Raw genomic sequence first — 71,680 nt, forward strand, 5'->3', positions numbered from 1 at the left:
TTGCTAGTCAGGCCCTGTTGCCCTGTAGAGGCCAGCCTGACTAGCAGTGGTTAAAAGATGGCAACGGCAGCTCTGATGCTGGCTCAGCATTGCAAACTAGAGAGTCAGGGAGCTAAGCACCCCACTTTCTTGATGCTGAGCTCTGGGCTTCCTCTACTGAGACTAAATGAACTCCTGCTTCAAAACAGTCCCCAGCAATCCAAGACAGCACCATGGGACACCCTGGTGGCATCAGGTGGGTATTACAGGTGATGTTCACTTGAGTCAAAGACTTAACTTGCCCCTATAAACCGCCCCTTCAGAAAAGGCAGACTGGCTTTTTAGACAGCTATAGTAAAATAAATTTGTCGCAAGGATTCAAGTTCTGGGCTGTTACTTTTACATGTTTGAACTTGTTTCCTCAAACTGCACAATGAGGCTAATACCAGATAAGCATTAAAATGAATCACAGTACCTCATGGAACAGTTAGCTACTGCTTTCCTTGAGAATAAGGTATTTGTCTTATGCCCTTGCATGTTTCCCTTAAAACTTTCCATTAAAAAAGGTAGCAAGGGCATGAACCCTTGAAGCTACTACTTTGGAAATAAGCCCAATATGTTTGCAAGACCGTACTAAGCTATCTTCACCTAAACTATCCCATGCACCTAAGATTTCGTGAACATATTTATTCATAAACATTAAGGTGTGCCTTAGTATACCAGGCATCTTGGAGTAAGTGTCAAAAAGTTAATATAGTGCTTGCTCTCTGAGTTTATCACATACCCAGGGGAAGTAGAACACACATATATGGAACAACTATACAACATCCAAGTGCACACATTATACGACACTACATAAACATAAAAAGCAAAGCAGAAATATAGTGCAATTAGTCCAAGAACTTTCTAAGTCTTTAGATGATCATGAAGTAGTAGTGTTAGAGGTGAAAGAAATTGGGATGCTTGTAGGGTATGTGTGTGGGGGAAGGAAGGAAGTTTGTTGAGTCCCTTGGCTTTGAGACAATTAAGTCACCAGGGTCAGAATCCTGGAGCCATGTTGACTCCCAAACCAAGGAAATATACTACCCCCTTTTCTAAAGTTTATGTAATCTTCACCTATGAGTGCCTTTATAGAGAACTAGTAAAGGCCAAAATAATCCAACCCCCAAATCTGCAGGAATTCTCATGGAGGTATGACCACTTTGTTTTTAAGTACTTTAAGGCTTCTTCTGTTAAGAATCATGCTTAAGAATGATGTAAAAAGGAGACACAGGAGGAAGCAGCAAGAGGGAACCACTCTACTCTTAGGCAGAACACCAATTTTTGATGATCAATAAAATGTGTACAGCTTGTGAAAGACGAACCTTCTTCTTTGCAAGACTTGATTTTTGGGACTTTCACTTCTCCCATTATAAATGCCTTATGCTAGCATTGATTTATTTGGAAGTCAGGGGTAAAACGGGGAAAGAATCCCAAGCAGATTCTGGGCTGAGCAGAGCCCAACCTCACAACCCAGAAATCATTACCTGAAACCAAGGCAGACACTCAACTACTAAACCAGACTGAGCCACCCAGGCACCCTTAGGCTACCATTTATATTTGAATTCCCTAGCATCACATCAGAGAACTATTTGATGCAGTGTTAAGATTTTCCTCTTCAATAATCCCCCCAGTTACCCAAAAGTTTGTGAAATAGTTTTCTACTGTGTTGCTTTTAAGGAATAGAAGTTCTATCTCTTAACATTAAACTGTCAGTGCTGCATTTGGCTGAATGAGATAAAAATATTACAGAAACCTCATTGGGTAGGAAAACACACAAAACTTTCAAAGAGTAATAAAATAGATTGTGAAGTTAAATGCATCACAGAGAAGAGAGCTTTATATGGACTTAGAAGTTTATTTTTTAGTTCCAGGAATTAAGTTTAAGGATAGTCAGGATTTTAAGATTCAGGGTGATAATGTTAAGTGGGAGGAGGGAAGGAGAAATGTCTATTAACACAAAAGCAAAAACAAACATGGTCAGTATTTACCAGACCAGCCATAGCAAGGGAAGATGTGATTGAGAATAGTGTTAAGTTGGGAAGGTAGACTAAAATCCATAGTTGATTTGTATTAAGGGAGTTGACATGATGTTTTAGGAAGATCAGACTTGATGGCTAGGACGGAGACTAGAGTCTGTGAAACCAGCTTAAACACTTTAAGTAATGAATCTGGGTGCACAAGTAAGTATGCTGATATGGCAAATGGAGATGGAACACAAAACTGAACAGCATTTTGATGCAGCAAACTATAGTTGAAGTCGTAGATACAATGGTACTGTGGCTAGGAACTGGTTATACAGAAAGTCATAGAACTACGACCTTGATGTAAGTTTAGTACCTGGTTTTAGAGGACAAAGGAGCCATTTTTAAGTTTTCTTTGTTGTAGTGTGCTTGCTGTACTGCGAATCAACATTTCACATCTTAAAATGTGGATATCACTTGATTTATTTGTAATTCAAATTTCTTAAAAAAAAAAAAAAAGTCTCAAAAATAACTAGAAACACTCCAGGAGGTCACAGAATGGAAAATGATATTTTAATGTTACATACAAATATTTAGCTTCTACTACTACACAATAAATATCAGTTAAAGATTTATTCCCAACTTAGACACAAAGAAATTTAGACCTATATTCACTGGTTACTTATTCAAGAAATTCAGAACGGGAAAGAATTCAAATATCTCTTCCAAAGCAATTGGATAATTATCTTGAGTGTCTATTCAGTGCATAGCTATTTTGCGCTATGTACCTGGAAGGGGGAGGAAGAAAGGTTACGACCTGTTAGAAAAGACAGATACATAAACAACTCACTAATAATCAAGGCAGAATGGCAGTTTCAAAATACAGTAGAAATACTCTGTGGGAACAGAGGAAGAACCAATAGTACTTCTCATTTAAAGTGAGTTCTTATAGTGACTACTGTGCCAGACACATCTTGGTTCCTCAGAAAATAAAAATTCATGATGCAAGAAAGTTGAAGTAGATGTCTGGATAGTGCAAGCAAGCTAGGTGACATGGCTATACTAGAGCAAAATACACAAGTCTGTATCCACACACAAAGGAATGATTGTCTGTATAATGGGTATTAGGTTTCCAGGAGGTCATTTTTGAGGTACTATCCAATGTTAAGTTATACCTCTCTAAATGAGCAGATAGAAAGCATTGCAGGAGGAAGAAACAGGACCAAATGCAAGAAATGCTACAGAATGCCTAGTCCTGGGACATGGAGTATATCAAGGGAAGGGCTAGAGATGAGACTATAGAGGTAGGTAGGCTAGGAGCTAGGTCACCAAAGGGCTCAGCTGCTGTTATTTCTAAGAATAACCTCCAAGCACAGAAGTTTCAAATACTATTGTATAAAGTGAGAAAAGATATTTTTCACTTAAAAAAAATTACCTAACAACAGTAGCTGGTGGACAGCTAGGGCTTGGGCTGAAGATACTAATGAATTTCTAACAACACTTGGCATTCACTGACCGTACAACAGATGGTATAAATCACATTTCTAAGCAAGCCACATTAAGGGAAGGAGTGATTCAGCCCAGGACTGTTGGCTTTTTGTTGGTTTAAGGAATACAGCAGCCTGTTCCTGTTTTAAACCTTAATCTCTGCTGCAACTTGAAAGCTTATCCCAAACTTTGTGTTAAGGCTCCCCTAACACTCAGCACCTCAGGACACAATTCTGCCACGCCTCTGGCACTTTACAATCTCCAAGTTTAGCCTTTTTCTTTTACAAAGGGAAATACTGGATTTTCAATTGTACAATTTTGGTTTTAGAGTGTCTCTTCATAGGTTAAATTAAGGAGACCTCACAGCTGAAATTCCTAGAATTAAGGATAGGAAATAACCAGTCTAGAGCATTCTCCATTCAACTTGTACCAAGCCTGCTAGTCAACAACCACCTTCTGTGGCCTCACTTGCCACAGAAAATGACAGGCAGGCAGATAAGCTCTACTGTGCAAACTTGATTTTCTTCTCCTGGAAAAAATTCTTTTATTTGCTCTTAGTATCTTATTTTTCAAAGAAGACAAGTTTCTAACATTTTAAGGAGGGTGCTTCCATACCATATTGACGAAGTTATATCATCAAATGGGCCTAAGAAACTTTAGCAATATTTTTAGTGAATTTAAACAGGAGCTAACTTTGTGCCCTTACATTTTTTGTAATGTAAGGTTGTAAGGAAGGAGATGATGGGAATGACAAATACTAAAGTGTTAATTCTCCCAAATTTTCAGCAGTCTTAATATAAAATGACATTAAGTAAACATGACAAGAGAACTATGTGTATGGACTTCCTGATCACAAGATACTCTGTGCTTAGTTAAGAAAAAGCCTAGAAAACAAAATATAAAGTCAACTTCATGAATAAGCAGTTTAAGACACTAACACTCATTAAGTATCTTAGTAATGCTGAGAAATTATAGTCCAGAAATGTTTCATGCCATAAAAATAAACGACAAAGAGTTCTGAAAACATTTTCATTTTTCCTAAGATCAATTTTATGCCTAGATTGCCACGTGCAGCACATCGACTCCAGTACCCAATTCTTACTCTTCTGGCCTTACTGATCTCTACCTTTAAGTGTACAGGGGAGGCAGAAAAATAAGCAGATTCATATTTTCAGCATTTTCTAAGTCCCTGAACCTATTTTTCTTCTTTAGCAGTTCAGTACTAATAAAGCTCTATTCAAAACCTAAATGGATCCTCTACTTGACAGATACAAAAAGAAAAACCTAAATGGATCCTCTACCTGACAGATACAAAAAGAAAACTTACCCACCCTTAAACACCCCACCTAACTTTGGAGCTGATAGATAGGATTAAGATAATTTGTGTCCACCTAGCTTTAAGCGATTCTTTGTGGTAAGGATACTTTCCTGGTTGACTTTGTATAATAGCTCCCTCTAGTGGCTACATGGTTTTCCCTAGCATTTACTTCAATAGGGGAGCAGAAAAGAACATGGTAAAAGAAACAAGCAAAAAAAAAAAACCCAAAAAACACGTTAACTAGACATTTGGCAACCCTATCCGCTGTTTTGCTCGTATCTGGTGAAGAGGAGTATATAGCACTCTAGGGAGGCTCTCCATTTCTATTACCACTGATAGTTCTTTCAAAAGCTGAGAGTTCTAAGTCACAAGGCAAGAACAGGAGTTAAGTCCTTTGTACTGGAGAGAAAGACAAACATCCAGAATCTGCTGAACTAGATCTTAAGTACTGTCCTCCGTCATTCTGTACACCTGAAACAGCAACTCCTTATGCAAAGGCATGCATAAATTCTCTCCCCCAATAACCCAGCTGAAGGAACTTACTAATAAAATGTTAAGAGATTATTTCTGCCTAAATTAACTTGCATATGAAAAGACTAATTCATTCTATTTACCTTTTTGGGGTACTACAGAAGCACCAAGTGATTCTTTAAATAGAAAAAGATCTCGATTCATACAAAATCACAACCACCTTCAGGTATAGCTTTTAAGTTATCAAGATGCATCCCCAAAGCCCTCAATCACAGGACTAAGTGCTGGTTTAAGTATAACTACGATTTCTTGGGCCTTTACTTAGAGCAAATTTTTGCCAGGACTACCATCTATTCAAAAGACAATCAAAATGAACTGAGGTTTCCTTATAATCTCATCAATTCACGCCAATCCCAGCTTCTCCTATGGATCCTATTGACCAATATTCCTGTGAAGTATTGGGGGAAAAAAATTACCCCCAAAGAACTGAATATATACCACTACATACACTAGGATGGCAGAGTACTTCCTTCAGTGTACAACTGTTGAGTCCACTAAGCAACAGAATATAAAGAAATGTGGGCCATACCTTTTTTCTCGGGGCTGCTTCAGCCTAAAAAGACGGGAAACTTAGATCTCCATTAAGAAAGGATCCACACTAACAGGTTTGTTTTCATGCACATGAAGCTTTAGCTCAATATTTCATTAGAGTTCTGTAATCTCTTACCCAAACTCAAGGGGGCAGGTGTATTTGAAATTCAGAGCCATTCAGTTTATATAATAAAATAAAGTAAGGTATACAAATAGACTCTGTATCATGTAACACCCCCAGCAATGCCTATGCAAAGTGTATAACGAAACCTCAGTAAATCTGCAGAAGACCATGTATTCCCAGTTAAGTGCAAAACAAGGGCATCAATTCTGGTCAGGTTTCACATTCAACGCAGAATTTTTTGGATAAGAGATTGTGAACACGTTTTCTGCCTTTGCACTCTTCATACTGGGATGAACTAATTAAACCAAAGACTGGTTATTACAACAGAACTTCAGCCCAAGTCTCTTTTTATACTATTTATGGTAAATACACAGAACTTAATTTGTAGTTTCAGTACACTTTCATATACAAAGTGAGAAGAAACATATAAGAAATTCATCTACACAGAAAACTTGGAAAAAACCCCAAAAAACAAACCTAGAATCATATTTACAGTTAAGTGGACACGGGAGCACTCAATTTATGAAGGTATGAAACTTAGTGGGGAGAAACATTTTTAACAAGGAAACTCTGTTCATAGTTCTTTTTAAAAAATTAAACAAATTTTAAAAAACAAAATTCAGATCCCAAACAATTAGGAATCAGAAAATAGGTTTCTTACCTTTTGTTTCCAGAAGGATGTGGGCTGAACAGCAAGGTGGGTTATTCAATCTGACGTTATGAAAAGTAATTGCTTCTTAAAGTTTTTCCTTGGTTAGAAAATAACAAACTAATTACAGGCTCCCTACACTACTCTAAGGGAACATAAATAGGGAGAGAAAAGGGGAACAATTCAGGGCTACTTTTTTAGTTGCAAAATGGTACAACTTTCTTCTTACAGCTGCCAAAATGGGCAGAGGTTTAGGGTTCATTTCCTAAGACTGAAAAACAAGTCTGCATCTGCCCTCACAGCTCTGAGCTATCTGGTCTGGTGCCTATCTATCTTCTATAAATATGCAGCCAAGTCCTCTGATCTTCAGACACCCTATTATCAGACAGTACTTTCTATACCTCAATTCTGACGTTTGGACTACTCAAGTTTTTAGCAGAACACAGCTTTCAACTTCGCCTAAATGCACTCAATCTTCACTGAAGGCAATTTTTCATCTTGATCTGGTTTCCAACACATTCAATGAACATAGGCTTAAGTTTAGCTTACATTAACCTTTCCAAAATTAGTTGTTTAAAAATACTTATACTCTATACATGAAATAGTTAAAATCCTTCCACTTCTTGAACATTGTATTTTGAATTCCTGCATAGAAACTAGTAACTTCCTTAATCTAAACCAATTTACAAGTGCAATCTTAGTTTTAAATTTAACATCCCTGATCTTCCTCCTTACATTCCACAAGGCTCATCTAAATGTTTTGGTTGCGTGTCCTTATGCAAGTCCCTTGGGGCCACTTCTTCTATTACCAAGATTATGTCTAGCTTTTCCTAGGTTTCGAATTATGTCACCTCCATAGTGGTCTTAAATTCAGCTTCCAACTCTTATTAGCATCCAAGGCAAATGTTAGTATTTAGTTATTTCTTTTGGGTGCAGAAAAAAGTGTTTTGATGGTTTTGACTAGCTATGAGGAAATCAAAAGAAAAAGATTAGGGATTTTAAGTAAAAATCTCCTCCCCCAACTCATTGAAAATTTAGCACCAAGGGGCTATCAAATAAAAAGATACAAGAACGAGCAGACTAAGATATATATCACTGCTTTGGTATGTTCTGGATACAGAATATTATAGTTGAGAAGGATTTGCAAGGCACAATTATAAAGAAAGCCCAGCTTCTCATGAACAATAAATAAGCAGTTAAAATTCTAGTGTATTACATCTCAGAAAAAAATGTAATTTGTGTTAAGATTTCTAATCTGCACTGACTTTAACATTTAATACTTACCAATTTTTGAGAAAAGCTTGAAAATCTCAAAGGCTATCTCCAAGTTAACATTAACTAGTCACTACCCGATTCTGCACAAAGCCTATGTTGTCTAGATGATCACCAAAAAATAGACATCTATAAATTTAATCATTTTTATCAAAGTATGGGAAGATTATCTTTCAGAAACTAGATCACCCATTTAACATACTATATACACAATTGCCTTATTCTTACCTTATCTCCCCGAAAAGACTTTTATAATTAACAGTATTTATTAGAAATAATCTTTCAAGAACCTTTAATTTACTAACAAGTAACAGAATCTTATCAAAGTATTAACTGATAAACTAGTCACCCAATTAAAATTTTACATGAAGAGGAAAAAGGACAACCATGCATAGTTTTTTAAAAAATGTTTATTTTTTTCAAAGAAAAACGGCAATAGCCAATTGGAAACCTACTTATTCTTCAACTCCAATTTTGTTCTTTAAATTTAGAAGTGACTTACTGATTTACTATTTAAACAAACCCCCCCTTTCCCCTTTAAATGTTTACCATCTACTCGTGCTGAATCCTTCCAAGGAGATTGCTCCAGCGTATTATCTCCAGGTCCTCGCTTTGCTCCTTTTACCAAAAAATGCAAAACACAATTCCATCGTGCATCTTAAGGGCTCCAATCGTCAAAAATAGGAAAAAAAAAATCTTTGGAATAGCCAATTAAGTTGAATAAAAAAAAAATATCCACACGAATGCGGTTTGGTTGGGGCAGGAATCCACTCCTATGTTCCTGGTAATCTGATCCCGCTCCATGAATCCTTGTAATTCATCCTCCCTATCCTATCCACATTATGATTTGAATCCAATGATCCAGCTCCAAGGATTGGGATCCAGTGAGCCCTCTCCAATCCAAACCTTTATAACCAGCAAAACCAAAAAAGAGGAGGCAAAATGTTAGATACTGTAATCAAAAAAGGTTTCTGGGGAATGATGAGTTATGTCTGTCATCAGTTTAACAGATGTACATCAATAACTATCAAATTCCCCAAAACAAGTTTCTGAATGGTGTTCAGATAAATTTTAGAAACTTAATCATCATAGAGACTAATTGGAAGAAGCATTTTATATTTACAGTTCAACTGATAATGCCAACACTTGTTACTGTACAGCGTATTACAGGTTTTGTGGTTGCAAAAAGTTATGTAGTTGAAAAGTTTACTGGTATTGCTACCCACCCTAAGTCTAAACTAAACCTAATGCTCCCATCTGCAATTTAATTTGTAAATTAAAGTGTTTTAAACATGAGTCAATTATGAATATTAGTTTAAAAGGGGAAGGTGAGACTTAAAAGTATTCCCAACTAGATTATCTACACCAATACATTGGAATTCTATTTTGCTTTCATTTTGTCTTAAAAAAATGAAATAGCAACGCTATATCAGTCACACAGAGGACATGCAGATTTAGCAGTATTGATATTATACTCTATCTGGTTGGAATTAAAGACACCCTGTACCCACATGTACACCAACAGCAGGTCACACATTAACAGTTGTAACTAAGCACTGTGACAAATTAGCCAGTTCTTCCCACATTAGTCCCTATTAAAACAAAAAAGGGGGGAAGGGAGCAAAATAAACTGTTACAAAATGGGCAATATAATTTTGCCACAATTGCCAAGGTTTAAAGAGCAAAGCAATTGTAGCTAAAGATAACTGCATAAGATGTTTGCAAATGTTTTAAGGTAGATGTATATATATATATAATCACTTTCAACCCTTGCCTTTTAGTATAAGGTCAATACTGCCAATTTCATCTGTGACAATAGCACTTGGAGTCATACCATTGCCTCCATTATTGATCTGATCCTCCTCAATCCTCCTTTTGACAATCCTAAAATGATTGAAATGTGCTCCACAATCCTTAATCCAAAGCATTCTTAATCCATCTCTTCAGATATGTCTACAGAAAGACACATGAAAAGCAAGATAAACATAAGAACTTCCCCAGGTAAGATAACCACAAACACCCCCAACATCCCAGTTCACACAAACCAGAGCAGAATAGACATTTACACAATATCACAGTCTGAAGAGCATGGAGAGTTAACTAAATTTAAACAATCCTGTCTATGACATCACTTAAAATACAATTTATCAGACATGAGGGGAATGTAGATGTTAGGAGCAAGGGGATATTACACAAGAATGCAATTCAACACTTTAGCCCATTCTGAACAAAACAGTTTGAATTAAAAAATGAAAAGATTGTACTGAGTAAAGGAAAACTGTATACAACATGGGTTCTACAAAAAGTGTCACCAATCATCTTATGTACGAGAGCGAGATCTGCTATGACGGGGAGAATAGCGTGGTGATCCTCTGCTTCTCCTTGGGGAGTAACTGCGACTCCTGCTGTTGCTTCTGCTACGGCTTCTGCTACGACTACGGCTTCGAGAGCGTGATCTTCCATAACTTGGACTTCTGGGCCCATCAACTTTAACCCGGATGTAGGCAGTTTCTCCCTATTGAATAGACAGAACTTTCGATTGAAAGATCTAAGCTTTCACCTGTCTTCAGGCATGCTGAACGAATACAACGTAACTAAAACCAGGAATCTGGTACTTTACTTGGACACCCTTGCCTGAATCTTACCTTCAAATTCCACTGTTTAGACCACTGTATCCAATTCTGGCCAAAGAAAAGAGTAAATGTAAAACCTACCTCATGAGATCTAAACTTAGTGTTATCCAGTTTTCGAACTGCATAGGTCATATCTTCTTTCCGTACAAACTCCACGACACCAGTGCCATCTCGGTAAACATCAGCATAACATACATCACCTGCTTCACGCATGTGATCCTTTAAATCCTGCCAGCTTCCACTTGGAGGCAGTCCTAAAAAAGTATTTTTTCAATACCAATCACCCTACATTTCACATTAAACATAAATTTACACTAGAACAAGGACTACTTTAAAATAAATGATTAGTTCACGGTCCTAGGTAAAGAACAGTTCATTAAAATCCTGGAATCCGAAGTCCAAAATTATCTGTCAAAATCTTCATATTCTAGGTATCCAACCTAATGGTAAATTAAATAAGTAGTATGTTGGCGTTATCTCCACTACGGTAATCTTCGTTTACTAAATTCACCCAAGAAACTTAAGTAATTTACGACGTACCACAAAAACTTGAATTGGTCAAAACTGGTCACTCAAGGAGAAACTTAAAAGTGGTTCCTGTCCCTTCTCAACACCCCTCACGAACAATAAACTCACCGGAGACAACCACTCTGTTTTCAGAACGCCTGGACGGGGGGCCATAGCGGCCTCGGGGAGCCCCGCCACCTCCACCCCCGCCGCCGCCTCGGCCTGTACCACGGCCGCTTCGAGGAAACTCCACCCGCAGACGGTATCCATCGTAATCATAGCCGTCGCGACCATACACCGCGTCTTCCGCGTCTCTGCGTGATCATAGAAAGCAAGAGGTTTAAGAATAAGGCCCGGGAGGGGCCGCTAACTCAGTCAGGAACTAGCGGCCCCCGCACATGCGCACCCAGCGTGGAAGAGCCCACATGCGCTGCATAATAGGAATGGCCCCTCCCCCACCCAGAAGCACGCCAGGCTCCCGACCACTACACCAGCCCTCGGCGCCTCAGTTTCCCGCTCCGAGACGGAGAGTCCGCTCTGGGGACGTCCGTGGGCCCAGCCACCAGAAAAAACACCGCGAGTCGGCTCCTTACTCGGTTCCTGCATGGGCGATATCGTCTTACCCCCAACCTAAGAGCCCACCTCCCCATTCTCTGTATCGAGGCCTTCCCCGACTACTCCAACTTATTGCCTCAAGGCGGCAAGCCCCGGGCCGCCTCACCGAGGGTCCTCGAACTCAACGAAGGCGAAGGGCGGTCCTCCGCGGCGATTCTTGAGATCGATGTCGCGGATAGCACCGTATTTGTAGAACACGTCCTCAATGTCCTTGGTTCGGATGTCTGGAGGTAAGTTACCCACGTAGATGCGGCAATCGTTGTTCCCTGCCGGGCCACGAATCACACCACCTCCCGACATGGCGGCGACGAAAAGCGCGGACTCGAGCACAGGCCTTCCCACCAAGCCTAGCGCACGGCAGAGCAAGCCCGCAGCGACACCACGTCTCCCGCGGCCCCTCCAAAATGGCGCCTTTATCAGCTCGGCGCACGGATATGGGGGGAGGGAGGAAGAGAAGCGGGAGGAAGCAGCTATTCGATCTCAGTACGCACGCGCAAGAGCGTAACGGGTGCCGCGAAAGGTACGCTCACGCATGCGCGACGTCACCCTCCGCGCGAAAGGAGAAAAAAGTTCCTCGCGTTCCCGATTGGCAGAGTGGTTTGCAAGTGAATCGACTATCCGTTTGGTAAAAATTAAACACAGATTCCTCCTTAGAGGGGTTACTATCCCTGACGAGCCTTAAAAGATAGTTTTTCCGGGAATGAGTCTCTTTTTAAAACAAGTCCGCGCCTTGAATGCCTTGGGTGAAACCTAGCCTTGAGTCTTGTCCCACAATGCTCTGCGGTGTTAACGGCCTTTGGCGGGAAAGCCTGCTGGGGGCGGAGCCAAGGGGGGGGAGGGACCTGGCGGTTGCTCCAGAAACGCGAACATCCTCGGAGAGTGGGGCTGGTTTGGGAACTCTGGTGCTTGGGATTCAGTCCCGAGCCGAGACGTGACTTTTGTCTTCCTGCCCTTTCTCCTCCGCACAGGCGGCGGTTTGCTTAGACACGTGTCTAATTTAGAGCAACCCAGCTTAGATTACTTAGTAAATACTCTGCGCTAAGTACCGTTCTGCTGTGGGTTCAAAACGTAACTTTGTGTAGCTCGCTTGAGCACACCTTGTTCTAGTGGCAGTGGTTCGAGCCCTGAGAAGTCAACCAGGACTCAGATTTCAGCCTCTCTTTAATCGCCTACCGGTTAGGCCTAGCGCAGAGGAGAAGTTCGGTGAAGGGTTTGAAGAGTGAATTGTGCCTGTTGCCTGTCCAGCCCTTTCGGAGATTAAGAAAAAGCGTGTGTGTGTGTTTGCAGAATCCTGAAGTTTGTACCTCTTTCTGAAGTCACCCCTGGACCTCTCAGGTAGTATATAGACAAAATGTATATAGAGCAAAATGGATGTGTGAAAATTGTGACCCTCGGAGACCATAGTTACTGCTCAGGACTTGCATGCTGGCCCAGGGAGATAAGAACTTGTTACATTTTTTTCCCAGAGACATCTGAAATCTGGATTTTTATGTGAAATGTTGGGATTTTTAAATATTAGTAATGAATTCCATTTTTAAGAAAACCCTGCTGCCATATATATGCTAAAACATCTGCATCCTGAGTTTAAGGGGGATTTTTTTCATACTGTGTATTTGCAATAGGCCTCAAGGGTGTGAGTCATTGATACCCTAAAACATTATTAAAACTGGACTAAGGGGGTGCCTGGGTGGCTCAGTGAGTTAAGCCTCTGCCTTTGGCTCAGGTCATAATCTCAGGGTCCTGGGATCGAGCCCCACATCGGGCTCTCTGTTCAGTGGGCAGCCTGCTTCCTCCTCTCTCTGCCTACTTGTGATCTCTTTCTCTGTCAAATTAAAAAAAAAAAAAAAGTATAACTGGACTAAAAACTCAGGGGAAATGGGAAAATAAGGGGAGAGGAATTAAGATGAAGTCATGGGTAAGATTACTATACAAAATGCCTGCAGTAATTGCCTGGCCAGTTACTAAAGGCAGACTACAAATTTAACTCCAGTCATCCCAGAAGTCATAGTAAAGAAGGAAAAACAAATATATTCAAAATCCTAAGTGCTGGGGCGCCTGGGTGGCTCAGTTGGTTGAGTGTCTGCCTTAGCCTGAGTCATGATCTCAGGGTCCTGGGATTGAGCCCCATGTCTGGTTCCCTGGTTAGCAGGGAGTCTGCTTCTTCCTCTGCATCCCCCCCCCCCATTCTTTATCCTCTCAAATAAATAAAATTTAAAATTTTTAAGTGCCTTTGAGATTAAAAAATAAGTAGGTTGTTTAGGAAGCCATGTTTTCTTAGTTCTAAAAGTTGATTGCATTTTACAGATGTCTCTGATTGATCCCATAATAGCAAATTCAATTTGATTCAGAACAGATTCATAGAAGATCTTTGGTAGTCCTTGAACTCTCTGTGATGGGTTCCAAAATTATGCATATGTGTACATGTACGTTTTCGTTCTTTCTTTTTTCTTTTTTTTTTAAGATTTTATTTATTTATTTGACAGATCACAATTAGGCAGAGAGGCAGGCAGAGAGAGAGAGGAGGAAGCAGACTCCCTGCTGAACAGAGAGCCAGATGCGGGGCCTGATCCCAGGACACTGGGATCATGACCTGAGCCGAAGGCAGAGGCTTTAACCCAGTGAGCCACCCAGGTGCCCCGTACATGTACGTTTTCTGCAAAGAGGATTTAAATTGTTTTTTTTTTTTTTAAGATTTTATTTATTTGACAGAGAGTGATCACAAGTAGGCAGAGAGGCAGGCGGGGGTGGGAGTGGGTGGGGAGCAGACTCCCTGCTGAGAAGAGAGCTGATGCAGGGCTTGATCCCAGGATCCTGGGATCATGACCAGAGCTGAAGGCAGAGGCTTTAAAAAATTAATAATTTTTAAAATGAGAAGCTGACCAAAAAAGACACTATTTCAACAAATTGATTCAGTTTCTAGCATTGTCCTATTCAGTTAGTAGCAGAAAAGATAGGAGTTTTAAAAAAAATTTTGTGTATATCATATATTGATTTTTTCATTAGTTATTCAGTAAGCACACTTTTTGTTTTTTTAAGAATTTATTTATTTGACAGAGAGAAATCACAAGTAGGCAGAGAGGCAGGCAGAGAGAGGAGGGAAGCAGGCTCCCCGCTGAGCAGAGAGCCTGATGTGGGGCTTGATTCCAGGACCCTGAGATCATGACCTGAGCCGAAGGCAGAGGCTTTAACCCACTGAGCCACCTAGGCGCCCCAGAGCACACTTATTTTATCCATCCACTCAGAGTTATTTAGGTTCATCTGTTGATTAATGTTAAGTTAATGATAACTGAAGTGATTTAAACATAGGTGCTTTTAATTCCAAGGTATTTTTGTTGCAGAAATAAAAGAAAATTGTGAATTTGATTTATTCTTGTCCAATTTTGTGCAATCACTTCTGATGTTCAGTTCAGAGGAATACAAGTAGAATTTAATATGGAGTGAATAGGACATTCTTGTTCCTCTATTGACTTACTGACTTACTGTATTTGAATGTAACAAAATTATAAATTCTGGGGTCCATAATGAGGGCAGAATATAGCAGGAAAAATCTGAATGGCTGTTTACCAAGGTCTCCCAGGATGACATTAGTTTGATGATTATATTAAAGTTAAGGGTGTGATTTTTTTTTTTTTTTTTTTAAAGATTCATTTATTTCGAAGAGAAGAGCATGAGTGTGGGGGTGAGGGGCAGAGGGAGAAGAGAGAGAATCTCAAGCAGAATCCCCCCCGCCCCCGCCAGCACAGAGCCCACCGCAGGGCTTGATCCCAGGACCCTGAAGTCATGACCTGAACTTAAACCAGGAGTCAGAAGCATAACGGGACTGAGCCACCAAGGTGCCCCAAGGGTGTGATCTTAATATTAGTATTGCAGAGTTGATTAACATATTTTGGTCTACAAGAGTGCAAAACAAGAAAGCAAGCTGGGTGGTGGGGAGTCGGGGGAACACATTCATTTTGGGTAACCAGGATGCTCAGATTGTACACACCAAGATAACTGTTTTAGCAGGTGTGAAAAACAAAATCAGGCAGTTGCTTAGTAAATGAGGCAAACTGTTTTGAGAGAGCTCATTCAGTGGTGAGACCTGAAAAAATGATCCCCGCCCTGCTCAGAGTATACCTCTTTTAAAACAGGAAAATTTGTAACCCGCTGGATTTTGTGTGTCTGTTCCTTGGATAATGGTGCTGGGTAAAGATTAGCAGTTTTTTTTTTTTTTTTTAAGTAAGCTCAACATCCAGCAAGGAGCTCAACACAGAGCCTGAATTTAGGACCCTGAGATCAAGACCTGAGATGAGATCAGGAGTTAGGCGCTCAATCCAGTGAGCCCTGGCAATTCTCTTTCTGTAGACTGATCTTCACATAAAACTTTGTTTAAGGGCGCCTGGGTGGCTCAGTGGGTTAAGCTGCTGCCTTCCGCTCGGTTCGTGGTCTCAGGGTCCTGGGATCGAGTCCTGCATTGGGCTCTCTGCTCGGCAGGGAGCCTGCTTCCCTTCCTCTCTCTTTGCCTCCTTCTCTGCCTGCTTGTGATCTCTCTCTGTCAAGTAAATAAATAAAATCTTAAAAAAAAAACTTCGTTTAAACAGATACTAGGCATTGATTAGATAAGATTACATCCTCATTTTAATTAGGGGTTCAGAGTGTTTGTCAGCTCCTCAGTTACACATTCACTGGCAGTTTTAGCTGGTTCCCACAGCCAGCTAATTTATGAAGTATACATTTTACTAGCTTAATCCTCAGAAGTTGCCTTATTTTCAGCACTGTTGTTGCTGTTTATAAAAAGTTACTTCCTCAAAAAACTTTAAATGTGGGCGCCTGGGTGGCTCAGTGGGTTAAGCCGCTGCCTTCAGCTCAGGTCATGATCTCAGGGATCATGTCCCACATCTCTACATCTCTGCTCAGCAGGGAGCCTGCTTCCTCCTCTCTCTGCCTGCCTCTCTGCCTGCTTGTGATCTCTCTCTGTCAAATAAATAAATAAAATCTTAAAAAAAAAACAACTTTAAATGCTTTCGACTCAATCTAGTAAATATATATATACTAGTGTCAGCACTGTATTTTACCCTAGAAATATTTACTTGAGGGAAAAAAGGGTTGAAGTGACAAAACCCAGTGTTTCAGTTATTTGCCAAACACTTAAATTCCCTAAACCCATGGTGATAGTTATGCAACTCTGTAAATATGCTAAAAATCACTGAATTGTACACAAAGAGACTGAATTGTATAGTATGTAAATTATCACTCAATAAAATTGTTTTTCAAAACAACTGGGAAAAATTATTTACAAAATCAGCAATATCACTCTCCAGTACCATTTCTCTTAAAGGCATTATTGGGGATAGGGAGTATTGGAGATTAATTTGTCCTGAAATATGGCCTTCCAAATCTGGAAATTCTGTTTTCCTTATTCATGTGTCAATCCCTACTGTCTTCCTTGGGGATAACTGTTATTTTTACTGGGTAAAGAGACTCAGAGATTAGGAGTACTTGAGTCTACGGGGTGCAGGAGTTCCCCCCAGGAGCAGTTGATTTGCATGACTCTGCTCCGTTGTTCTACATATTTTAGTGCTAAATAGTCTCTGAAAAAGGAAGAAATAGTATATATCTTTTTTATTTCATTTACATTTGAATTCTCTCTAGCAAACTATATTGAGGGACAGATTGCTGCTGTAACTTCTTTATTACCAGTAAAATCTCTGTTAAAAATGAATATTATTGACAATTTACTGACTGCTTTTTGAAAGAGGTGGGCCGTTAGATCAGCAGAATGTTGTTTCTATGGAAACCTCATCCTGTTGCTACCAGTGGATAGACACAATGGGTACAAGGATTGCTTTCATTCCACAGTATAAAAATTATGGCCACTTTACAGGCCCAAATAAGTCCTTTAATAATATAGTCTTGGTACTCTTATTTGAGGACTGGCTTCCCTTATTCGTTGACTTCTATTGTTTTGTTTTTGGCTAATTCTTCCCATCATTAATAACAACAGGGCATGATTTTGCCAGAAACCAGCCCTTAAAATGATCTGTTATAAAGAGATGTATTTTCACCACGTCTTCCTATTAATATCAGGACTCCCTCTTTCTGGTTAGTTCTTCCCCTTAAAAATTAAAACTGCAAATCATGTTGTACATTTCCTAATTGGAATAAATGGCTCTTTAAGGAATTTTGTGAAAAACATAAGCAGTTATGCTTTATTTGCCAAAAATGCTACCTTTTTGTGACAGATCTTATAGTGTGAGTCCTGTAAAAGTGTAAGCTATGATTATTAGTAGTAATACTGATATTAGAGGTTAATAATGCTACCAAGTATGTTAGAAATTATTTCAATAAAATTTTTTGAGGTTTTGAGAGCATCGCTGTTTTTTTTCTCTGTTGTTTTAAAAGGTAGCCCAGATTAGCTGAACACTCTCAGAATTACTTTTCTAGATTTACTTGCAGAGTGGAGTTGTTGCCACCTAGACTATATGACCCACAAGCCTCAAATATTTACTACCTGGCTCTTTAAGGAAAATGTTTAGCAATCTCAAGCCGAGAGGAAAATGACTTGGTTTTGTGATTTTTACTTACACTGAACTCAGAAATTCAGTTTTGGGGCCCCTGGGTGCCTCAGTGGGTTAAAGCCTCTGCCTTCAGCTCAGGTCATGATCCCAGGGTCCTGGGATGGAGCCCCGCATCAGGCTCTCTGCTCAGCAGGGAGCCTGCTTCTCCCAACCCCACCCTCCCCCGCCCCCGCTTCTCTGCCTGCCTCTCTGCCTACTTGTGATCTCTGTCTGTCAAATAAATAAATAAATAATCTTAAAAAAAAAAAACAAATTCAGTTTTGTCATGGCCTCTCTTTCTCTCTCCCTCTCTTCCCCACCCCGCAGGTGTTTTTGTCATGGGTAATATTTTACATTGTTAATATTTGTCACCATAAGTAATACACTTTTTAAAATTAATACATTTTTTTACGCACGCTTCATCAGCTGTTACTATTGTTTAGCGATAGGGTACCAAGACCTGGTGGAAACCAACTGCCCTACCAGTGGGAACAGCCTTGAGGAGGAGGTGTTGCTCTGCTCCGCTCCGTTGGGTTGCATTCTAGTTGACTCAGAATTGCCGCGCCAGAGTGCAGGGTTGTGTAACCATTGTTGCACTGAAGTAACGTGGCATGCGGAGTTTGCGGAGTTCATAACAGGTTTTGTTCTAAGTAAATAAATGTTACTGTCCGTTCACTGTGGAATTTGCAGATGAAATTTCCAAAATTTGCAGATTAGATTCTACAGTTCTGGGATCCCACTGGCTTTCAGGTTGGTGCTGGCACCGCCATGCTGGCCCCAGAGGTGATACCTCTGTAGTCTACAATCTAGACCCATGCCCATGGGGTCCCTTCTTGTCTGGTCTCCACCTGCATCCACTTGGCCAGGAGCCACTCTGCCTCACCAGTTGTAATTCCTTCCAACTTCTTTTCTTCTCTTTGTGGAATCCAGCCTTGAGGGGAGAAAAAATTTTTTTTCCTTTGGCTCAGAGTCTCCATTTCTTGTCTTGGGATCTCTCTTTGTATTTGATGATTGAGAGTGAGAATGGTTGCCTTTGGAGGAACTTCCTCTCCTTTCTGCGGGAATATAAACCTCTCCCTCTCCTCCACCAGTTTCATCAGGTCTTAATGAGCCAACATGGATATATTTTCTGAAGTCTGGATTGTTCACGATTAGTACCACATGTAGGACCTTCTCAGTACATAGTCAGGAATGAGCCTTGCCAGGCAAACATAGTCCAGGACATTTTTCTTTTTCTAGTTCCAGTTCCTCTAATAAGAGATGAAAAACAAGTCTGGATATCCTTTATCCTTTATCTGCTGGATTTCAGTTTCTGCTACAGTGCAAGTCACATCTTAAATAACATACTCATCCCTACAAAAACGTATCTACTTCAGTAATGAGATAAGAAATATTTCTATCTGGGCGCCTGGGTGGCTCAGTCAGTTGATCGGCTACGTTCAGCTCAGGTCATGATCCCAGGGTCCTGGGACTGAGTCCCATCAGGGTCCCTGCTCGGCAGAGAACGTGCTTCTCCCTCTCCTTTTGCCTGCTGCTCTGCCTACTTGTGCTCTCTATCTCTCTGTCAAATAAATAAATGAAATCTTTAAAAAAATATATATTTCTATCTGTACATTCCTAAGCCTCCATAATAATTTTACAGTGTTGGAGTGCCTGGGTGGCTCAGTCAGTTATGCATCTGCCTTTGACTCAAGTCATGATCCTAGGAGCCTGGTATATAAGCCTCACGTCAGGCTCCCAGTTCATCCCCTTCCCTTCTGGGAATGGGCTTTTCCCTCTACCCCAAACCCCCTTGAGTTCCCTCTCCCCCCCAAAAAATAAATAAATAAAATCTTGAAAAAAAAAGTTGTTTTTTTTTTTTGTTGTTTTTTTTTACAGTGCCATAGCATGTATTCACCAAACACAATTTATATGCCGAAGTGATATATTCAGCTTCTCAATCTTAAAATATTTGCATTTAGAAAAAAGCTTTATAGTTTTTCCCAAAATGAGCAAGTGAGTGTTACTTTTTTTAAATTTTATTTTATTTATTTATTTGACAGAGAGAGATCACAAGTAGGCAGAGAGAGAAGGGAAGCAGGCTCCCTGCTGAGCAGAGAGCCCAAGGGGGCTCATCCCAGAACCCTGGGATCATGACCTGAGCCAAAGGCAGAGGCTTTAACCCACTGAGCCACCCAAGCACCCCCAAGTGGGTGTTACTTTAAATGTGCAACTAGGAAGCCCCATTAGGTAAGCTTCTTAATACAAAAGAAATAGTCTAAAGGATTATTCAGATCTCTCACCTTTATGGATGCAATAACTGCTTATCTAACGTGTTTGTTTGTTTTTAGCTTCAACTAAATACAGATTTTTTTTTTAAAGATCTTATTTATTTATTTGACAGAGATCACGAGTAGGCAGAGATGCAGGCAGAGAGAGAGGGGTCAGGCTGAGCAGAGAGCCCGATGCGGCGCTCGATCCCAGGACCCCAGGATCATGACCTGAGCCAAAGGCAGAGGCTTTAACCCACTGAGCCACCCAGGTGCCCTCAACTAAATACAGATTAAAAAAAAAAATTTATAGGCATGTCTTTTAATAATGTTTTATCAAGTCACAGTTCCAGAAAGTTTCTTATAAACTCTTAGTTTGCAAGTACACATATATTGGGGCTGTAGTTACAATTCCATCTGACAATGTACTGTACAAATACTCTGATTGCCCCTTAAGAAAATCTCTCTCTCTAGATGTTGATGCAGCAATTTGTATTCAACTCTCTGAATGCCAAAGCCACACCCCCACACATTCAGTCTTGCCTGCAGAGCTCCTATCATTTTTGAGCCTCAGAGGAAGTACTCATTTGGGGATAAAGCAATAGAAGCTCTCACTAAGCATGATTTGCATTGTGTCAGATTATTAAAGTGGTTTCCAAAGTTTACACTGCTACTAACGCTTAAAAAAAAAAAAAAGACAGAAAGAAAGAAACTCCTTGTTATCAACCAATGTCTGTTAGGTAAGCCTTCAATAACGAAACAACTCCAGAAATTTCAGTGACTTCACAAAATGTTTCCTTCTACCTGTCATCTAAAAGCAACCTTGGGTGGGCAGAGGCACTCCTTTCCCTATCTGATTCTGGAATCCAGAACTCTGGTCTGGCGTGATGGACTTTTCTTTAAATCCCCTATACCACCTACTAGCTGTGTGATTTTACACAAGTTCCTTGACTTGCGTAAGCCTCTTTTTCCTCATCTATAAAATGTGGATAATAGTGGTACATTTAGAGTTGTTGTAAAGATTAAAGTAGAGTTGTTGTAAAGATTAAATGTGATCACATATAGAAATGAGCTGGTAGTTGAGGGCCCTGCACACGGAATTTCTCCCGAATTTCACACTGCTTCTTACTTGGGCTCTGAACACCTGCACCCTTGGATTATCAACATTTGCACTTCAGATGTTGGTCCACTTTACTGTCCATTGGAGGGAGAAATAAATGAAACTCAACGCTGTCTTTTTTTTTTTAATTAAATATTTCATTTTTATTTATTTGACAGACAGTGAGAGAGGGAGCACAAGCAGGGGGAGTAGGAGAGGGAGAAGCAGGCTTCCTGCCGAGCAGGGAGCCCGATGTGGGTCTCGATCCCAGGACTGTAGGATCATGACCTGAGTGGAAGGCAGACACTTAATGACTGAGCCACCCAGGCGCCCCATCTCAACTCTGTCTTGTGGTAACTTAATATTGTGAGGATACAGCTTAGAAAGTAGGTTAAAGTTCTTGTCTTAATTTTTTTTCTTATTGTATTCAGGGGGGAGATGTGGCCTATGCTGGGGGGAAAAAAAAATTCGAGAAAGTCCCTTCATGTATCCTAGAGAGAAACAAGTGTCCTTGGCCTCTAGGAGGATACAAGACACATCCTTTGGTGCTACCCAAGTACATAATTGGATGTAGCTCTTTTGCCTTTCTGTGTTTCTGAATAATGTCTCCCTTGTGGAAAAGCTGACAGGATGATAAAAACCACCTGATTAATGTACTGCTTTTCTCTGTTGCTCAGGGCTTATCCGTATGTAGATGCACGTGTGTTTTTAAAATAACTAGTTGGAAGAACATCCCATGTTCCTCCTTGCTGACCTGTTTCATGTGCTGTGCAATGACCTATTCTTTTAACAGTACATTTGGAGGTAAGTAGATCTGAATTTGAATCCTAACACCTTCACATGCTCGTTATCCTACCCTGGACACCTAAATGAATTTCCTTTTATTCATCGGTTTATCTCTTCATGTGTTCATTCTCATTCTGAACATTTATCGAGCACTCTTGCTATGCCAGGCCTTAGGCTGGATGGACTTCAGGGGTACAAACATAAGGAAATATATATGACACCAACCCAGGACAGTTTGCTTTTGGTCTACTATGGTAGCCTACAAAGTTTCCTAACCACTCATACCATCATCAAAACATTTTTGAGGGGTACCTGGGTGGCTCAGTGGGTTAAGCCTCTGCCTTCAGCTCAGGTCATGATCTCAGGGTCCTGGGATCGAGTCCCGCATCAGGCTCTCTGCTCAGCAGGGAGCCTGTTCCTCCTCTCTCTCTGCCTGCCTCTCTGCCCACTTGTGATCTCTCTCTCTGTCAAATAAAATCTTTTTAAAACATTTTTGAGCACAAGCCTCTCATGTATGTACATTTTTATATATCATGTACATGACTTCTATACTATTATATTGTGTACATAATAAGACATTTGATTCAAAAGCGTGGTATTTTAGGGGTGACTGGGTGGCTCAGTCTGTTGAGTGTCTGACTTGATTTTGGCTCAAGTCGTGATCTTGGGGTTGTGGGATTAAGTCCTATGTTGGGCTCCCTGCTGGGCATGGACCCTGCTAAGATTCTCTCTCTCTTTCTTTCTCCTTCTGCCCCTCCCCACCCACTCTCTCTGGCAGAGTCCCAGAGGGGCACCCAAAATAAACTAAATTCCCTCACACAACCTATGAGAGACTCCAAAACAGGGTACCAAGTACCTGAGTGGTGGAGGCTGACACAGAAGATAGAAGCTCTGGAAAATTTTTGATTTGGCCAAAAGTAAAAGAATTGTAGCCAGTTCTCCTTACAGTCAAGTCATGCCCTTCTATAGGCTGCTTCCAATCAGCTTTTTTGTACCTACTTGTAAATATGAATGGCCGGTCAAGGACTGCCAGATGTTTAAGGAAAATGTCTAATAAGAAAGAAGGAGACTGAAACAAGTAAATAGGGAAAAAGGGGATGCCTGAATGGCTCAGTGGGTTAAAGCCTCTGCCTTCAGCTCAGGTCATGATCCCAGGGTCCTGGGATTGACGGCTGTATGGGGCTCTCTACTTGGCAGCCTGCTCCTTCCCCCATCCCCCCCCCCCCAACTGCCTCTGCCTACTTGTGATCTCTGTCTGTCAAATAAATAAATAAAATATTTATTTTAAAAAAAAAGGAGGGTAGACCTGTGAGCATGGTGTATATATAAAATAATCATGGAGTGAAAAAGGATCACTCTTGAAACTTTTGACAGTAAGAATTTAAGAAATGAAAAGAATTGAAAGATAAAACAAAGGAGACTTCTCAGAAACCAGAAAAACAAATAGAGGACAATAAGGAGAGAAAAGATAAGAAAATTAGAGAATTCAAAAAGTTTAAAAACTACTAATGAGTGTTCCAGGAAAAAAAGGCAGAATGATAGGAAGAATATTATCAAAGAGATAGTACAAAAATATTCTACAGAACTAAAAGATAGGAGTCTTCAAATGGATAGAGATGACCAAATGCCCAGCGCCATGAACAAAAATGAAACTCTCACCAAGTTACAGCATTGTGAAATTTTAGAAAAACATAGGTAAAATATCCTGAAATCTTTTAAGGAAAACAAAATAGATTACCTATCACACCTTCCATCTCAGCCCTGAATCAGAATATCATTCGATTTCTCATTAACAACACTGGGACAATAAGCAACAGTACTAACAACTAAAACAACAATAACAATGGAACAATTCTCTGACATTTCTGAGTAAAAATTTATTTTTTTAAAGATTTTATTTATTTATTTGACGGAGAGAGAGACAACAAGAGCAAGAACACAAGCAGGGGGAGTGGGAGAGGGAGAAGCAGGCTTCCCAATGAGCAGGGAGCCTGATGCAGGGTTCGATCCCAGGATGCTGGGATCATGACCTGAACCGAAGGCAGACGCTTAACGACTGAGCCACCCGGCACTCCTAAAAATTAATTTTCAGACGCTTAACGACTGAGCCACCCAGGCACTCCTAAAAATTTATTTTCAATGTTCAATTCTATACACATCTAAACTCCAATTATGAAGGAAGCCAGACTTTTCAGTGCCGTATCTTCCATTCATTGTTTCTCAGGAAGGTGCTGAAGGATATGTTCCCCTAAAAGAAAGAAGTAAACCAAGAAAAAAGAAGACATTGGATGCAGAGAACAAGAAGTTTATGTAGAGAGAGACAAAGGAATTTCCAGCATGTTCCAGCATGATGTCAGAGAGCAAACCCAGGAGGACAATTCTGCAGCTCTGTTTGAGGACAGCTAGTCTAGATGGGAGCAGGACACTGAGAAACTGCAGGTGTGGTGTCTCTAGCAGGGGAAAAAATAATGGATAGATCATCTGACAAATGACCATGTAGAACTTGTACTGAAATATTTCAGTATTGAGTATTGCAAAATTTAACTAAGTTCAAAGAAATTTAAGTACACGAAAAATGAGGCTGGTGTATCCCTACAATGGGATATTACTCAGCAGTTAAATGAGCTATGAGAAGATGTGGATGAATCTGAAATGCCTACTGATAGGGGAAAGAAGCTAGCCTGAAAAAACCACATCTGTATGATTCCAATTATATGACTTTTGGGAAAGACAAAACTATGGAAATGATAAACAGATCAGTGGTTGTCAGCGGTTTAGGAGGATGGGAGTGAAACACGTGGGTTTCTTAGGGTGATGCAACTATTCTGTGTGATACTCTAATGGTGAATATAAGACATTAAAACCTGTAGAATTTTTTCAAAAACCCACAGAACTTTACAGCACGAAGAGTATACTTTAATTCATGCAAATTTTATTTTTTAATTTTAAAATATTTTATTTATTTATTTGATAGAAATCACAAACAGGCGGAAAGGCAGGCGGGGGCGGGGGAAGCAGGCTCCTCACTGAGCAGAGAGCCCGCTGTGGGGCTCGATCCCAGGACCCTGGGATCATGACCTGAGTCGAAGGTAGAGGCTTAACCCACTGAGCCACCCAGGCGCCCTGTGCAGGCAAATTTTAAGTATAATCTAGGAGGTTGAGGGAACTCAGTATAAAATGCATAGTGTGACAAACGAATCTAAATATATTGCAAATATATGAAGAAACCTCTCTGGAGGTTCTGAGAGAATAAAGGTCTGACCCAAGTAACTTTGGAAATGAGTGCAGTCTGTAAAACTAAAGGCAAAGGCAGTGTACAAAAGTACTGTATGCAGACTGCTTAAAAAAAAAAAATAAACTAGTTGCTTCCTGGGTTAATAATTCTGAAAAAACTGTGTATATTGGAATTGAACCGTAAGTAAGTGGATGACTGATGGTGAGAGCTATGTTCTTGTTGGATTGGGAGTTTATAGATAAGTAAGGGGAAGATGTAGGAATGATCCATGTGGTACTTGGAATAGAATTGGAGATGGTATGAACTTGTGTTTATATGGAGAGACTCAGCTACCTATGGAAATATTTATAGATATGTGGGTCTACACAGATTAGTACACTATGTATGTCTCCTGTATCTGTCAGCTGGAAGAGCCTAGAAGCAAGACACCCTAGTACCAGTGAGCACACTAGCACTCAGATCTTGGCTTCTAATACCGTTCTCCGACAAAAGAAACCAGAGTTCCTTGGAGAAATGACTGATTCTAAAACTGGAATAGAAAAAGTACAATATGAGCCTGTAGCATTTTGTAGTACCAAAAAGTAAGAGAATACTTAAAAAAAAAAAATTAAGAGTGCCCGGGTGGCTCAGTCTGTTTGCCATCCTATTTTTTATTTCATCTGAGTCATGATTGTGGGGTTGAGCCCTATATCAGACTCAGTGCCCAGTGGGAAGCCTGCTTGAGATGCTCTCTCCCTCTCTGACTGTGCCCCACCCTGCTCTCTCTCAAATAAATAAATATTTTAAAAATTAAATTAGTTTTAAAAATCCCACCACAAGGATGGAGATATGTTAAAAGGATACAGAAGCCACCTGACAGAACTCCAATGGCCAAGCTGGAACAATTTAAAAATAATGAAAAAAAAGTTGCATTGGATGATAACCCAAAGTATAAAAAATAGATATCCATGAGTCCACACTGTATACATAAATGATTGAATAAATGGGGAGAATAGACAAATCTTCGAGATAGAAGAATTCCAAATAACTTACGCAGAGCTAGGTTATCATTAGGCAGAGCTGAACATAGTGACTTCCTTTCAAAGAGTATAGTATAGAAATGGGGGGAGGGGCAGTTAACACTCCCTTAAGCCAGAAGATCAAGGTTAGTGCCAACAGTGATAAGTCGTATCAATAGTAGGTACTCTCACTGATGAGAATGGTCTTCTTCCCAAAAATAAATTACGCTAGTCTAATCATGATTAAAAACACAAGACAAGGGGCGCCTGGGTGGCTCAGTGGGTTAAAGCCTCTGCCTTCGGCTCGGGTCATGATCCCAGGGTCCTGGGTTTGAGCCCCACATCAGGCTCTCTGCTCAGTAGGGAGCCTGCTTCCCTTCCTCTCTCTTTGCCTGCCTCTCTGCCGACTCGTGATCTCTGTCAAATAAATAAATAAATAATCTTAAAAAAAAAAAAAAAAGACAAATCCTAATTGACAGTTATTCTACAAAATACCTGACTAGCATTCCTCAAAACTGTCAAAGTCATAAAAACAAAGGATGGTCTGGGAAACTCTCAGAACCAAAAAGAGTCCAAGGAGACAGGATCCTGGAACAGAAACAAAACAAAACAAAACATTAAGGAAAAACTGAGGAAATCTGAATAGAATATTGACTTTAGTTAATAATGCATCATTATTGATTCACTAATTGTGACAACTGTACCCCAGTGTAAGTAACAGAAATTGATAATAAGGGAAACTAGGTGGAGGCTTTATGGGATCTCTCTGTTGTATCTTTGCGATATTCTGTAAATCCAAAGCTGTTCGAAAATGGAAATGTTTATTTTAAAACTTGAGTTAATTATTAATTCAAGGGAAACTAAATAGATTTACAGGAGATGAAGTAAAATCATAGTATACAGTTGGATCAGCCTTGAACAATATTTACATAGTCATGGTAACTCAAATGTGAAACATGGACCCAAGAAAAGATGGTGATATATTTGGAAGTTGCATTTATCATAAGAAATCACTGGAGACCACCTGCAATTGATGAATCAAAAGAACACTATATCACAGAGAGGTGGAGGTTACTACATGAAGAGCTAAAAGAATGGAAAGTGTTTAGGACTGGAATTGACCAGGAGCTATTGTTTTTTGTTGTCACAAGTCACTATTTCACTTTTTAAAACTATGTTGAAGAGTAGAGTTTACATTGGAAAGCCTGGAGTACTTGGATAAAAATTTTAAAATATTGTGTCTAATGACAATAAACATTTCAAATTAAAATCACACATTCGATAAGGTTAAATTCTCTAATATGTTGGCTTTTCTAATACATTTCAAACATCTATGTTATCGAAAACTTTATGGGATAGTAAAAATTCTCTTATCTAAGGGAAGCCAACCAACTAAACTTACTTAAAGACTCAGGGCCACAACATAGTTCTAGATTTGAATTATGGTGTGATATTCTGGGTTGAGACCCTGGTTCTTAGTTACTAATTCCACAATGATTCTACCTAAACTCCAGGTTTTCATGCCAATCTCCTCTTACAGTTCCAGAAATACCACCTGCAGATGCAGGCAGGAGAGGCTCCTGCTCTGGTTTTAGCACATAGCACAAATACACATTTATTTGAAAAACACAGGTGCCTGACTGGCTCAGTCAGGAGAGCATGTGACTCTTGATCTCGGGGTTGTGGGTTCGAGCCCATGGTAGTGATTACTTAAAAAAAAACAAAAACAAAAACCAACTTAAAACACACACACACACACACGCCTCAATTTTGTTATGTATATTTTACCAAATATTAAAAAATCCTTTCTCCCCCTAACAAAAAAATGGCAATCTTAGGCATAAGTAGGCCTCTGAATGTGGTCATTCCCCCCCCCACACACATAAATGTTAGTACTTGCTACATGTAGAAGAGGAAAAAACAAAAAACAGAACCCTCAGCCCCAACACATACATACACACGCACACGCACACGCGCACACAGGTGCTTCTGTCATTCTGGATTCTCTGTGTGGAATTAGCATGATTTCTCCTAAACTACTTTTCTCTTGAGGAATGCTCTTCAGGCCCCAGAGCTCATGCCCAGTGTCTGACACAGAATGGGTTGTGCTGCTGTCTGTTTTGGGGACAGAATGCTCTGGATTTGAGTGGCCAAGGGTTTAGGTAAGAGGAAAAGACAGACTAACTTGTTAAATCCCTTCTCTCAGATCATAAATGCAATAGATTCTTACATAATATACTATTTCCCAGTAGTGCAAAGCACCCATTTTTCTTGCTTCTCTTTATGTTCCATTTGTGGTTCACAGTAATTAGGGTGGTGTTTGCAAAAGTTACACAGAGGGGCTGAGAAATATGTTGCAATATTAAACAACTATTACTCTTCAGTGTGTATGTATGTAGGTAATATGATGTGTGAAGCATGATGGAGATAATTTCTATGAGTCACTAGATGGACATTGAGTGCTAGAATTGAGAACGGTTTTGTTTTTATAAAGATATTAAGATTTCATTAAAATTTCCCCCCAATTTAAATTAAAACATCTATTTTATTTAGAGTATCTTAATTGAAATGTTGGTATTTGCTTATTCTAATTTGAGTTTTCTTTTAATTTTAATAGATGATATTTAATTTTTAGAGGAAACCTGAAGACATGAATATAACTTTACATTTTAAATATTTGACGTTTACTTTAACATTTTTGATGAAATGTATTTCAATTGTATATAATTTCAATAAAATGACATTTTGTTTTTTGATGTTCTATTTTTTTTTTAAGATTTATTTGAGTATTTATTTTAAGATTTATTTGATTATATATTTTTTTAAGATTTATTCAAGTGAGTGTGTGGGCAGTGGGAGGGGCAGAGTGAGAGGGAGAGAGAGAGAGAATCCTCAAGCAGACTCCCCACTGAGCACAGAGCCTCACATGGGGCTCCATCCCAGTACCCTGAGATCATGACCTGAACTGAAATCGAGAGTTAGCCACTCAACCGACTGAGCCACCTAGGAGCACCTTAATGTTTTAAATTGGAGGTTGGCTGGCCTTTTCTGTAAAAAGCCAGAAAGTAAATATTTTAGGGATAGGGGCCTGTAATCCCATTTTCCAACTGTGCTGTTGGAAAATGAATGAGTATGATCAAGTGACAGTAGATACTTGCTTACAAAAATATATGTTAGGCTGCATTTTCACAGTGGGCCTAATTTGCTGACCCTTGCTTTAGATCATTACCATCAATAGAATGCAAATTATGTGAAAAACATGGATTATAACAGCATAAGTCATTATCTTACTGCAATAAAGGGAAGAAAAATTAATTTTATAGACTAAAGATATAATTTGTTAATCAAATGTCTCTTTTATAATCTCTCCGAAGTTACCATACATCAACAGAATGCCCAGAGAAGCAAATAATCATCTTCATGACTTTGAGTTGGTTGGGCAATGACTTCTTAGATATGACACCAAAAGCACAAAGGACAAAAGGAAAAAATTAACTAAATTGGACTTCACTGAAAGTAAAACATTTGCTTCCAAGGACAACTTCAGGAAGGTGACAAGACCCTACAGAATGGGAGAAAATGTTTACAAATCATAGCTCTGATAAAGGAAACTGTCTAGAATGTATAAAGAACTCTACAACTCAGTAATAAAATGACAACCTAATTATTTTTTTTAAGATTTTATTTATTTGACAGAGACAGAGGGGGAACACAAGTAGGGGAGCGGGAAAGGGAGAAGCAGGTTCCCTACTGAGCAGGGAGCCCAGTGTGGGGCTTGGGGCTCGATCCCAGTACTCTGGGATCATGACCTGAGCCAAAAGCAGCCGGTTAACTGACTGAGCCAGCCAAGCTCCTGGACAACCTAATTTTTAAATGGACAAAGGATTCAAATAGATATTTCTCCAAAGAAGATATGTAAATAACCAATAAGCACATGAAAAGATACTTAACATTATTAGCTTCAGGGAATGTAAATTAAAAACCACAATGAGAGGGGCACCTGGGTGGCTCAGTTGCTTGAGTGTCTGGCTCCTGGTTTCAGCTCAGATCGTGATCTTGAGGTCCTGGGCTCAAGCACCTAGTCCAGCTCCATTCTCAGTGGGGAGCCTGCTTGGGATTCTCTCTCTCCCTCTCCCCCCTGCTCATGCACACACTCTCTCTTTAAAATACAAAATACATCTTTAAAAAAAAAAAAAAAGGCAATGAGATACCACTCCACACCTACTAGGATAAATATAATAAAAAGGTCAGATAATAACAAGTGTTGGCAAGGATGTAGAGAATTCGAACCCTTCTATACTTCTGGTAGGAATGTAGAATGGTGCAGCTGGTTTGGAAAACAGTCTGGCACTTCACCATATGGTTAGATGTAGGTTGCCATATGACCCAGCACTTCCATCCCTGTGTGTATATACACTCTAGGGCATAGGAAGACATATGTCCACACAAGAACTTGTACATGAATGTTTATAGCAGAATTACTCAGAACAGCCAAAAGGTGGAATAACCCAAATGTCCATCAACTGGTGAATAAACAAGATGTATATCCAGACAATGGAATATTACCTGGCAATACAAAGAAATAAAAAGAAATAGTACAATGGGTTACAGCATGGCTGAACCTTGAAAACATTAGGCTAAATGAAAAAAGCCAGTCATAAAAGACAGCTTATTTTATAATTTCACTCACATGAATTGTCTAGAGTAGACAAATGGGACAAAGTATATTAGTAGTTGCCTCGGGTGAGGGTTGGGAGAAAATGGTGGTGGGGGGTAGTTGCCTGTGGGTATGGGATTTCTTTTTAGGGTGATGAACATATTCTGGAATTAGTGGTGATGGTGGGCACCTGGGTGGCTCAGTTGGTTGGGCGACTGCCTTCGGCTCGGGTCATGATCCTGGAGTCCCAGGATTAAGTCCCGCATCGGGCTTCCAGCTCCACGGGGAGTCTGCTTCTCCCCCTGACCTTCTCCCCCTCTCAATCTCTCTCTCTCTCAAATAAATAAATAAAGTCTTAAAAAAAAAAGATAGTGGTGATGTTTGCACAACCCTGAATATACTAAAAACCACTGAATTGTATATTTAATTTTTTTTGTTTTTTGGTTTTTGTTTGTTTTGTTTGTTTGTTTGTTTATTTTTAAAATTTTCTCAGAGAAAGAGAGAGCACAGGCAGAGGCAGAGGGAGAAGCAGGCTTCCCGCCAACCAAGGAGCCCGATGTGGGACTCGCTCCCAGGACACTGAGATCATGACCTGAGCAGAAGGCAGCCGCCTAACCAACTGAGCACCCAGGCATCTCTATTATTTTATTTTTTTAAGTTTATTTTTTTAGTAATCTCCACATTCAACATGGGGCTTGAATTTACAACCCTGAGATCAAGAGTCACATGCTCTTCTGGCTTAGCCAGCCAGGTGTCCCTGAATTGTATATTTTAAATGGGTGAATTGTATGGCATGTAAATTATATGTTATCAAATTGCTATTTTAAAAAGTGGGACCTACGGGGCACTTGTAGATCCTGTAGGCTGGCTCAGTCCGTAGAGCATGTGACTCTTGATCTCAGGGTCATGAGTTCGAGCCCCACTTTGGGGGTAGAGTTTACTTAAATAAAACCCATCTGGCACTGTGCCTGGCCTATGGTAGATGTTGAAATAAAAGTTCTTTTTCTCAGACAATTATCATATGATCTCCCTGGTGTGAGGAATTTAAGAGGCAGTTGGGGTTAGGGAAGGGTTAGGGAAGGAAGAAATGAAACAAGATGGGATCTGAGGAAGACAAACCATAAGGGACTCTTAATCTTACGAAACAGAGGGTTGCTGGGGTGTGGGGGGAGGGATAGGGTGGTTGGGTTATGGACATTGGGTAGGGTATGTGCTATGGTGAGTGCTGTGAAGTGTGTAAACCTGACGATTCACAGACCTGTACCCATGGGGCAAATAATACATTATATGTTAATAAAAATAATTTTTTTTTAAAAAGTTCTTTTTCTCTTTCCTCTTCCCCGAACTTCCCAACCTAGGATACCCCTGAAAGACTTGCTAGATTATTTCACCTCTGACAGGATTTTTACCCACCACCATCTAGGTGATCAGGTTTTCTCTCTCTACACAAACACCACAGCCTTTAGACGTTACCCTTCCTTTTTTGCTTCCCACTGGTCACCAGCAGAGGAATTTCCTAGTATAGGACAGGTTCTGCTAACACTCATTTGATTGCTGAGGAAGCAGCAACATGGACCCACTTGAAACAGCTTTATAACCCAGGCTCTGCACAGGCTCCTTCTGTGGGCTCTTCTCCCCAGGAGTCACTTCACAGCTTGAGCTGGAAACTTCCAAGACTCCTACCTGCCTCCCCTCCCCTTCTCTTTCTCTGATCCAAGTGACACCATTTCTCCCCTCCCCACCCCATCCTCTGGCTTGCCTCCCTTAATGACAAAATGCTCTTTCTGTCTGGGCATCAGGTCTACCACTGCCCCACTCCCCTCAACCCCTGTTAGTAAAAACTTAATACAATTACCACCAGTAAGTATTAATTTCTTCACAACTCCCTAAAACTTGACTGAGCTATATTTCCCTAAGTCTCTAATACACAAACCTCTCCCAGAATCTGTTCTGTTGTTGGCTTGGTTTTAGACTTTAGAGTTCTCCTCATCTGTAAAGTGGAGGGTGAACGGAGTCCAGATTCTCTGAGGCTCCTCTGGTGCTTCCATTTTATCTTGACCCACTTGTACGCCTTTTCTAGCAGCCACTCATAATAACTGATCATGCTGTTGCCTATATGTTGCTTCCAATTTTTAAAGCATTGATGTTGGGTGGGAATGCTCTGGAACTCATGTTGAAAGCAAGGAGATCAGGGCAAGGGTTAGAACCTGGGCCTCTGAGTTCTCTCTGTGGGCGTCTTGTACCCAAACCCACTGTAGAGCACAAAGCCAGGAGACCGTGAGCCCTTGGAGTGCTTATTATTCATCTTATTGTAATGTGAACCACCAGGGCCAAGCAGAGTTCTCAGAGCTTTTTTATTTTATTTTTGTCTTTATTTTATTTAATCCTCAATATAACCCTATTGTTACTCTCATTTTATAGATAATAAACTGAGGCACAGAGAGATTAAGACCCTTGTTCAAGGGCAACCAGCTGGTAAAATAATTGTCGAGGATTGATATACAGACATGCTAAATCCTTAAGGCATATGTTTGTGTATCTGAGGATTAATGTCTGTTCTGATGATCCCATGTCTATCTGAATGGGGTTCTCAAATGTGCTTATGACTGGGAAGAAGAATAGGTGCTATGACCCTTGATACTCAGAGTGGGACCTGGACAGTCACCCAGCAGCAGATAAGCAGGCAATCCTAACATCTGTTGGCAAGAGTCTTGGAATGTAGGAGTCTCCAGCCTTTCTTGAGTGATGAAATTTCAGTCTGGTTTTGGTTTTGAAAATTATCATCATTGCAACCAACTAACTAACACACTCTCCTTTAGAATTCTGTTCGGGTGGCCCCAAATGAACCCAGAGTCTTTTGTGTCCAGTTAAAGCTTGGAAAGCAGAACCTTTAAAATACTTGAACCATTTGAAGCAGGGCCTCAGGTCAAGTTGTTGCCGTAAAAACACAAACACTGGGGGCGCCTGGGTGGCTCAATGGGTTAAGCCTCTGCTTTCGGCTCAGGTCATGATCTCAGGGTCCTGGGATTGAGCCCTGAGTTGGGCTCTCTGCTCAGCGTGGAGCCTGCTTCCCCACCCCCACCCCTCTCTCTGCCTGCTGCTCTGCCTACTTGTGATCTCTCTTTCTCTCTCTCTCTGTCAAATAAATAAATAATTTAAAAAAAAAAAACAAAAAAACCAAAAAACCACAAACATTGGGACCCAGAAGATACTAAGGAAAAAAAAAAAAGACAAAGTTTCATGTGCTGTAGAGATGTTCATAAAACCAAACCAAGCCCATCTCCATCCAGGGCCAAAGGAGATTCAAATGTACATAAAGGGTCACAGAAGAAAGTAAGTGATATGATTAGATTTAGGTCACCTAGGCCTGGGAATTACCTGAGAGGCAGAGAGGTTCAAGTAAACGCACGGTTAATGGGAGAATCACTGAAATTTGAGCTAGGAAAAAAAAAAATCTTCAGAGTCATTCACTCTAATAATTTTTTTGAAGACTTTATTTATTTATTAGAGAGAGAAAGAGAGACGTGTGCACACATGGCTCGATCCCAGGACCTCAGGATCATGACCTGAGCTAAAGCAGACACTTAACTGACTGAGCCACCCAGGCGCTCCCGCGCTCATAATTTTATGAGAGAAACAAGGAGGCTAGGAACTGAGGCGGTTTCCTGAAGGTCACAGTCTGAGGAGCGGCAGTGACAGAGCCAGGCCTCCTTTCAGTTTCCGGCTAGCAGCTCTGGCCCCACCTGGCTGAGCCTGGGGAAGCGTGTGAACAAGTAAGGAGGGAAGTGCCGAGCATCCCTGCGGGCTGGTCAGGGAAGAGGAGCCACAGAAGGAGAAGGGTTGTGTGGAAGGAAACTGCCATAGGAGGCTGAAAAGGTGGGTGATTTGAAGTCCTTCTAGGGCTTGGACTGGAGCCAGAAGGTATTGGGGGGAACCTGGGAGAGCCATGTTTGATGAAGGGGTGAAGTCAAAAGGGGGACAGAGGCTATCAATCTGGCGGTGCGCTGGCTACATTTGAGGAGGAATATTTTAAGGCAAGGAGGCCAATGAGGACACTATTCAGGAAGGTATGTGCTAGGGCCTTTTACTTTTAAATATATGAGAGAGACCCAGGCAGAGAGGGGTCAGCCTCATACTCATGCTCAGCTAGAATTCAGACTTGTTGGGACACATCCAGTGAACAGGTTGGGCTGCCTTCCAGAAGCCCCTAGAGTAACTTCTGGACAGTCCACTTCTATCCTCCCTTGCCCACCTGCCTGGCTCAGCTGAAGTGAGTCACCTTTATCCTAGGCACTCACACTGATGGTGCATCGTGAGCCAAGGAGCGGGTCGCAGGAACGGCTCTGTGCCCTCTCTCGCCCAGCCCAGGGTGGGGATTCCTCCCACCTTGGCCCCTCCTGCCCCGAGGCTCAGCTGTCTCACCCCTCCCATTTCTCCCGCCCAAGGACAGCTGGCGGAGGTGCTCAGGATCGGTTGGCCATGTTCCCTCAGCTGCAGACGGTGACCAGGGCCCCAGGCTTGGGTACCAGTTCCCCCAGCTTCCACCCTGTAGAGGCAGGCCTGCTAGGGCCTGGGCGCTTCCTGCAAGTGTTTGCTGGGAGCGAGGCCCGCCTCTCATTGGCTCATCTCCTTTTCTCTGCAGCCGGTCTGAGGAGTGGGGTCTGTTTACGAAAGGCATGACTGTTTCTAGCTTTCTTAGGGAAGCAATTTAACAAATCAGTACATTTTTGGAACAACTGTCATGTTAAACAAGCACAGCTCCTGAGATATAATTATAACTTAAGTCTCCTCTCTCTCTCTCTCTCTCTCTCTCTCACACACACACACATACACTCTCACTTCTTAACCCTTTAAATTCAGTGGGGCTGTAGGTTTGCTGCACCTGGATAAAACTCAAGGCGGTCCCCATGATTTCCCTGTTTTTTCTGAGTCTGTGTTCACCCTAAGTCTGAATATAGAAGCAACTCAGTGATTAAAGTGTTCAGATAATCATTAAAATTCCAAATATGTTGTAGAAGGAAGGCTTTCCCCTTCTCCTTCAGCTCAGGCTGAACATACGCGGTCGGCAACACTCCTGGCCCTCCCCTCCCATCTTTTTAGCTGTGGTTTCTGATGCTTACAGTGTTGGAATGGGAAGAAGCAGGAAAATTTCCACTTGATTGGTGCTGGCGTGGGGATCTGGCTTTGGTGTTCTCTGAACTTGCCAGGTGTTTAAAGCGGACACTTTTGTGTGCATTATATCCCTCTGTCTTATTCAGTTAGGGCCGCTGTAACAGAGTACCACTAGGTGATTTATAAACAACCAAAATGAATTTCGCTTGGTTCTGGAGGCTGGAAGTCTGAGATCAGGTTGCCAGCCGAGGTGGGCTCTGGTGAGAGCGCTTGTCTGGGCTACAGACTGCTGACCAGTCTCATTGTGCCCTCGTGCAGCAGAAAGGTAGCGACTAGCTCTTTGGCCTCTTCTTAGGAGGACATTAATCTCATTCATCAGGGCTCCATCTGACCCGACTAAGCCCCCCCCCCCACCCTAAATATCATCACATGGTTGGGGGGTAGGATTTCAACGTTAAAACTGGGGAGGAGGAACACATTCAGCCCACAAGCCCACCATTGCTGGGGACCTCTCACCTGTGCTTCTCTCACTTTGGTGATGAATTTTCCTTTGGCTCATTGCTTCCTCCTTCCACCGTCCTTGGGAATCCAGCCATACCTTCAGGTTCTGCCTGAAATCACTTCACCCCTCTGGGCTGCCCTCCTGTATAGCCTCTTTGACTATCCCAGGCCAACCCTCTTTCTCACTCGCAGCTCTCCCTCTGCCCCAACAACTGCGAGGATGGCTACTTTCCAAGTGTAACCCCTGCTGTGCCTCTTGACATTTGGGTTCTCAGGCTTGACATCTTCGAGATGGGGTGGGATGGAACTCACAGCACACCTTTCCCCAAAGAAACCCTCATCTAAAGTCTTGCTCTCAAGTCGCTTGTACCTTACACATTCTTTGCCACTTTGCAAACCCTGGTCTAGAACTTCACTTTGGGATTTGGAATTTGTTGTGATTCAGCTAAAGCTTCTATTTTAACATCTGATTTCGTTCCATTTAGGACACATCTTGAACCAAAATGCTTCTATTATCTGACTCCTGAGCATTAATCTGACATTTTTATTTATTTATTTATTTTATTTTGGGGGGGGGGACAGACAGAGATCATAAGTAGGCAGAGAGGCAGGCGGGGATGGGGGCGGGAGGCGGGGTGAGGGGGGAAGCAGGCTCCCTGCTGAGCAGAGAGCCCGATGCGGGGCTCGATCCCAGGACCCTGGGGTCATGACCTGAGCCAAAGGCTGAGGCTCTAACCCACTAAGCCACCGAGGTGCCTCTGACATTTTTATTTTTTTAAAAATCTTGGGGGAGTGCCTGCATGCTTTAGTTGGTTGAGCATCCAACTGTTGATTTTAGCTCAGGTCATGATCTCAGGATCGGGAGATGGAGCCCTGCATAGGACTGCATGCTCAGCAGGGAGTCTGCTTGAGATTCTCTCCCTCTTCCTCTGCCCCTCCCACATGCTCTCTCTCAAATAAATAATGTAAATCTTTTTTTTTTTAAAGATTTTATTTATTTATTTGACAGAGAGAGATCACAGTAGGAGAGAGGAAGGGAAGAGATCACAGAGAGAGAGGAAGGGAAGCAGGCCCCCTGCTGAGCAGAGAGCCCGATGTGGGACTCGATCCCAGGACCCTGAGATCATGACCTGAGCCGAAGGCAGCGGCTTAACCCACTGAGCCACCCAGGTGCCCCAATAATGTAAATCTTTTAAAAATCTCTTTTCCATCATGATAAGTGTACTCTTTAATCCCCATCACCTATTTCCCCCAGTCCCCCACCACCTTCCCTTTAGCCACCATCCATTTGTTCTCTATATAACTAAGAGTCTGTTTCTTGGTTTCTCTCTCTCTCTTTTTACCTTTGCTTGTGCATTTACTTCTATTTTTCAAGCATAGGAGACTGTTTACCATTTGAATTTATTTCCCAGGTCTCACCCTTTGGACAGTGTAGATCCAATTCTGGACTCTAGTTGCAGGGGGCTCTGACTTAAAAGAGAGAGAGGCAGCAAAAGAGAGGGGTGGGGAGAGAGAGGGAGGGGCAGCATTTCAGTCGAACTCTGTAAGGCCTTGGGGGCATCTGTGTACGGTCCTCTAACCATGGAGGAGAGCTGCTCTCCCGCTCACATCTCTAGTGTCTCTGGAATATGGTGTGAGGTGGTAGAGCAGTGGCTGTGATAGATGTCTTCAATGGCAGACTGGGACAATGCTGGGGACCCCCTGCAGGAAGAGGCAAGAGCCAACAGAATTCAGAAACTTAGAGCATACATGACCTTGAGCATGTTACTTCTCTGAGCCTTGGTTTTCACATCTGTGGAAGGAGAATAAGAATCCCTACGTTCCTGATAGCCAAGAGCCTATGAAGTGCATTCTAAATTGGGAAGTGGGTCACAAGTGTCCGGAATAGGAACCTATACTTAGATTCTACTCAGTCTCCCATCTCAGACTGTGTGGACTGTGAAGTCAGGGCCCATGTCATGTTTGTTTTTCTTCTATCCCAATGCAAGCACAATTTATTGGATGGGATTGTGGTGCCGTTGGCCTGGGTCTGTTGGGGATGCTCGTGGTGTGGATTTGCTCTCCAGAGTCACCTGTTTATTTCACACGTGCTCTCCATTACACCAAACCTGCAGAAAGTGAGCAAAGGACCAATACTACCCCCAACTTCATCACTTCCCAGACAACCCAAGCCAAAGCCCCTTTAATTATCGATTTGATAACTTTGTTTCATTTTCCAAGATATTTTTTGAAATGCTGAACCCACTTCTCTTTGCTTCTACTTTTGTTGGGAGTCAAAGTCTTATTCCTGAAAGAGTTTCTTTCCCTTCCCCCTTTTTCTTTCGGTAATGTCCTTTTTGTCTTCACTTGCCTCCCGGTGTTTAGTGTGCTCTGTGAACCATATTCATTCGCTCAGACAGGGGTGTGGAGGAAGCGTAGGCCAGGAAACCCCAACACCCTCCATAATGCATGGGAGCCTTTAGTTTGGTGATTACTACAATTGTTGCCTCTTGGAACAGTGAGCCATTAGCTGGTTCTCAACCCCCTATTAGTATTACCCTGTAATTTAATCACAATTAGACTCCTAGAAACATAGACATGGGAAACAAGGAGGCAGATAGCAGAAAACAACAGCATTTGGGGGTTCTAATCAAAGGCACTGTTTTCAGAAGGTGCGGGACCAAATAAGAGGGAGGTGGGAGAGCTCGGAATGAAGTAACTGGGCAAATGATTAAAGGGACTCTGTGTTTTACTTCCTAGTATTGGGGTTGGAGTCTGCTGGGCATTGATCTCATGGGCTGGGCTGGGCTGAGCTGGGCTTGTTTAATAGCAATAGGGATTGGAAGAGGATTGAGAGGTGACATGTCCCCTTCACCTTCTCTCCTTGAAATCTGTGGGAGGAAGGTCTCAAAGAGGGTCCTCAGAGGACGTGTCTCCCTTAGGGCCAAAGCATGTTCTTGAATATCTGTTGGAACCAACATCCTTTTTGGGGGGCTCCGAGAAGCATTGAGATACCATTCACATTGGCTCCGCATTCTCTGGGGAAGTGTGGTTGTGGGGGGATGGACACAACCAGGGCTGGAAGTAGGGGCATTGCAAGGTGGAGGAGATTTGAGGAGGGTGTCCTTAGACCTTTCCACAGGACTGCTGTCCTACTCGAGCCTCAGAAACCCAGACTGCAGTGCAGAAAGGAGGAACCCCAGAATCTGAGCCCCCAAATGACAAACTATTATATCACACTGCAACATGGATTGGTCCACGAAGAAAAGAGCCCGGTACGCAAGTTTGGTAAAGCCCACTCCCTCTTCATTCTTCAATAACAGCAGCCACCTTAGGCCAAAGTCAAGTTGTTAACGGCACAATCGACTGAGGGCACTGCAGGAATATGGCAGGGGGGAAGGGGGATGGGTGGCTGGAGCCAGGCAAGGTGGGCAAGGAGCTGGGAGCCCAAGCACCTATGAGCAACATTATGAAATCCCTTGGAGGCCTTCCTGTTCCCTTTCCTCCACTTCTCCTCTTACCACTTAGGATCTAGTCCTCCTAGAAATCCACTAATGTGTCTAATAATTGAACATCATCAAAATATTAGGAGAAGTTTCTGGTATTCCAGAAGGTTCTAGAAGTCCAAGGATCCTTTCCCCAAATCAGAAGGCAAGACCTGGGTGCATGGGAAAGAGGACTTCTCCTCTGACTCTCTCAGCATCAAATTCTCCACTTCTCATGGTAACCTTGCAATCCCAAGTTGGTGGCTTTCCAGGACAGTTCTAGTTTCAAATATTGTATTTTATTGTCCTCATAAGTACCTATGAGGCCACATGCCCCGATTTTGTTATGGAAAAAAACTGTAAGTACAGTCCTAGCTCAGAGCACTTCCTGTCCAGCTGAATCTACATAAATCTTGCCCTTCCCTGGCACCTAGGCATGGTGGCAATTGGAAGATAAGCTGGAATCGCAGCGAAGGAAAAGTTAGTTTGCAGGTTGGTGTAGGAGCAAAGGATAGGTGACCTCCTGGTTTTTGAAGCTTGATTCCGATACCCCCAAAATGTTTGCAAAAACCCACCCTCATTATGGACAAAGATTCAGACTTGTTTCCACCTGCAAGCCTCAGACTGTATGGCTGTATGGCTTTTCGGCTTTTCAGAATTCTCTTTCCCCCTGGCCCCTGATAAAAGTCCCTATAATAGAAGAGAGCCTTTTCTTCTAGAATGAGAAATGAGAGTTAACTGGCCTCTTCCTTCTGGGACACTGTTTTTCACATTGAAGTTCTCAACCCACTGTTGGGTCATGAAATCAATTTAGTGGGTCCTGACCTTTGGCAAAACTTCAAAAACTCTTCATAAATATGGAGATAGATAGAGATATACATACAGATATGGATATAGACTCAAAGAGAGAAAAGAACACAATGTATCAGAATACACCATGCGGGATTCAGATAAGTACTGCTTTGTGAAACGTTTGTTTCTGTTTTATCTACCTGTATGTATGTTCGTCTTATCCATGGGTTACTGCATAAAATGTGTTTTTTCCCCATGGGTCACAGTAAAAAAGTTGGAGGGATGCCTGGGTGGCTCAGTAGGTTAAACAACTGCCTTCGCCTCAGGTCATGATCTTATGGATCCTGGATTGAGCCCCTGCTCAGGGGGAGTCCGCATCTCCTTCTTCTGCCCTTCCTTCCTCCAATAGCAGTGAGGATGCACTGAGCACCAACAGCCCACCAGGCACTCTACCAAGTGCCTGAAGTGAGTAATCCCTTTTGAGTTTCACCCCATCCCCCACAGGGAGAGGAGTACTGTCCTTACAGTTCCCCATTTTATTTATTCTTTTTGTTTTAAATTCTTTCAAGTAATCTCTATGCCCAACATGGGGCTCGAACTCATGTCCCTGCCATCCCAAGTCGCAAACTCTACCAACTGAGCCAGCCAGGTAACCTTACCAACCTCACTTTAGAGATGAGGAAACTGCAGTTTACGAGATTAAATAACGTGCCTGAAGACCCACAACACAGCTAGTACCTGGCGGGCAAAAACTGGGTCTCGCACCCAGGATTGTTCAGTCCATGCGCTCAAGCGAGCTGGGTAGGCAGTTGTGTGGTGCGGACCAGTAGCAACTATCCAGTTCGGCCATCCATCCAGGCTTCTTGCCTGTGGGTGCAGGGCAGGCCGGGCAGGGGAGTGGAGGAACCCAGGCCTGGGGAGCCGGGGTCCAGGGGCTGGTGGGTCCAGGGGCTGGTGGCTGCGAGGGTGGCCGAGCCCTCCCCCAGCGCAGCTCCTGCAGGCGGCGGGCTGCAGCTCTGCCACCGCAGAAATCGCTGCTAATTATAACCAAACAATGAGCAATCACAGCCTGCTAGCGGTTTAGCTCTCGTTAGAGGCCTGGCAGGCTTTTCATTAGAACTTCCCCGCCGCCACCTGAAGGCGGTGGCAGGAGCTCTGGGCTCCAGCTCCCTCCTCCCACTCCTCCGAGCCTGGGCCCCAATTCAATCAGGGTTTAAGGCGCCGTGTTCTGCAGTGGCAGGGGGTAGCAGGGGTACCCGAGGCAGAACTCTTGCTCTTGCCTTCTGAGAGCTGCGGTCCCCCCAGCAGTCTCTCCACGGGAATCAACGAAAGCCAGGCCCCTGGAGGCTGGCAGAGAGAAGAAAGGTTCTGGGCAGTTTTGTGTCCTTGACTACTTCTATCTTTCTTGGTCACTGCGAAAATTTATTTTCTGCTGTTCCATAAGGTGGAGCACAGAAGTACTTGCTCTGTATAAAGGGATCTCTAGAGGTGCTCATTTCTACAGGACATCCAGGCAGAGGGACTCTGGGAATCTTGGCAACTGTAAACCTGGGTCAGTAAGTCATTAGAGGTCTTGGGACCCAGAGGAATTCCTCAAATGCCTATTTTTAAAAAAAATATTTATTTATTTATTTATTTGACAGAAAGAGATCACAAGTAGGCAGAGAGGCAGGCAGAGAGAGAGAGAGAGCCTGATGCGAGGCTTGATCCCAGGAGCCTGAGATCATAACCTGAGCCGAAGGCAGAAGCTTAACCCACCGAGCCACCCACGCGCCCCTCAAATGCCTATTTTGAGGGCTCAGGACTTTGGGGAGGGTGTGAGGGAAGAGAGAGCCCCCAGATGGTGGAACAGTTGCCTCTGGTTTGGGGGAAATTTATGCTGTTAACCCTTCCTGGGCCAAATTGTGGACAGGTAGATCCAGAGCAATGGAGGATAGTATGTATTTGTAGGGTGAATGAAGGAACATCTGGAAGGGACATAAGAGAGCTTCTGGTCCTCATTTTCTAGGTGAAGATCTAAGGCCCAGAGCTGGATGACCAACTGTCTTGGTGTACCTGAGATTGAGGGGATTTCAGGACATGCGATTTTCACTTTTAAAACCCAACACCTTGGGGTACCTGGGTGGCTCAGTCAGGCATCTGACTCTTGAATTTAGCTCAGGTCATGATCTTGGGATCGTAGGATTAAGTTCCACATAGGGCTCTGCCTCAGCGGGGATTCCGCTTGTCCCTCTCCCTCTGCCCCTCCCCCCACGCACACTCTCTCTCTCTATAAAATAAATAAATAAAATCTTTTAAAAACCCCAACAAGTTGGTCACCCTTTAAGAAGTGGCGAGAAGTAAACCAATGTGGGCAGAGTAGGAAGGCAACGTCTGTAACAAGGGATTATTGATCCCTTATACAGCACTTAGTACGCGGCAGGCTGTGGTATAATAGTCACCTGGTTCTAGCTCAGAGCTCCTAAAAACCATGGAATTTCCTGAGTGATAGGGCAGTCATGTTACTCATAATGAAACCCTCCCTGACCCTGTCTGAGTTTATGCTAATGAGATAACTCAGGGCAGGGCCCCTAGATGGCTTCAGGATAGAGGCTGGCAGCCAGAAAGGCTAATAGGTATGATTAGTGGATGGTTACTCTCAGCCCCACCCCGCCAATAGAGAGGGAGGAGGGCTGGAGACTGTTCAAGATAAAAACTCTTGAACAGCAAGATTTGAAGAGCTTCTGGGGTAGCAAATACATCCTGTACAAAAAGGGTGATGCACCCCAATTCCATGGGAACAGAGCCACCTCCCTTGGGACCCTTCTGGACCCACTCTGTGTACCTCTTCATCTGACTCTTCCTTTGTATTCTTTATAATGAGCTAACAAATGTAAGTAAAGTGTTATCCTGGGTTCTGTGAGTCATCCTAGCAAATTCCTGAACCTGAGTGGGGGTTGTAGGAACCCCCTAATTTGTAGTCATCTGGGCAGCAATATAGGAAGTCCAGGCACCCCATTCATGACTGGCATTTGAAGTAGAGGGAGTCTTGGGGGACTGAGCCCCGATGCTAACTATGCGTAGATAGTGTGAGAATTGAATTCTGGACACCCAGTTGCTGTCAGAGAATGATTTGTGTCAGAAAACACTGCCAGTCACAGTCTAAACATGAAGTGTTAGTTCAGTTAGTCCTTTTACCAACCCCCTGAGATATGTGCTATTACCTGGTTGTATGTGTGTGTGTGTGCTCAGGTCCTCTGTTTCTCCTCCTCTTCTCTTTATCAAGCTTTCTCAGAACATTCATTGCCTCCTAACTTGGCTGTGGACTTGGCTCCTTAATGGCCACCTCAGTACTAACACTGCTACCCTTCCTTCAGACTCAGACTAGAACTGGGAATGTCCCTTCAAGTCCCACCTGCTGTCCAGTTCTGGCCCCTGCTACTACTGTCTTCCCCATCACTCCCCATTCACGGAAGACCTTATGCCTTCCTCACTTTTCTCTCCATTCCTACATTCAGCCTCATCCTGGTCCCTTCAGTGTCTCTTAAATGATCTCACCAATATTCTGCCTCTCTGTTAATCTCCTTGCCACCAATGATCTTTCCCTTCCTTCCCATCTCAGTCACCTCCTCTCATACCTTATCCTAGATCTTGTCACCAGCATCAAAAGTGCCATGTCCCAAAATCCCCACTTCGAGTCTTCTCTGGCCACATATCTGTTAAATTTGCTTCCCACTCCTACATCCTTCTACCCATGTAGGGACTTGTTCCATTCAGTGATCTCCAGTCTATTCATTCATCCCTCCAGACCATCACCTCCCTCCCTTCTCAGCTTAGGGTCCAAGGTCCATCATGGTAAACACACTTTCATATATCCTTGCCTTTGTAATGATAATAAAATATGTCTGAAAGTTCTTTGATAATTGTTTAGTCTTCTTGGGCTACCATAATGAAATATCATAGACTCAGTTGCTTCTTCTTCTTCTTCTCCTTTTTTTTTTTTTTAAGATTTTATTTATTTATTTGAGAGAGAGAGAGAGAGAGAGAGACAGTGAGAGAGAGCATGAGCGAGGAGAAGGTCAGAGGAGAAGCAGACTCCCTGTGGAGCTGGGAGCCCTATGCGGGACTCGATTCTGGGACTCTGGGATCATGACCTGAGCTGAAGGCAGTCGTCCAACCAACTGAGCCACCCAGGCATTCCAGACAATGCTTCTACAACAGATATTTATTTTCTTGCCATTCTGGAGGCTCAAAGTCTAAGGTCAAAGTTCTGGCCAGTTCAGTTTCTGGTAAAGGCTTTCTTCTTGACTTGCAGATGGTGGCCTTCTTGCTATGTCCTCACGAAGTCTTTCCTTGTGTGCACAGGGAAAGAGCAAGCAAGTGACCTCTCTGTGTCACCTTTTTTTTTTTTTTTAAGATTTTTAAAATTTATTTATTTGACAGACAGAGATCACAAATAGGCAGAGAGGCAGGCAGAGGGAGGAGGAAGCAGGCTCCCCACTGAGCAGAGAGCCCGATGTGGGGCTCAATCCCAGAACCCTGGGAACATGACCTGAGCCGAAGGCAGAGGCTTTAACCCACTGAGCCACCCAGGCATCCCTCTGTGTCACCTCTTATACAAACCCCACTAATCCTATCAAATCAGGGCCCCACTTCCATGACCTCATATAACTTTAATAACTTCCTTAGAGACTTCATTTCCAAATACAGATATACTGGTGGCTAGAGAGTCAATGTATGAGTCTTGGGGAGACACAAACATTCATACTGGTGGTTAGCAGTCTTGGGGATGAGTCTTGGGGAGACACAAACATTCAGTCTATTACAGTACTCCTGAATTCAAAAGGTGGAGTCTAACCTCCTCCCCTTGAACATGGACTGGACTCAGGGTGACTTGCTTTTAAGGAATAGAATGTGGCAGAAGTAAGGCAATGTGACCCAAGTCTAGGTCATAAAAGGATAAGCTCTGCTTAGTTCTTCCTGTTGGATTGCTGCCTGTGTGAGAAGCCATTTGTCAGGTTGTGAGGACATCCAAGCAGCCCATGGAGAGGCTCATATAGAGAAGAACGGAGTCTGTTTGCAACAGCCACCTCTGGTTTGCCAAACATGATGCGCCATCTTGGAAGGAGATTCTCCAGCCCAGTCGAGCTTTCAGATGACTACAGCCCAGCCAATATCTTGACTGCAGCCTTATGACAGGTGCCAAGCCAGAATTGCTCAGGCAAATTGCTCTCATCTTTAAAAAAAGAAATCCTTGGGGTGCCTGGGTGAATTAGTGGGTTAAGCCTCTGCCTTCAGCTCAAGTCATGATCTCAGGGTCCTGGGATTGAGCCCCACATCGGGCTCTCTGCTCAGCGGGGAACCTGCTTCCCTCTCTCTCTCTCTGCCTGCCTCTCTGCCTACTTGTGATCTCTCTCTGTCAAATAAATAAATAAAATCTTTAAAAAAAATTAAATTAAAAAAGAAATCCTTGATTCTATCTTCCCCTTCAGCTACTTCATCATTTTTCTGCTAACCATTCATAGCAAAACTTAAAAAAATTTTTTTTACTGTTTTGGGGTGCCTGGATGGCTCAGTTGGAGGAACATGTGATTCTTGATCTCAGGGTCATGAGTTCAAGCCCCATGTTGGGCGCAGAGATTACTTAAAATAAATTTTAAAAAATTTTATTATACTGTTTTTATCTTCTCACCTCCTATTCTGTCACACATACTCCCATCAGGCTTGTTCCCCCTCCCATGACAGTGAAGTCACATTTCCATGCTGACAGTTTCAGTGGTCAGTTCTCTGTTCTTACTTGATTTTTCAGCAGCAATTTCTGTCATTTGATCACTGCCTTGCTCAAAGTCTTTCTTCAGTTGCTTTCAGACACCCCAGTCAACCAATCTTCCTCTTACTTCACCAGCTCTCCCTTGTTCATTTTCTTTTTCTTTTTCTTTTTTTTTTTAAAGACTTGTTTGAGAGCGAGCGAGCAAGAGAGGGCATGGGGAAGGCAGAGGTGGAGGGAGAAGCAGACTCCCGCTGAGCAGGGAGCTTGACACTGGACTCCATCCCAGGACCCGGGATCGTGACCGGAGCCCAAAGCAGACGCTTAACTGATTGAGCCACCCAGGTGCCCCTTCCTTGTTCATTTTCTTCTCTGGATTCATTTATCCCCTTTCACCAGCGTTAAGATTGGAATGCCCTAGAGCTTAGCTTTTGGATATCCTTTTCTCTCTTCTCTTCCCTTCCCCTCTCTTCCCTCCCTTCCTTCCTTCTGGGTGGCCTGATCTAGCCCCATCGCTTACAACACCTTCCACACACTGTAAGATCCCCTAGTTACGTCTCTAACCCAAGGCCTCTCCTGTGCCCTGGATGATGGAAGGCAGAGTGTGTCTTCAGTTTCCTCCCTCTGGGGCATGTTTCTCCCCACCTCTCTACCGTTTCTCTCTCTTTTGATATTCAGTTTATTCATACCCAGGGGTAAATGATAGGGTTACAACCTTAACTGGCACTTGGTACAGTGCCTTGCACGTAATGGGAATATTAATCAAATGTAATTAAATTACGCCTTTCAGGGAACAATGTTTACATCTGGCCAAAGGCAAAGTTATGCCTCTCTACTGATGAAATTTCAGATATGGGCAGATACGGTTTCATCCTCATCAGGCCTGCGATGGAAATGGGGGATGTGGGTATATTTTTGAGGGTAAGAGGCTTTTCTACAATTGCTCAAATCATGTTGGTCGCTGACTCATTCTTTCTGTAGGAGGTCTTTGGTGTTTCTCTTTTCTGGTCTCCTGTGGTCAGGATAAGGTAAACTGGCTGACTAGAGCCGCAAAGCCACACCCTAAATTTTCGTGGCTCCTGCCTGGCTGTGGCAGTCCCTTTGTTAGATCACAGCACTGACAAGCTGTGGATTCTTTCTTCACTTACCTTTTCAGAGGGACACTGTTCTTCAGCCACCGACTAAACCCTTAACTTGGCCAACAATGGTGGATATTCCCGTCCAGAGAGGCAAGTTAGACCTTGACACATGACTGAATCATGTTTGAAAATTTCACATGTCAGATTCTCCATAAAAAAAGAGTATCATCCTCCCTCCCTCCCCTCTGTACTTTAGACTGATGAGACCCACAGAGGACACCATGCTGTGGACGTCAGGGGCACTGAGTCAGTCTGGGTCCTGTCACTCCAGGTAGGGAGGAGACCTGGGTACAAGGACTATTTACAGGGTTCAGGGAAGCAGCAAGAGTGAGGAAGCAAGGGAAGGTGGTAACGAGTCACAGGGACCAGCAACAACAGGAACTATTTACCACATCTAGGCTGAAGGAGCCCGTGGGGAGTAGTGACCAGATCCCAGGGACAGCTGCAGCTAGGAGAGAGCCTGGGACAGGAGACTCCGCCCCCCAGAGGTCAAAGGCGGCCAGAAACCAGAGGGCAAGAAAACCTCTTGGTATAGACCACTGAGCTCAGCCTCCTGGATCTCAAAACAGAGAGGAGACGGCTGGAGAGTGCAGTTGGAGAGGCCAGCAGAGAATATTCTGCAGACTTGTTCTGAAAAATAACTCCCAGGGTTAAAGCTATTATAAGGTAATGTTTTCAAGATGGATGGTTTATGACCCCCTGTCTCTACTGACAAATACAACTAAAGGTGATGGTTTACGTCAAGATGGGGTATGTGATAGTTAGTTTTATGTGTCTACTTGATTGGGCTAAGGAATGACCAGATAGCTGGTAAGACATTATTTCTGGGTGTGTCTGTGTGGTTGTCTCTGGAAGAGAATCAGTAGACCGAGCAAAGAAGGTTCACCCTCATCAGTGTGGGTAATTATCAAATCCACTGAGGGCCTGACTACAACAAAATGGTGGAGGAAGGGCAAATTCTCCCTCTCTCCTTTTTTTTTTTTTAATTTGTACACCCAACATGGGGCTCAAACTCACAACCCCAAGATCAAGAGTCACATGTTCTACCAACTGAGCCAGAGAGTCAAGCATCTCTTCCCTTGCTGTTTTTAACCTAGAATGTCTATCTTTTCCTGCCCTTGGACATCAGAGCTCTTGGTTCTCGGGCCTTGAACTGAATTATACCGCCAGCTCTTCTGGTTCTCCGGCTTGCAGCTGGCAGATCATGGGACTTCCTGGCCTCTGTAACCATGTGAGCAATTCCTTTAATAAATCTCTCTGTATATATCTCTATATCCTATTGGTTCTGTTTCTCTGGAGAACCCTAATACAGAGTATTAGGATAATCTATGTGTGTATGAGACTGCAGGTCTGTTCCCCAAATGATGCTTATATCTCAGGGACAAGATTTATTGAAGTATAAATGTTCTACAGAGAGTTTTGGCTTAATAACTTTGATATCCAGATCTTCTTGGATAGAGAATTGGGAGAATGGGTATGGAGAGAGACTGGAGGAAAAGGGGAAGGATCTGACCTAAGAGGCTAAATCACCCTTTGTAATAAAGAGCTCAGGAAAAGGGGCGACATTTGGGTGCTGGAGAGAGGATAGGACTTTATAACACATAAAAGCTTGAGTAGCTATGGATGTGACGGAATTAGGGAGGAGAAAATGGGGCTACAGAAAAAATTTGCCAAGTGTTTCTATCTTTTCAAAAGACACTAATAAATAATTGGAATTTCTTTTTAAATGACTTTCAGTTGCTGAACCATATTTCTTTATATGACTGCCTGAGCAGAGCTAGGGCCCTCAGAGGACCCGTAATTTTATTGTAGTTACACTAAAAAACCTTCTGGCTGGTTTTGGCAAGGGAGGATTGGTCAGAAACCACTCCATATCACAATCTCTATGCTCTGAGCCATAGCACACAAGCCTGGAATGTTCTGAGGACCCAGCTTCCTTCCAAGCTGTTGCTCCTTATACAGGACCCCTGTAAACAGAAAGGAAGACCATTTTACTCTATCTGTACAGAGGCCAGAGAGGATAAATGGGTTGTTCATGTTCACCCAAAAGACTAAAGAAGAAAGGAGGCACAGCCCACGTCTCTGAATCCCTGTGTGGCCTGCATTCTGCTCAGCTGACTGGCCGTGGATTCTGTTTCCTTCCCTTTCTAGAAAGTGAAAATCCATTTCCGCTTACCTTCCTGAGAAGGCCCAGGCTTTTGCCAAGGGCCTGTGTGGGACAAGACTGGAACTTCAGCATTTATAAAATCATGTCTTTGGTGCCCTTAATCTCTCTTTTGAAAGCAGTTTAAACTGCCTAGGGGTGGGGGGCTGAGCTTGAGAACTAGGACCTGAGGTCTGGACACTGAGACATGCCATCTGTACCAAGTTCTGAATCTCCCAACCGTGCAGCACCTTCAGAGGCTCTAATCAGGCTAATGGGATTTGGGAGATACTGACTGAGGCATTCTGGAAAGAAGCCTCCATTTCCTTTCATGGATGCTATCAAAAAAGCAGCTTGCTCTCTCTCCCAAGTGGGAATGAGGGTGCATCCAGCTTTGGTTGTCGCTGGCAAGACCACGTTGCCGCCTTGAAGGCTGAAAGTTTTCAGATGAAGTTGACTCCATGAGGGAGGACAGAGAAACCAAAAGCGAGCAAACAGATAAAAACAACTTGTGGAGCAAATGGATCAGACCTGGGTAGGCTTTTGTGCCTACCTACCTTGAATAATTTTATCATCGCCATGGACCAACAGATTCCTTTTATTGCTTTAGCCAGTCTGAGCCATGTTTTTGGTTTTTGCAGTTAGAGACCATCCATCCTCCTGATACCCGAAGACAGCTTATCCTCTGCTACGGGATCAGGAACAGGGAGGCACAGTCTGGGTCTGAGAAGATTCTGTCCAACATGGGTGATATGTCACTATGTCACTGGGTTTTAACCCTCTTCCTTGGAGAGGGAGGGGAGGTCAGTTAAGTTCATCTCACAGCTGGGTGGTGAGGGGTGACAAGTCCGTCATTCAGCAAAGGCACAGCTGAAAAGATGCTTCATGTGCTTGAACGTGATCCTCTAGGAGCTCAGAGGACTTGGGCTGCCAGAGCCCCGTGGGGCAGGTGTTCTTTACTCCCAGAGGGTCCGTGGGAAGACATCAGGAAGCCCCTGAAACCCTAAAACTGTATGAGGAATTTTCGTGAGCACATTTTCACCAAGTTTTCAAAAGGAAAGAATCACTGCTCTGTTTAAATGGTATGAATGGTATAAAGCCTTCTAAACCCACTTGCCCAGCTTTCTCCTTGTCATGAAACAGAGTGACTACTCCTTTTCCTTCTTTCTCCCCAGAGGAAATGAGAATCCGAGATATCGTAGATGGTGGCTAAACCTACTAGACAGAAAAATTACATTTAAGTGATTAGGGAGTGTGCCAAGCTATTCGGAGAGGTGAGCAGGGCGATATCCCGGGGTGAGTGAGTCCATCCGGAGGTGAAGGCGGACCTGAGCTTAGGTGAAGGAGAACGACGAAGCCCAGACCTGCCCTATCTGTAGGAGCCCCAGGTACATGGATTCATAGGAACATGCATCTGTGCATACCACAAGCTGTGAGTGCATGGGATAACAGTGACCATTTGCATTGTCTGCTGGTTTTCAGCAGGCATTTCTAGAACACTGCCTCATACGGGTCAAGGGAGCCGGGTCTCGCGTGTTTCCCCCAGGTTCAGAGAGTGCCAGGCCCAGGGTCCCTCAGTAAATGGTGGTGCCGTTGCCCAAACTCTGTTTGGTGTATTCTGTTTTCTCTCCTGGTGCTCTATCCTTTACAGCAGTGGTTTCTAAACCTGACTGATCAGCAGCACACCTGGGTGATTCCCTGCAGCGCAGAGTCCTGGGCTCTGCTCCAGCCCTAGAAAGGCTGCTTGGGTATGTCTGGGGTAGGACCTAGACACCTGTATTTTTGAAAGCATTGCCAGGTGAATCTGAATACCACTTAGATTTTTGGAACGAATGCTTTATATAAAGAGCACTGTGTGTGTGCGTGTGTGTGTGCGGACGAATGCGTGTGTACACGTGGACAGCACATATGTTCTCCAATAGGCAGGCCTCGCAAACCTATAAAATAGGTGACATACCTTGGCTGGCTCTCATCTACTTTTTTAGGGCTTTCCTACCCTTTGGCCATTTTCCCCGATGCCTCATGGTTCTTTAGCTAACCCCTCATCAGACGGCAGCTTTGTCCCTTTTAGGGACAATGTGCTTTGTCAGAGCAGACTCTTGGGGATGGTTAAGTTCAAAAGCAGTACATTTCCGGTGGTAGAATTTCAGGCTTTGGGACAGGCAAGTGGGTGTGAGAGCTGTTTTAAGGAGAGGGGCCATCTCGCTGTGCATATGGCGGTTGTGAATTTGCCCCAGCAGCTCTCTGCCCCCGAACTCCCATGTGTATTATCCTATGCTTGCATGTCTACCGTACAAATAGAATACCCACAAAACCCGCAGAATGAAAAGCAAACACGTATCACAAGCAGGTGGATTCTTAGAGTGTGCCATCTTCTTTAGGGGGAGAAAAAGGTGATGAATGCATTTTCAGGATGAGGTCTCAGCGCAGGCATGCTCTTGAAGCTGGAAGAGAGGCATCCAGAAATCTGAGTTTGTCGTGGAAACGCTGACAGGGCTTCAGTCGAGGGATGCTCACAGGTGCAGCCCGGAATGGCGCGGCCTCTCGTGGCTTATTTACATCCTGACTCACTGAATGAATTCTCTTTTCCTGTTTCCTGGCCCTGGAAAGCCAGCTGGCCTTCTGGTCTGGTGGCTGGGTGGGGGGGCTAGAGGGGGAAGGGGTTCTTCACCAGAAAGGTGGCTGTCTCTCTCTTGGTGGTGTTTTTAGATTTGTGGAGCAGGGAATAGAGATGGTCTTAGGCTCAGTCTCACATCTGGGAGAAGGAGCTCTGGAAGGAGCAGAGAAAGAAATGAGGGAAGTGGGTAGGGAGGTAGGCAAGGAGAAAAGAAGGAAGGAAAACACACTGATTCCAAGTGTCAGGCACACCCCTAGAAACACAAGCATCATCTTTGTGTTTTTATCGCCATCAGCTGTACCCCAATGGGTTATGAAGGGTTATTGCTGTGTTACAGGGGAGGGAGCAGCTAGGTAGCACATGGAGAGAGGGAGCAGACAGCGCATCCTTGGGTAGACCAGCTGGCTGGGTGGTGTAAGGGTTAGCAAGTTTCCCCTGAACCTTTCACTTCTGTTGATGCCAAAAGCAGGGCACAAAGGTCTTCCCTTCCCGAGAGCCAGAAAGCTGGGAAAGCAATGCCTCACTGGTCACAAAGCGACCACCCTCGGTCCTGTCAGGGGCAGACCACTGACCACAGACCCTGTGCTGTGGGCGGGCCTTACTGGAGGTGGAGCATTGGGTCCCTGGAAATATGGGTTCTTCCTTTTTCCCTGTGGGACCCTAGGACTCCAGCAGGAGCTGAGAAGGGCATCAGCTGCTTTATGGAGCCCATGGGGCAGGGTGCAAGAGCCTGAGGGAGAGGGTTGGGAAAAGGAAATGTAGTTTCTGTCTTTGAGAAATTTCCATTCAGTGGGAAAATGGGAAAAATCCAATCCTACAAGGGGGCAAGAGATCTGCATAGGAGTCAAAGAAAGATAGAAGAAAGGAGGCATGGTCCACACATTCCAGGACTTTCCAATCTGCAGAAAGACCTGTTTCTTCTACCCTGGCCATGGGCTGCCCCACCCCCAACCAACCGTGTCAGGAAAGGAGCTACCAACCTCCTCCCCGCTCTTCCCGATTGTGGCAAGTGCTGGGATGAGACAGACCCCCTCCAGTGTGCCCCTGGCCTCACAGCAACACCACCACCACCACCACCACCACCCCCTGCCGCCTCTGCGCCTTCTATGCCACCCTTTCTCTCCGAGCTGCCTGCTGCTGGGGGCTGCTGCTGTGGCCGGGCTCAGACACCCTGCTGGAGGCTGAATTGCAGTCAGAGCCTCTTGGTCAGGCCCACCTTTCCTTCCCCTGGGGAGCCTTGGGAGCTTGGGACACATTCCAGGGCTGGCTCGGCACGAATTTGCTGCTCGGTGTGCCAGGCGATCAGAACTCACTCCTCTCCCTCTTCCCTCGGAGGTGTTGATAGTAACAGCAGAGCTGAGCTGCCAAGTTGGCAGGAGAACAGAGCGACTGTGCACTGCGGATGGCGGGGGGGGGGGCGGGGGGGGCGGGGAGCAGCCAGCCGGCGGAGGGCTGGGCCAGACCGCCAGTTTGTTGATCCCTCCAGTCTGGCAGCCGGCATCTTGCTCGAGGAGGGGAGACTGTGCCGGAAGGTGGGAGGCTCCAGGGGAGGCCCGGGGCGGTGGTGCGGTGTGAGGCGTCTGGGGGGCTCCCACGGCCGTGGTTGGGACTCCTCCCCCACACCACCCCCACGAGGCATGCCAGGCCTCATCGGCAGAATAGAGCCATCTTTGTTCCTGCAGCTGCTGAAGCAGCCGTGGGCTTTCCAGACTGGAGTGGTCCTGGGGTGGGAGCTGGCGGTTTCTGAAGCTGCTTGCCCCAGCGGAGGAGGGGCGGAGAGGCTCTTAGGAGGACACCTAGGCTGTCAGTCAAATGGACCTGGGACCTTAAACAAGTCATTTGACTTCTCTGAGCCTCAGTACTGAATAGCCCTTCAGAGCTTCCTGTGAGGATTCAACAAAGTAATAATAGCAAAAAACTATCTTACTCCAGGACCCACGCTGTGTTAAGAACTTTTGTATGTAAGTGCATTTAATCTTCAAATGACTTTATCAGGTTGGTACAGTTATTCCCATTTTATTAATGGAGTAATTGAGGTACAGTAACTTTCTTTTTAAGTAACTTTTTAAGTAACTTTCTCAAGGTCACAGAGCTAGTGAGTAGCAAAGTTAGGTTTGAACCCAGTCCTGTGTCACTTAAGCCCTGTTCCCAGTCCTTATACAAACTGCCTCCGTAGAACAGTTCTTAGCACAGTGCCTGGCATAGAGCATGCATTTAATAAATGGTAGTTCTCACCATTGCCCCAGAGCAACTCCATATAGGGGACCCAGGCTCCTGACATCCTTCCCAGGGACTCCATGGGACCCTACAGTTGCCTTCCCCTTCCATCTCTGGCCATGCTCAACTTCGCTTAATTCTAGGACCTGGAACAGTTCCTCTTTTGGAATGAGAGCCCCCTGGCCTTCCCCGCTCCCCTCCTCCTCCTGTCCCCTCTTCTTGCTGAGGCAGAGCATAGCATAGCAGAGCAGAGGAATTCTCAGCTTCTTCTAGTTACCCTCAGCCTGCAAAGAAAACAGAGTCTGCTGTGTCTGCTGCCAGTTCCTCCCTGGTGACAGCCACAGCCCATTTGCTCAGCACCAGCGCCAGCCCCTGATGTGGGGAGAGTGGGGAACCTCAGGCCAGACCGGGTGCCCTACCTTAGACCTGAGGCCTGTCACTTCAGGGTGGACCTTGGGGGCAGCTCAAAGGGAGACAGCCAAATAATTTCTTACAGACTCTTGACTCTTAAGAGCTGACTGAAGGTTCATGGGCTGCAATTCATAATTTTTTCCTAGGGCAGGAAGTCTATTGTGTAAATATGTTCCCCATGTTTTGGGGGCATTCATTCATGTGGCCTTGCAAATTAGTAACAAGCTTTATGAGTACACTAACTGTGCTACTGGCCATCCTCGCCTCTTAGAAGGTACCAGGGAAGGAGTCCTTTGCCACCTTCTGGGCAGCCAGAGCTAGACCTGAGCCAAACCAGAGCCCGGAGATGGGATTACTTGACTGCTTCCAGGCCCGAGTTCTTCCCTGAGACAATTAAACCCGAATTATCGGTGCTGCGGGAAGGGAACGGCTTGGGTGTAGATATATTAAATTGACACTGTTTTTTTCTGTGTGTGTGTGGGGGGGAAGCATTGTGTGTTAGCTACAGATTTACCCTCCTAATTCTTTCCCTCAGGTCATGACCGATGGTGGGCCAGCCCCGAGGCAGGGGGTTGCCCAAGATGACCTGTAAGAGTTCCTTCCCTCTAGAGGCCTCCATAGAGATCCAGAATGAGCGAGCAGAAGTGGGTCGAGGTTCGATTTTCCTAAAGAAGCCCTGAGCTGGAGACAGGATGCGTTGACTATTTATTTATTTACGAGGCTATCGATTATAATGCAGCTTTTCCACAGGATCCTGGGCTGGAGTTGGGGGAAGAATCCTCTTACAAGTTAGCTTCCTTTGCCCTGAGATGTCAGGCGCTCAGATAGGTGACCCCTCCCTCCCCCTGGCTCTTCCTCCGCCCCCTCCACCCCTCTGCAGCCCTCACCCCTGAACGCACTGAGGGCTGGGGGCTCCAGACAGCCCCTCTAGTTTCCTCTTTTCTCACGTCTGTATGTTCTGGGTTCCTTCCAATTTTAGGACAGGTTTGAAACCCTAAATTTTAACGGCAGGGCATTGCTTAATTTGGGTACAGACATTCGATTTCTGAGCTGTGAAAGACCTCTGAGATCCTTCTAGCAAAACGCTTTTGTTTTATGGAGAAGGGACAGAGGCCAAAGGAAAGTGGTCTCTCCAAAGTGACACAAAGAGAGACACACAAGCGGAACAAGAATGGAGGCCTCCTGATTGCCCCTGGTGAGGACACTGAGTGCTGCACCAGGTGCCTCCCGCTCTGGCGCCTCAACCCAGGGTTAGGGGTGGTGCTGAGCGAGGAACCCCTCTCCGGGAAGCTGGCCCCTTTTGCAGCCTCTCCTTTGTTTTGTGCTTGATGAAATCTCTGCTCTTAGCTTGCCCCACTCAGACATGGCAGGGAGGGGTTTCTGTGTAACCCCAGAGAAAACAGAGGCTAGCAATAATGATGATGAGCCTGCTCAGCCTCTTCTGGCTGAATCCACCCTCCATTTCCACCTCCCTTCCCATCATCCACCTTTCCAGAGGTGTCTCCCAGCCTTTGTGCCCCAACACCAGCCTTCAGATGGGCAGAGATGCCCGTGTCTACGTGTCCTTGTGAAAGAAAATGAGGGTTCTCTCCGTCGGCCCTGTTCCCAGGGCCGTTTGCCAGAGAGGCAGGAATTAGTCTTTCTAGGTGAGCAAAATCCAGGAAACAGGTCAATGTACCAAGATCCAAGGGCTGGCTCCCCACTTTGGAGACCCTGAAGTTTGGCTCAGTTGAAATGGCTCTAAAGATGAGGACCTTTGGGGCACCTGGGTGGCTCAGTGGGTTAAAGCCTCTGCCTTTGGTTCAGGTCATGATCCCAGGGTCCTGGGATCGAGCCCCGAATCGGGCTGTCTGCTCAGTGGGGAGCCTGCTTCTTCCTTTCTCTCTCTCTCTGCCTACTTGTGATCTGTCTGTCAAATAAATAAATAAAAATCTTTAAAAAAAAAAAAAAGATGACGACCTTTGCTTGGGCACTCTGCTGTATGTCATTCTACTTATTATTATTTTTTTAAGGTTTTAAAAAAATTATTTGACAGAGAGAGAGACATCACAAGAAGGCAGAGAGGCAGGCAGAGGGGGAGGAGGAAGCAGGCTCCCCGCAGAGTGGAGAGCCCAACTCTGGGCTCAATCCCAGGACACTGAGATCATGACCTGAGCCCAAGGCAGGGGCTCAACCCACTGAGCCACCCAGGCACCCTTGTCATTCTACTTCTTATGTTCGTTTTGGCACCCAGTGTTCCAAGGTTTAACCCCAACTAATTTACAATTTCATCTCATTTTCTTTTCTTTTCATAGCCTATGTTGTTCACAGCTAAAAGGAATTCCATACAAGCAGCACACTTCCTTCCTGTGCCTCTGTCATTCTAAAATGCTTACCCTCTGGTTCCACACATGCAGCAAACCCATATTCTATGCCACTTTCCCTGAATATAGCAGCTGACATCCATAGCAGCCCTAGGACTGTTGATCATCACAAGAACCTCAAAATTCTCATTTCTCCCTGGGGTTACACAGTAGGTGGAGAAGATGGGATTTGAACCCAGGTCTTTTATCCCAGAGTCTATACTCTAAGCCACTGCACTATATTGCCTATCAAGAAACAGCTACCCTTCCCCAGATTATCTTCCTCTTATCTAGGATTTTACTTGCACTTTCCTTATCACACATCACTTTTTTTATTTTTTTACTGGAACTATTTGCATCATATACTTTAACTTCCTTCCTAAACGATGACCTCTTCAACAGTAGGGGTTGGGTCACACTTGGCACGTCTCCTGCACCAGGCCCTGTGCTGGCACAGGGCAGGGGGCCATTAAATGCGCGTTGGATGAAGGAAGGAAGAAGTGACAATGGATTCGATACATGGTGAGGTCTATCGTCTGCCCTTGCGGGAGTAGGGAGTCAGAACTCACTTTTCTGAAGGGCCCAGCTTCACTCTTCCTTGATAAAGACACCATGGGAAGAGAAGGGGACAGAAGTGTTTCATCGATGAGCGAGGTCAGAAACACAAACCCTTGCACATCTCTAATTACAGAGTTTCTTCACGCTGGCAGCGTGCTGGGGATGCTTTCAGTTCTCCAGGTCGGGAACTGCAGGCGTTCTTCATTGCTTTGTGGGAACTGACATCGCTCTCAATGGAAAAGAGAGCAGAGGATAATAAAACTTGTGAGCGATAGCTTTGCCAGGTGCGGGGTTTGCCCTGAGAGCAGGGGCCTCCGGCATGCACCCCACCTTCAAGATCCACTTCATCAGCTCAGAGGGGACTCTAGCCACCGTTTCTGTGCTGGAGAGGCTCTTCGGGGATCAGGGACTCCACATGGAGCAGCCCGTGGCGGGGGCGGGGGGCTTCTCTAGCTGGGTGAAGGGTAGGGTCAATCCACTGGGGGAACTTCCAAGTTGAGAAGGGGTAACAGGAGGCTCTGAGGTTCAGGGCACTGGGCAGAAGACCTGGAGTGTGGGTGTCATCTACAAAGGGCGTGTAGTTGTGTATGTATGTGTGTGCTCACGTTCTCCTAAATGTGTCAGAAGCAGCGAGGGTGCCCACACAGCGAGGGGACTGTGCTTTTTTTCAGGGCCTTGAGGTGCCCGGCTGGGCCCGCTTTCCTCAGGGCTCTATTCAGGAGTCAGCTTTTCTGATCAAGGCACAGCTTTTTCGCTCCAGCGCCTGGGAGGGTCAGGGCTGAGAGGATGGTTTCCCGCTGTGCCTTCACATAAACTCACTTTGGGTGAGAGAAGATAAGTTCTCATCCAGCACTTCCAGCCTCATTCCCCCAACTGTGTGTTCACCTCCTGCCTAAACAGAATAACAGGGGAAAAACCTTGCCTGTGCATGGTAGTTTTACTCCAATGCTTGTATTTTCAAAACCCATTTACATCTGCTATCACCTTCCATTCTTCTTTTTAATAAAGCTTTTAATTTTTATTGATTTATTTTTAAAATTTTTTTAAAGTAGGTTCAATGCCCAGCATGGGGCTTGAACTCACAACCCCTAAGATCAAGAGTCACATGCTCCACCAACTGAGCCAGTCAGGTGCCTCTATCATGCTTACAACAACCTCTCCAGAGGTGCAGAAAGCAGATTCTTTCAATTGTAGATGAGGAATTGAGGCCCAGAGAGGCCCTGTGACTTGTTTTGGGTCACACAGCAAATTAGCAATGGAAACCCAGGCACCCCTCTCTGGCTTCACGACACCAGGTACTTTCTTGCCTTCAGTTCTGCGTCCCCATCTCCCCATCTCCTTCACCTCCTGTCTCCTCAAAGAAAATTTCCACAGAGAGGCTCCCACTTCATTAGCCGCAAGCACATCAATTCTCCTGGTGCCAGGTAGACAGCCACGCAAAATGGGCACTCTTCTCACCTCCTTTCCCCATTCCTATTTGCCCCACCCCACCCCCCATCCAGGAGGACACTCATTTCTGGTGAAAATCAGCTCTTTCTGAAAATGTTGGGGGCACATGTCAGGGAACTTTCATGGGCGAAAAGTCAGCACCATTTGCCCTCCCTGGGAAAGAGGAAGCAGCAGTGGTGGACTGGGTCTCCATACCTGCGCCGGTGCAGGCCTGGAACAGGACTGGAGACAGGGCAGTGTGTTGCAAGTTTCCTTTTGCCTCACTCCCCAGACTGGGAACCTCATGGTCAATAGGTGACCATTTCTTTGAGACTTAGAAGTTATCGGGTCTGGCACTACTCCCTGAAACTTTATCTCGCTTTGGGGTGTGTCATTCATTGATTCATTCATTGACTCAACAAATACTTGTTGACTGACTACTGGCCACATATTAGCCTTTCCTCTGGATGCCACAGTGAATGTGACAGGCAAGATTCTAATTAGTCTGGAAAAGGACACAGTTGGCGTAACTGTTATTCGGGGGTTGGGTAGCGTGAGGTCAAGATAGAGAAGTAAAGGGAATTCAGAGAAGCAGTGTAGCTGGGGAGGCCTTGGAGAAGAGCACCTAAACTGTGGATGGAAAGATGAGTGGCAGATTAAGAACCCAAGAGGAGAAAGAGTGCTCCAGACACGAACAGCATGTGTGAAGGCCAAGGGACTATAGAGCACCTGGTACATTTAAGGAATCGAAAGAAGTACACAGGGCTGGAGTTTAGTGTGCAAGGGACAGGGAGGAGGGGGGTGATAAAAGATGAGGCTGAAGGGTAAGGCTGGGGCTGGGTCATGAAACCTTAGAAACCATACTGAGTGGAATGAACTTTATCCTAAAACAATGTTTCAGGGAAGCCTGGGTGGCTCAGTCATTAAAGCCTCTGCCTTCAGCTCAGGTCATGAACCCAAGGTACTGGGATCGAGTTCCGCATCAGGCTTCTTGTCCAGCAGGGAGCCTGCTTCTCTCTCTGCCTCTGCCTGCCACTCTGCCTGCTTGTGATCTCTCTATGACAAAAAAATAAATAAATAAAATCGTAAAAAAAAAAAATCTTTACTTAAGAAAAAAAAGTTTCAGCCACAGACAAGGTTTAAGATGTGTGCCTTGTTCAGATTTGTGTTTTAGAAAGATCTATTTTGGTTTTGTGTGGAGCAGTGCTCTTCAATGGAAATGTGATGAGAGCCATATATGTGAGCCACATATGTATTTTAAAATTTTCTAGTCACTATATCAGAAATATAAAAAGAAACAGGTGAAAATTTTAAAAATAATATATTTTGTTTAACATAATATATAAAAATACTATCATTTAACATATAATCAATAGAGGAATCACAAGATATTTTAGGTTTTTTTTTCATATTAAGCTGTCGCAATCCTGTGTGTATTTATTTTTTATTTTTTTCAAAAGATTTACTTATTTGAGAGAGAGAGAGCGATCACAAGTAAGCAGAGAGGCAGGCAGAGAACGGGGGGTGGGGGGTGGGGTGGGGAAGCAGGCTGCCTGCAGAGCAGAGAGCCCGATGTGGGGCTCGATCCCAGGACCCTGAGATCATGATCTGAGCTGAAGGCAGGGGCTTAACCCACTGAGCCACCCAGGTGCCCCAATCCTATGTGTATTTTACACTCACAGTCCATCAAAAAGTGGATGAGCCACTTTTTGAGTGCTCAATAGTCCCCTGTGTTTAGTGGCTACCAAGTTGGACAGTGTAGATGGTGAGAATCCATTTGAGAGGAACCAGAATGGCAGAGCTATTGCAGTTGACTTGGAGGAGAATGGTGGCTTGGGGATAGAGACAAAGGGACAGATTTCAGAAATATGACTCCCAGGCTGCCATACCAGGCTTGGACTTAATAGCCCTGTTATCTGAAAGAGACACAAACTCCTATTTTATTTGCACCGTTTTACTTGGGGTTTTCCTCATACTCACAACTGGATCTAATTTTAAAGAACAGAGCACCTCAATGGAGATGTCCAATGGATAGAAAGATCTGGCGGGACTAAATTAGGAGAGAGGTCTGAGAAAGTTACACATAGACTTGGTATTTCCCAGTCCATAGTTGGTCACTGAAGCCATGACAACATACAAGGTCTCCAAGGGGAAGTGGTCCAGTGAGAAGAGAAAAGAATCTAGAACAGAACTCTGAGGAACACCAACACTTAGGATGGGTCAAGGAAGAGGAGCCTGAGAAGGAGACTGAGAAGCAGCAGCCAGGGAGGTAGGAAGTGTTTGGGGAAGTGCTGTGCCATGAAGCTTAGGGAGGGGGAAGTCCCAAGGAGGGTGTGATCAACAGTGGTAAAGGCAGCTGTCTCTGCTTGCTTCTGTAGGTACGGATGGCACTAGACAGCCTGAGTAAACCAACTTGGGTTTCTCTTACAGCCCCAAGTTCCAACAAAGGCTGGAAAGGCTGGTCATGACATCCTCCTGCTCAGTGCCCTGCAGTGGGCTCCAGGTTTCTTTCTTTCTTTTTTTAAAGATTTTATTTATTTATTTGACAGACAGAGATCACAAGTAGGCAGAGAGGCAGGCAGAGAGAGAGGGGGAGGCAGCCTCCCCTCCGAGCAGAGAGCCCAATGTGGGGCTCGATTCCAGTACTCGGGGACCATGACCTGAGCTGAAGGCAGAGGCCCTAACCCACTGAGCCACCCAGGCGCCCCGGGCTCCAGGTTTCTTAAGGATAAAGTTCTAGCTCCACAACACATCCTTGAGCCACCTGCAAAGTCTGGCCCTAGCTTTTCTGCCCAGACTGTTTCCTTGTCCAGAATGCTTTACTCCTGCCAGGCCTGACTTCCTACCCATCCCTGCCTTAGCTTGTGATCTTCTCTCTGACTGAAGAACCTTCCCTTGGCAGCTGAGTTTGAATCCAGCTGCTCAGAGAGATAGTCCGAGTCTGAGCTTCCCCTGACCCAAGCAGCTTGTATCATCTGAGTGCTCGAGAACCACCTTATGAATAGAAGAGAAACATTAATGCAATAAAAGCTGGTACTTTGAAGAGATGAACAAAGCTGGCCAATCTCTAGCTAGACTGGCCAAGAAAAAAGAGAAGACTCAGTTACCAATATCGGGAATGAAAGAAGGGACATTACTACAGATCTTAAAGAAATAAGAAGATTATGAAGGAATACCATGAATAAGTACATGCTATCAGATTAGGTGATCTAGAGAAAATGGGCAAATTCTTAGAAAGAGACAAACCATTGAAACTACCTCAAGAAATAGATAATCTGAATAGACCTAAAGGAAGCAGATTGCTGAGGTATTTTTAAAACATCCCACAAAGAAAATTTTAAGCCTAAATGGCTTTCCTGAATTCTATCATGTGTTTAAAGAATAATATCTATCCTTCACAGTCTTTCAAAAAAAAAAAAAAATGGTAGAGTAGGGAATACTTTCTAAAGCAGTCTGGTATTATCTACATGCCCAAACTAGACAAAGATGTCACAAGGAAATTATATATCAATATTGCTTATGAATATAGATGCAAACATCCTCAAAAAAAATGCTAGCAGGACAAACCTAGCAACATATAAAAAGGATTATAAATATCCAAGTGGGATTTATCCAAGGAATGCAAGATCGGTTTAATACTTGAAAACCAATATAATACACCATATTAACAGCAAAAAAGGAACAAAATCACAAGATCAACTCAATAGATAGAGAACAAGTATTTGAAAAAGTCCAACACCCTTTCATGACAAAAATATTCAACAAACCAGGAACAAAAGTAAACTCCCTCAACTTGATAAAGAACATCTACAAAAACTCCACATCTAGCATTAAACTTAGCGTTGAAAGACTGAAATGTTTACCCCTAAGATTAGAAATAAGACAAGGATATCAGCTCTCACCAACTCTATTCAACAGTATACTGAAGGGTCTAGAAAGAGCAATTAGGCAAGAAAACAGAATAAAAGCACCCCGATTATACAGGAAGAAGTAAAATTATCTGTTCATATGTGATTTGATCTTGTATGGAGAAAATTCTAAATACACACAAACATACAAACTATTAGAGATTAATAAGATCAGCAAGGTTCCAGAATACAAAATACAATATACAAAATACAACATACAAAAAAATACTCCACTCTCGCTGACTCGCTCCATGTCAAAGAAATAAATAAAATCTTTTAAAAAATAAGATTTTATTTATTTATCCGACAGAGAAAGAGAGAGAGTGCGCACAAGCAGGGGGAACAGCAGGCAGAGGGAGAGGGAGAAGCAGATTCCCTGCTGAGCAGAAAGACCACTGTAGGGTTCAATCCCTGGACCCTGAGATAACACCCAAGCCGAAAGCAGACGCTCAACCGACTAAGCCACCCAAGAGCCCCTAATAAATTCTTTATAGATTTTGGATACTAGTCTTTTATCTGATGTCATTTGTGAATATCTTCTTCCATTCCATAGATTGCTCTTTAGAGTTTTTGATTGTTTCCTTTGCTGTGCAAAAGCTTTTTATCCTGATGAAGTCCAATAGTTCATTTTTGCTTTTGTTTCCCGGCCTTTTGAGATATGTCTAACGAGAAGTTGCTGTGGTCAAGGTCAGAGAGGCTGCTACCTGTGTTCTCGAGGATTTGGATGGTTGCCTGTCTCACATTTAGGTGTTTCATCCATTTTGAATTTATTTTTATGTATGGTATAAGAAAAGGATCCAATTTCATTCTTTTGCACGTGGCTGTCCAATTTTCCCAACACCATTTGTTAAAGAGACTATCATTTTTCCTTTAGATATGCTTCCCTGTTTTGTCAAAGATTAGGGGACCATAGAGTGGGGGGATCAACTTTCAGGTTCTCTGTTCCGTTCCATTGATCTGTGTCTGTTTTCGTGCCAATACCGTACTGTCTTGATGGTGACAGCTTTGTAATAGAGCTTAAAGTCTGGAATTGTGATATCTCCAGCTTTGATTTTCTTTTCAACATTACTTGGCTATTCAGGTTTTTTTCTGATTCCATACTTTTTTTTAAAATAAAGATTTTATTTGAGAGAGAGCGAGCGCAGAAGCAGGGGGAGGGGCAGAGGGAGGGGGCAAATAGACTCAGTGGGGACACTGAGACACCAGGACCCAGAGATCATGACTTGAGTTGAAGTCAGGCACTTAACCAACTAAGCCACCCAGGTGCCCCACAGCTATCTGCTAGCTTTTTTTTTTTTTTTTAAACAGAAATTTGGAAGCTGGTCCTAAAAGTCATATGAAAATGCAAGGGACCAGATTAGACAAAGAATCTTGAAAAAGAAGAGCAAATTTGGAGGACTCACACTTACAGATTTCATAACTTAAGCTATACTATTGAAGACAGTGTTGTACTGGCATAAGGATAAATCAATGGAATAGAATTGGCAGTCCAAAAAGAAACGTATTTATGGTCAACTGACCTTATAAGAGTGTTGAGACAATTCAGTGATGAAAGAATAGTCTTTTCAACTAAAGATGTGGGACAATTGGATATCTAGAAGCAAAACAATGACATTAGACCTCACACCATACACAAAAATTAACACAAAAAGGTTTATTTAGAAAGAGCTAAAACTCTTAGGGAAAAAAGAAGTAAATCTTTGTGATCTTGGGTTAGGCAATGATTTCTTGCAATGACATCAAAAGCACAAAGGACAAAAAATTTTGACAAAATGATCTTCATCAAAATTAAAAACTTTTGGGGATGCCTGGGTGGCTAAGTGGGTTAAAGTGGGTTAAAGCCTCTGCCTTTGGCTCAGGTCATGATCCCAGGGTCCTGGGATGGAGCCCCACATTGGGGCTCTCTGCTAGGCAAGGAGCCTGCTTCCTCCTCCTCTCTCTGTACCTGCCTCTCTGTCTACTTGTGAACTCTGTCTGTCAAATAAATAAATAAAAATCTTTAAAAAAAAATTAAAAACTTTTGGGCCTCAAAGGTCACCATCAAGAAAATGAAAATACAATCCACAGAATGGGAGAAAAAATTTGTAAGCCATATGTCTCAGTGAGGGTCTAGTATCCAGAATATATAAAGAACCCTTACAACTCAATAATAAAAAGACAAGTAACAGGGATGCCTGGGTGGTTCAGGTCATAATCCCAAGTCCTGGGATAGAGTCCCACATCAGGCTTCCTGCTCAGTGGGGAACCTGTTCCTCCCTCTGCCTGCTGCTCTCCCTGCTTGTGCTCTCTCTCCTCTCTCTCTCTCATTTTCTCTGACAAATACATAAATAAAATATTTTTAAAAAATTTTTTTAAAGATTTTATTTATTTATTTGGCAGACAGATCACAAGTAGTCAGAGAGGCAGGCAGAGAGGGCAGGGGGAAGCAGGCTCCCCACCGAGCAGATGCAGGGCTCAATCCCAGGACCCCAAGATCATGACCTTAGCTGAAGGCAGAGACTTAAACCCACTGAGCCACCCAGGCACTCATAATTTTTTTTTTTTTTAAAGACAAATAACCTAATTTTAAAAAGAGGAAAAGATTTGAACAGACATTTCTCCAAAGAAAACATACACACTGCCAATTACACGAAAAGATGCTTAAGGTCATTAAACACTAAGGAAACACAAATGAAAGCTACAGCTGGGTATTGTTTCATACCCACTAGACGGCTACAATATAAAAGACAATAACAGGTGTTGGTTAGAATGTGGAGAAATCACAACCCTCGTATGCTGCAGGGAGGAATGTACAATGATACAGCTGTTTTGGAAAAATAGTCCGACCACTCCTCAAAAGGTTGAGCACAGAGTTATTACAAACTCCAGCAATTCCACACCTGGGTATATATCCAAGAGAATTGAAGGCATATATCCAAACAAAAATTTGTGCAAGAATGCTTATATAGGCATTATCCATAACAGCTAAAAAGTGGAAACAACCCAAATGCCTGTCAACTGATGATCAGATAAACAAAACATGGTATGCTTATATGGTGGAATGGTACCAGGCATAAAAATGAATGAAGTACAGATTAATGATATAACATGGATGAACCCAGCAAACATTACACTAATTGAACTAAGAGAGTCACAAAAGACCATATATCTTATTATTCAATTTATACAAAATGTTCATAATAGGCAGATCTATAGAAATGGAAAGTAGATTAGTGGGAACTGGGGAGAAATGGGGGAGTGACTTTCAATGAATACACGGATTCTTTTTTTTTTTTTTTAAGATTTTATTTATTTATTTGACAGAGATCACAAGTAGGCAGAGAGAGAGAGAGAGAGAGAGAGAGAGAGGAGGAAGCAGGACCCCTGCAGAGCAGAGAGCCCGATGTGGGGCTCGATTCCAGGACCCTGGGATCATGACCTGAGCTGAAGGCGGAGGCTTTAACCACTGAGCCACCCAAGTGCCCCTGAACACAGGAGTCCTTTTTTTTTTTTTAATGTCAAATATGTTCTTTCTTTCTTTCTTTTTTTTTTTTTTTTTAAGATTTTATTTATTCATTTGACAGATCACAAGCAGAGAGGCAGGCAGAGAGAGAGGAGGAAGCAGGCTCCCCGCCAAGCAGAGAGCCCGATGTGGGGCTCAATCCCAGGACCCTGAGATCGTGACCTGAGCTGAAGGCAGAGGCTCTAACCCACTGAGCCACCCAGGTGCCCCTGAATACAGGAATTCTTTTTGGAGTGGTGGAAATGTTCTAAAGTTAGATAGTTGCACAGCTTTGTGAATACTAAAATCCACCAAACTGTGCAATTTAGAAAGGTGGATTTTATGGTATGTGAGCCATATCTTAATAAAGCTGCTATACATGTAAAAATAGAACTAACTTATTACATTGAAATATAAGGTGGGCCTCCATTTCCTAGCGAGAAGATTTTTTTTTAAGTTTTTGCCAACTGGAATATACTGTAATATGCCTAACAAAGCAATGTTTTCCTTCAAAACCGTTCTCAGAGAGGAAGGCAAAGTTGTACAGACCTCATTTTTTAGAACCCTGCTCACCATTCCCCACCTCACTCTATGGGACTAAGGGTGAGAGAGCCTAGTGTTTGTTTTTATGACAGTGGGGACAAGGATCTCCCTCAAAGATAATCTTGCCTCCCACTCTGGAGGCTCTCCAAGAGTAGACATCTGTGTTTCTGCCTGCCCAGCACCCACTCTCTTGCTTCTCATAACTTCATGTGGATTTTCCTTCTGTCAGATATTCCCCCCATGATCTTAGAAGGTCTCTCAAGCTGCCCTTCACTTCCATGGCCAAAAAGTGGACCTGGGACCCAATGTAGCCAATCAGATGCCCTTCTTTGGGAATTTGAATCGACAGTAGGGTGACTCAAGGAAAATGCTGGTGATTTGCCCCACAGGGATGCCCTGAGGAGACCATTCCATGGTTCCTGCTCCCTGGAATCAATGGGGGTTATTCTGGTCCTGTTTTTTTCTTCAGATGTTTCCTGCCCCCAAGAACCCTAACTTGATCATTTGGAAAAGGGCTGACAAATTCCATATTATTGTCTTGGTTCTCCCATGGCAAAGGAAGGGTTCCTCAGGACTGTGCAGACAGTGAAGGAGGAGCACTCCTAAATTAGGAGGCGTCATGATCTAGAAACCACTATTTGCATTGGAACATCTTCTCTTTGGTTCTTTCTTGATGACCACTTGCTTTAATATTTTATTTGAAGCTCAAAGATTAATTCAATCTTAACTGTGTCAAGGCCTTTGTTAGTTGTGAGAATACACAGCTGAACAGAATGATATCCCAGCTTTGTTAGGTGATGGGAGTGTAGAGAAATGCTCTCTGAATTCTAAGTGATCAGAAAGAAGGATCAGAGAAGAGGGTATTTAAGCTTGGCTACAAGTTGAGAAATTTTTCTGACCCATAGGGAAGGTATCATTTGTGAGGGGTTATAGAAATCAGAGAATCACAGGTTTGGGGGCTGATAAGGACCTTACAGATTATCCAGTCCTACATTTTCTTGATGAAGATATCCAGATTCTGAGGAAAGAAATGATTTGACTAGAGTTGAATTGGGCTTAGGACTTCTCTGACTCCCAGTCCAGTGCTCATCTCACTAGTTCTCAGGTACATTGTTGATCCTTTTTTTTTTTTTTTAAAGATTTTTATTTATTTATTTGACAGACAGAGATCACAAGTAGGCAGAGAGGCAGGCAGAGAGAGAGGGGGAAGCAGGCTCCCTGCTGAGCAGAGAGCCCGATGCTGGGCTTGATCCCAGGACCCTAGGATCATGACCTGAGCTGAAGGCAGAGGCTTTAACCCACCGAGCCACCCAGGTGCCCCTACATTGTTGATCTTGACTGGCTCCTCCAGGTTTCAGGGGACTTGGGAAGGAGGAAGGTTGATATTTAGGGCTTGGTAAATGGTTGCCTAGGGAAATATGTTTTGCAAGGCCACTCAAGAAATCAGTGAGGAATTGGGACAGATTCCAGTAGTTCTTGTCACACTGCTCTCTTCCTTAGTTCCCCCCCCCCCCTCCATGGGGACTTGGCAGAGGGGACTTGTTACCAGGGTCTGCACTGCACTAAGTGTCAGGTTTTATGTTCTCACCCTTCTCCATCCTTTTGGAGTCTTTGAAGCAAGTCAACAGCTGAAGGGGTTGGGGAAATCGACTTTTGTCCTCGCCATGCTCTCTTTCTTCCGGATGACTGGGTCAGCTGGGGTGGAAAGCCTTTGATTGTCTTTACCTGTAATCGTCAGGCTATCACCCAAATACCCAGCAGGTAGTATAAGGAGGAAATCGATTTCAAAGTCAGGCCTGGGCGTTCCTCAGCACTGACAATGATTTACCTTAGCCAGCAACTTGCTCCCCAGTGTCAATAGCAGTGTTCCTGGTTCTAAAGAGACTGAAAAAGCCTGAGGAGGTTCTTTGGGTGGAGGAAGGGATGAAGTGTCCCAATTCGTGCTTTTCCGCCATGCAGTAGTTTCATCCACATTCTTGATTTTGATCACCATGTGGGCCCTGGGGGCCGCCTAATTCCTGACTTCTCCATTGTGGGAGTCCCACAGGTCCTACCCTGATAGGGATGTTCAATTCAACCAATATGGACAGAGAACTTCCCATGTTCCAAGAACTGTGCTAGGTTCTACAGCCCACACATAAATAAGATGTAATCCCTGTCTGCAAGGAACTACAGACAAATTTAAGCCTCGCAAGTTTAATACAAGGTGGTTGGTGATGAACACCTGGGATTCAGGAGGTTTTACAGAGGACACTCAAGCCAGTTAAGTTAGCCAGCAAAGAAAGCCACAAGCCTCACAGGCAAGGCCAACCACATGAACAAAGGTGTGGAATCTGGGTATAGGGAAAACCACAAGCAGTAGCCGGTGTTACTAGAGCACAAAGAGGGAGATGGAAGTGTGGGGAGAGAAGGCGGGGGTGGGGCGATGTGAAGGGTGAGATGGGGGAGGTAAGTTATGGGGAAGAGCTGTCTTTTTTTTTTTCTTTTTCTTTTTTCTGGGCAGAGCAGAGGGAAGTGCCTGGGAGATTTGCATTCTAGATAGATCACTCTGTGTGGATTGGGGGGAGCAGCCTGGATTGCAGGCAGGGAACTATTGAGAAGAGATGATGAGTTCCCCATGCCGGGTATTCACAATGAAAGGGCATGGGGGCTGGAAAAATAGTCAAGAGCTGAGTGATAACAGACAAGGCGTGGGTAAGGGTGTTCACAGGTTTTTGACTTGGTCTCTGGGTGGATAATGGGGCCATGAACCAAGGTAAGAAATGCAGGGAAGGGAAATAAGTCTGGAAAAGAAATGTTGATGATGGCTAACATTTATTAATCACCTCTATGGACCAGGCATCATGCCAAGAGTTTTTAATGCATTTTCTCATAACTATGAAATAGGTATTATTCTTGATTTATAGATAAGGAAAATGAAATTTTCAGATGATGAATAGCTTGACCAATTCTGCACAGCTGGTGGATTGGTGGAAAGAGGTTTGAATTCAGGCATTCTGGCTCCAGGGCCAATGCTCCTCATGACCAGGCTTTATATGTGTGTATGTCTGACGATTTATATTTATATATTTATATGTGTGAGAGTCTGAGGAGCCTGCGGGCCTGAGAATTAGGGGGGCCACCAGTCTCTTTTAGGCACACTTGAAAAGAAGTATGCATCTTTTGGGTGAACACTGGCCTGCACCAGGGCACACAGCTTAGCCAGTGGAGTGCAAGCTGTATTTTTTAGCCCCCACTTGCTCTTTAGGTTGAATGTCATTGTATAGTGAACAAGGACCCAGATTATGGTAAAAAAAAAAAAAAGTGAATGTGGATAAAACTACTCAAGTTGAACAGTGACCAAAGCACAGGGCCCTGGGGAACCCTTAGGTTAAAGGAGGAGGGAGAGGGTAAGGAGCCTACAGGGAAGACAAGAAGTTCCCTCTGATTTTTAAATCTGAAGACACGGTTCTGCCATCTGGGCAACAGATAACTGGGCAATCACGAGTGTGTAGTGGCATGAAATAAAAAGATCCACCAAATTAAGGTGACATATTAATGACAACAGTTACTACGTTGCATAGTGATTACCCCACAGTAAGCATTTCACATAAATAGCCATAATCACTATAGCACGTTTCCCAAACTGTGTCCTGTGATAGTAGTTCTTGCAGAAGTTAATAAATGTTTGGATAGAAAAGGGCTTCGGAGCCAGATAAGTTTACGAAATGCTGGTATAATTCAGGCAGAAAGCCAAACCCTCGGTTAACACTTTTTTCTTTTCTCTGTTAGGAGGTGGGATAGAGGAATCACTAAAGGTATAGGTCCTGGGAACAGACAGCCTGGAGCTGACGCCTGCATTGACAAAAGGGGGGTCATTTTGGGCAAGTTACTGAACTTCTCTAAGAGGTAGTTTCCATATCTGCACAGGAAGATAGTAATACCTGTTCACTGCGATTATTCCAGATTTCAATGCAACAATACTTTGAAAACACTTAGATTAGAGCCTGGCACGGAGTGAGTGCTCTATGAATATTACTATCTATAAACCATACCATTGTTAGCAAGTTTTCCTGACATCCCAGAGCC

The 71,680-nt window shown here is 43.6% G+C and overlaps 1 protein-coding gene, 1 long non-coding RNA gene and 1 other non-coding gene across 4 annotated transcripts; 1 reads left to right on the forward strand and 2 right to left on the reverse strand.

Moving 5' to 3' along the window:
• Positions 1 to 8,287: 8,287 nt before the first annotated feature.
• SRSF1 (serine and arginine rich splicing factor 1) lies at positions 8,288 to 12,091 on the reverse strand. Its single transcript, XM_059149793.1, has 4 exons — positions 11,757 to 12,091; positions 11,165 to 11,349; positions 10,610 to 10,782; positions 8,288 to 10,410 (listed from the first exon to the last, which is right to left on the reverse strand). The coding sequence occupies exons 1-4, from the start codon at positions 11,948 to 11,950 to the stop codon at positions 10,216 to 10,218; spliced, it is 747 nt and encodes a 248-aa protein (XP_059005776.1). The 5' UTR covers positions 11,951 to 12,091; the 3' UTR covers positions 8,288 to 10,215.
• A 91-nt stretch (positions 12,092 to 12,182) lies between these two features.
• Positions 12,183 to 30,547, forward strand: LOC131816796 (uncharacterized). Of its 2 annotated transcripts, XR_009348185.1 has the most exons (4): positions 12,183 to 12,985; positions 22,212 to 22,338; positions 24,545 to 24,759; positions 29,928 to 30,547. It is a non-coding gene; the product is annotated as an uncharacterized LOC131816796 (long non-coding RNA). The 2 variants fall into 2 exon arrangements; XR_009348184.1 differs by lacking the exon at positions 29,928 to 30,547 and having other exon boundaries at positions 24,545 to 29,306.
• Positions 30,548 to 41,657: 11,110 nt separating this feature from the next.
• TRNAP-UGG (transfer RNA proline (anticodon UGG)) lies at positions 41,658 to 41,730 on the reverse strand. The gene has a single exon. It is a non-coding gene; the product is annotated as a tRNA-Pro (tRNA).
• Between the last annotated feature and the right edge of the window lie 29,950 nt (positions 41,731 to 71,680).

The sequence above is a fragment of the Mustela lutreola genome, chromosome 15, assembly GCF_030435805.1.
Source record: "Mustela lutreola isolate mMusLut2 chromosome 15, mMusLut2.pri, whole genome shotgun sequence".
In the NCBI taxonomy this organism is placed as follows: domain Eukaryota; kingdom Metazoa; phylum Chordata; class Mammalia; order Carnivora; family Mustelidae; genus Mustela; species Mustela lutreola.

Bases quoted from the DNA above. Each gene is read 5' to 3' on its own strand.
- SRSF1 (XM_059149793.1), bottom strand. From the start codon at position 11,950: ATGTCGGGAGGTGGTGTGATTCGTGGCCCGGCAGGGAACAACGATTGC. The intron at 11,350-11,756 runs GTGAGGCGGCCC...ATGATCACGCAG, and splicing joins GTTGAGTTCGAGGACCCTCG to AGACGCGGAAGACGCGGTGT. The intron at 10,783-11,164 runs GTGAGTTTATTG...ATACTTTTTTAG, and splicing joins AAACAGAGTGGTTGTCTCCG to GACTGCCTCCAAGTGGAAGC.